At 39.4% G+C, this 62,215-nt stretch overlaps 9 protein-coding genes across 10 annotated transcripts; 3 read left to right on the top strand and 6 right to left on the bottom strand.

Moving 5' to 3' along the window:
• Positions 1–1,925: 1,925 nt before the first annotated feature.
• On the bottom strand, positions 1,926–8,361 carry colgalt1a (collagen beta(1-O)galactosyltransferase 1a). The gene is made up of 12 exons (XM_079252306.1): positions 8,055–8,361; positions 5,654–5,764; positions 5,445–5,562; positions 4,745–4,879; positions 4,447–4,651; positions 4,240–4,359; positions 3,996–4,072; positions 3,766–3,872; positions 3,536–3,668; positions 3,328–3,455; positions 3,019–3,225; positions 1,926–2,924 (listed from the first exon to the last, which is right to left on the bottom strand). The coding sequence occupies exons 1-12, from the start codon at positions 8,276–8,278 to the stop codon at positions 2,657–2,659; spliced, it is 1,833 nt and encodes a 610-aa protein (XP_079108432.1). The 5' UTR covers positions 8,279–8,361; the 3' UTR covers positions 1,926–2,656.
• A 339-nt stretch (positions 8,362–8,700) lies between these two features.
• pgls (6-phosphogluconolactonase) lies at positions 8,701–11,533 on the bottom strand (the record flags this gene model as incomplete). Its single annotated transcript, XM_079252310.1, has 5 exons — positions 8,701–9,259; positions 9,975–10,115; positions 10,885–10,986; positions 11,065–11,172; positions 11,270–11,533. 5 exons carry the CDS (start codon positions 11,531–11,533, stop codon positions 9,113–9,115), a joined length of 762 nt encoding a protein of 253 aa, XP_079108436.1. The 3' UTR covers positions 8,701–9,112.
• Positions 11,534–12,206: 673 nt separating this feature from the next.
• Positions 12,207–13,967, top strand: LOC306765612 (uncharacterized protein; the record flags this gene model as incomplete). The annotated part of the gene is made up of 4 exons (XM_079253094.1): positions 12,207–12,654; positions 12,783–12,855; positions 12,956–13,049; positions 13,285–13,967. Exons 1-4 carry the CDS (start codon positions 12,356–12,358, stop codon positions 13,965–13,967), a joined length of 1,149 nt encoding a protein of 382 aa, XP_079109220.1. The 5' UTR covers positions 12,207–12,355.
• A 6,307-nt stretch (positions 13,968–20,274) lies between these two features.
• On the bottom strand, positions 20,275–22,883 carry LOC306764995 (uncharacterized protein). The gene is made up of 4 exons (XM_079252309.1): positions 22,532–22,883; positions 22,303–22,421; positions 21,379–21,478; positions 20,275–21,290 (listed from the first exon to the last, which is right to left on the bottom strand). Exons 1-4 carry the CDS (start codon positions 22,806–22,808, stop codon positions 20,395–20,397), a joined length of 1,392 nt encoding a protein of 463 aa, XP_079108435.1. The 5' UTR covers positions 22,809–22,883; the 3' UTR covers positions 20,275–20,394.
• A 277-nt stretch (positions 22,884–23,160) lies between these two features.
• Positions 23,161–25,573, top strand: vac14 (vac14 homolog). The gene has a single exon (XM_079252303.1). The coding sequence runs from the start codon at positions 23,162–23,164 to the stop codon at positions 25,532–25,534; it is 2,373 nt and encodes a 790-aa protein (XP_079108429.1). The 5' UTR covers position 23,161; the 3' UTR covers positions 25,535–25,573.
• Positions 25,574–26,861: 1,288 nt separating this feature from the next.
• On the top strand, positions 26,862–32,512 carry trim35-13 (tripartite motif containing 35-13). Of its 2 annotated transcripts, none has more exons than XM_079252308.1 (6): positions 26,862–27,212; positions 30,115–30,210; positions 30,305–30,535; positions 30,635–30,657; positions 30,733–30,851; positions 30,936–32,504. In XM_079252308.1, exons 1-6 carry the CDS (start codon positions 26,874–26,876, stop codon positions 31,472–31,474), a joined length of 1,347 nt encoding a protein of 448 aa, XP_079108434.1. In that variant the 5' UTR covers positions 26,862–26,873; the 3' UTR covers positions 31,475–32,504. The 2 variants fall into 2 exon arrangements, with proteins under 2 accessions (XP_079108434.1, XP_079108433.1); XM_079252307.1 differs by lacking the exon at positions 26,862–27,212 and adding an exon at positions 27,231–29,230 and having other exon boundaries at positions 30,936–32,512.
• On the bottom strand, positions 31,657–37,734 carry slc27a1a (solute carrier family 27 member 1a). The gene is made up of 13 exons (XM_079252305.1): positions 37,338–37,734; positions 36,830–36,997; positions 36,318–36,712; positions 35,891–36,058; positions 35,019–35,088; positions 34,786–34,877; positions 34,596–34,705; positions 34,273–34,482; positions 34,045–34,171; positions 33,508–33,645; positions 33,048–33,212; positions 32,808–32,954; positions 31,657–32,712 (listed from the first exon to the last, which is right to left on the bottom strand). The coding sequence occupies exons 2-13, from the start codon at positions 36,994–36,996 to the stop codon at positions 32,555–32,557; spliced, it is 1,947 nt and encodes a 648-aa protein (XP_079108431.1). The 5' UTR covers position 36,997; positions 37,338–37,734; the 3' UTR covers positions 31,657–32,554.
• A 425-nt stretch (positions 37,735–38,159) lies between these two features.
• ptger1c (prostaglandin E receptor 1c (subtype EP1)) lies at positions 38,160–39,420 on the bottom strand (the record flags this gene model as incomplete). The annotated part of the gene is made up of 2 exons (XM_079253093.1): positions 38,160–38,402; positions 38,554–39,420. 2 exons carry the CDS (start codon positions 39,418–39,420, stop codon positions 38,160–38,162), a joined length of 1,110 nt encoding a protein of 369 aa, XP_079109219.1.
• A 6,392-nt stretch (positions 39,421–45,812) lies between these two features.
• Positions 45,813–53,488, bottom strand: adgre5a (adhesion G protein-coupled receptor E5a). Its single transcript, XM_079252304.1, has 19 exons — positions 53,231–53,488; positions 51,573–51,656; positions 50,923–51,048; positions 50,665–50,814; positions 50,399–50,545; positions 50,096–50,218; positions 49,916–49,959; positions 49,719–49,817; positions 49,313–49,466; positions 48,996–49,118; positions 48,725–48,915; positions 48,438–48,602; positions 48,150–48,344; positions 47,857–48,074; positions 47,664–47,724; positions 47,482–47,573; positions 47,141–47,309; positions 46,913–47,011; positions 45,813–46,581 (listed from the first exon to the last, which is right to left on the bottom strand). The coding sequence occupies exons 1-19, from the start codon at positions 53,259–53,261 to the stop codon at positions 46,540–46,542; spliced, it is 2,313 nt and encodes a 770-aa protein (XP_079108430.1). The 5' UTR covers positions 53,262–53,488; the 3' UTR covers positions 45,813–46,539.
• Between the last annotated feature and the right edge of the window lie 8,727 nt (positions 53,489–62,215).

Below are 62,215 nucleotides of genomic sequence, written 5' to 3'. Positions count from 1 at the left end.
CTAGGCCCCACCCACACTATTTCACTCTTACTGTATATAGTGACAAAATGCCACTGTGTTAAAATGGTGTAAGAAAAATTTCTGACACCTTTACAGATATGTATAAAGAATATTATCTGCTAGTATTACATATAACAGGTGATAGTTCATCTATGCTTAAGATAAATCACTAACTGTCAATAAAGAACAAGTTCTTTTAAAGGGTGGGAAGATTTGTCAATTATGTTCAGCAAAATTGTTCAGCATTCTTCTCTGGATTGTAAGATCCAGACTCAGTCTTCTTAAAGTTATATTTGACATTGGTGCTGTGGAAAGTCTCATGTATCACTGTACGGTACGGGAACTGCTCAGCTGCAGGCTGCACAGCATTAGAGCCTGAACCACCAGGTTTAATCACAGCTGCTCCCTTGCTGCTGTAAAACTGTTCGATTCAGGTCACAACAAGGACAGCTGTTTAAGTTGGGTACTCTTGATGTTCAGGATCATCTGCAATAATGCTAATATCATCTCATTGTTTGCAAGACATGTCATGATATGCGATAAGCTGCCTTATTAATTTGGTCAGTATCTTGCAGTACCCCTTGACACTACAATAAAAACACTGGAGTAGCGTAACTCACAACTTCCTTTATTTATCTGTCTTTTCAAAATCACCTCTGCCAAGGAAGTTATTATTTTGCCGGCATCTATCTGTTTGTCTATGAGCAACTTCACACAATAACTACTTGAGAGATTTTTAGGATTTTTTTTTTTTTTTTCTGAGAGTATTAGTCTAACTTAGATTCCACAAAACAAAATATTTTACTATATATCAAAGTCAGATCTGGACCCTGGAAAAAATTCTTGATATGACAGACAGTCCAGAACAAGAAAAAAAAGGGGGATTTTTAAAAATTTTCTATCACTACAAGAGAACGAATAAATATATAAAGATGCAAACACAATATAGCCATGCCAATGTTCTAATTATCAATGAATCAAGGAGTCTAATAGTGTATACATATAAAATTTATGTAGGACTAGAACACAGGGTGGAAATGACAATATGGGTAGAAAGGAGCTGCTTGGTGGAGGTCTGCCCTCTCCAGCTGCTTTTCTAATTTTAATATAGTGCCTGCAATGTGAGCCTTTTTAAAAACTATTCCTGTCTACCATCCTCTCATGTTAACATACTGAATGGCAATGCAGAACCTTGAATATTAAATGAGGCTGATGTTACTTAAAAGCATCTCACAATATTATGATGCTTCCACATTTGTTAATTTTGTATTTGTCAATATTTGCAGCACTCACTTTTTACAATGAACATTAACAAGGTAATGCTATTACATCAACATAATATTCATATGATGACAAATTCAAGCCAAAAAAAAAAAGTTTTAATATTTTTTGTTAGCACAATAAGTCACTGATACTTTTGTAGTGAACAGTGAATGGCTTTCATTATTCAGGGACAATGTACTTCTTTAGATATCTATCATGAGATGGTGGAACCATGAAACAAAAAAAAAATTTGCTTGTGAATTATATATTGTATATACATATATATATATATATATCTACATACATACATATATATATATATATATATATATATATATATATATATATATATATATATATATATATATATATATCTACATATATATATATATATATATCTACATATATATATATCTACATATATATATATATATATATATATATATATATATATATATACATACATATATATATATATACATATGTGTATATATACATATATACATATATATATACATATGTGTATATATACATATATACATATATATATACATATGTGTATATATACATATGTGTATATATACATATATATATACATGTGTATATATATATATATATATATATATATATATATATATATATATATATATATATGGAGAGAGAGAGAGAGAGAGAGAGAGAGATAAGATGTGTTTTTCATATTGGGAATACATGACTATGTGCCTCTAATACCAAATCACATATAACAATTAATACACATGTTAAAAAATCATTTGAAAATCCAAAAGTAATACAGGAGAAAAAAATAACGGCACTGTTCCTGTATCATCTGTTGTCAGAAACTGTCGCCTTAGTGTTTTTTAATGTTGACACATTTTCTAGAGTGGAGGAAAATACAACAATTTAAAGGTTGGAAAGGAAGAAAATATGCTGAAAGGAGTTACAGAGATCTGTCCCTTAAGTCTTACAAATGACCAACAAAGTGGTGACCTTTTAGGTATTAAGTTTTCATAACCTAATTTATCTGTGGTTCTTAGAAATTATAGAAGTACAAAAAAAATTCACAGTTTAATGTAAAATTAAATCATCTGAAATTAGATGAACTACCCATTCTTTGGACATGCCTCTATTCATTTCTGTATGACAGACAGAAGCTGGGTACTGCAAATGCCATTCAAAATGGCAAGTCTAGTGCCTTGTTAAAGTAGAACATAAAAACACAACATAAGATGCCCATGATCCCTTTTTAACTTGTCACAACTGACTTATTATAAACTCTGATATTTCATCTCTGCTGTGATGCTAAATGAAAATGATGAAGCTAGCAGGTGAATCAAAACTATGGCAGCTTGTCCTTTGCATGTTTACACTTCAGGCTCTCACTTCATTCCTCTCATAGCTCATCCCGTGCCGTACTGTCCAAAGGGGACTGGAGCACATCTAGGTTTTGGGCCTCACTGCTGATCTCAGCCTGTTCTCGAGTTTTTCCAGAGCGTGCTCTGTCCCAGTCTGTACGGACCTTGTCATTGTCCCACACTGTAGAGGTCTCTGTATCGCTGATGTAGCCTGGGTCACCTGTATAGTGTGTTGGATACACAAGGAGAGGCTCTGCAGAAAATGCCTTCAGGTCCCTGGTTTCAAACTGTTCCATGTAATCAGACCTGTAGAAGAGAAGGCAAGAGAAGGTCAAAGTTGCTCACTTGAACAAGGGTTTGTGTTGTTTTTAACTGTTTATTAGCTGTGGTAAACACTTACACAGGATGTTTATTGTACATGATAGGAAGAAACTCATCTACTGGCAAAACCTTCTTTAGTGGCTCTGCTTTTAAAAGCTTCTCAGCACCTTGTAATGACATCATATAGCCTAGAGTCCAGTACGAATAGTCTGCCTCCACTAAGTTGTGTATATTTGGCACAGCTTTCTCTCTGTGGTCCACTTGCATTCTCTTTCGGCCAATATATCTGCAAGAAAGAACCAGAAAGAAGAGGTGTGGGGTTCACTACAAACGTAGGACCAGGGACAAATTCAGTCACTGTGATGATAAAAAAAAAAAAAAGACTCACATGAGATCCCAATCCAGACCTTCATCTTTAACCTCTCTCATCAAGTTCATCAGGCGACGCTTGAAGAAGACCTCAAAACGCAGGTCGTCTTCGATCACCAGAGAAGTTTGCAAGCCTCGATCTACAATCTAAATCCAGAAGCAGACTCATTAGTATGTCCCTTATCTGTTGGTTCATCAAGAATTAAAAGCTTGACGTCTGTGTTCACCTCTTTCCAGATGTTATAATGGGAAAGAAAGCAGCCGAGCTCTCCCTTGGTCAGAGGTCGACCATGGTAAGGGTCACTATATCCAGGGAGCATATGTATGCCCAGAGCATGAATTTGGCTGACATTCATTGCTCTGAAATGAAAAATAAAAAAATGTGAGAAAATGGCCAAAATAAAAAGCCACACACTGAGGCACTGGATCACAGTATTCATTGACTCAATGGACTTACTTTCCATCTACAGCTGCAACAACCTTGCATGCAATCTTCTGCTCATACAGGGCCCTCAGCATATGCTCTCTGCGGTCAGTCCGCCTCTGTAGGTTTATCATGAAAACCTGTACGTGCAATCACACAAGTCACTGTAATCACAGACTTAAAAAGCAGGGGGAGGCTTTCAGCAAGGAAATAGATGGAGGACCATTTTTGCATATTCCATCTTCACACCACTCTTTACTCACCTCATCAAAGCCCATTTTGTCAGATTGTTTCCTTGGAACACGTAAGTATTTTGAAGGCACCACTGGAGAATTTCGCACTACATGGTAAGAGGGAAGATGGATGCAGAAATGGTATAAATGATATGTTGAGATCCGTGCTGACAGTTGTCATTAGATGGAGCCAAATAAAGTAGAATAAAGGCTTAAAGCAAGCAGAAAAGAGGGAGTGGGCTGCGAATGTATAACTAAATGTGTACACACTCACCGCTAACTTCCAACAAGGAGTGCATAAAGCTGTCAGATTCATCTTCCAAAGTATTGTGGGAGCGTAATGGTACAGGGAAGTAACCATATGTTTCCTTGTTACATACAAACATCTGGACATCTGTCAGGAACAAAGCGTTTGTATGTCAACTGAACAGTAAAAGTCAGACGACGAATATTTTTAAATCTAATGTAAGAACAAAATTACCCGCCATCCGAGCAGAGTATGCAAACACAATGATGTCATCAAAAGCCCAGCTGTATTCTGGATGTGGAGGGTGAAAAGCTAGCTGCCTTGATGCCTCTTTCCTGAGGTCTATCAGAATAGTGGAATGGACCATGGGAACAGCAAAACAACCCTTCCGTACCTGCTTCCTTATAGGTATGTAGGCAGGTGTCCGCTTATAGTAACCCTGATGATAGGGGTTGGTTAATATTTAAATTCAAAAGGCATTTATGCTTTAAATAAATACAAACGTAGGTGTAAAACATGATCATGGTAGTACCTGGGAGGTCATTCCACACCAGAAGTTTGAATAGGCTGCACGGGATTCAAGCATTGGAGCAATTATTGTCTTATTTTCTTTCATGAGCTTCCAGAGAACATTTGGGTTGATGAGGAGGTTGTCACAATCCACCAACTGCAGACAGGACAGACGACAGACTGAAATATGCTCATGAGGAAACAAAGAAGAGAATGTGAAGCACACTATCCAGTCTTAAAAAGGGAAAATAGTCAACATGGGATTAAAATTGGGCTCTAAAACAGAATGGTCATCAAGAAGTAAAACATTGTCTATTTTCTGTGGTCATGGGAAAAAGCTAAGAAGTTGAACAAAGACAGCAGATTTATTACAACTCGCAATGTGCTTCACCTCAAAATGATACCTCACTGAAGCTTGACTAAATGTGTTGGGCTGGAGAAGACAATACAAATCTACACAGTGTAGCATTGAAGGTTGAAAGATTTACATGACAAAGTTTATATTATATGTTAGTTTAAGGGAGAGTCTTACTGGGCCAGTTTCAGACAAACTGGGCTCCTCTTAAGTTACAGTTGTGGTGGCGCTTGAGCTTTGATTCTCTACTTATCCTTCAGTAGTCAACTATTTTTATCACCAAATGAGTTGAACAGCTCACTCAAAACCTAAAATGGAAAGATTTTTGTAGTCTTACTATGCATTGATGTGCGATTTAGTGTCCTACCAAGAAGTAGTCTGCCCACATTTCACGAGCGGCCTCCAGTGCTGCTTGCCGAAGCTTCATAACATGCTCGTAACGAAGATCTGTCCAGTCTTTTGGACCATCCTCATTCTCATAATATCTTAAAAAGACATTTATTGTTATTCAGACTTATTTGGCTGTCTAAGCCTGTGCAAAAAAAAAATCACTGTAATCCACATTAAGTCACCAACCTTGGTTCATCTTTTGGCCTCCATTCCACATAATGGTAAAGGTTTTGCACCTTAACAAGCCAGTCACGCAGAAAGACTGAGGTGTTGTCCACATTATGATCCGTTGCAACCCTGTCAATAAGCAACAAAAGCAAATAATCAAAATGCAACAGATTCAACGAGATTAACAATTCAGGCCAAAAGACAAACACAAAACATAGCAAGGAGAAATAATGGTTAACTAGAACTAGTTCTGGCCTCAGTTTAAACTACAGTCAGTGTTGAAAGAAAAACCTAGACTCAAATAACAAAAGTCCTTTGTTCACTTTTGTCTGCACCTCTGGTAACTGATATAAGTGTTAATAATACCAACACACAAAACAAAAACACAGTACGGCTATTGATAGGTTCGCATTTCTAAGGAAAGCTTTTATAGAGGAAATGTTAAGAGGATAAGAAAGGACATTACAGAAGTGAAACTTCTGCCTGTAATGGCTTAAAACGGAAGGAAGTGATTTGAACAGGCTGAAGCAAAATGTGAAGCAAATGCACCAATGTCAGACAACTTACCTGTTTGATCTAATCCTAAAAAGGGACAAAATGATGACAAATAACTTGTCATGAGCCTAAATGCTTCTGCTGTGCGGTGTACTGTAACAACAAAACACCCACGGTCTTCGTTTCATGGTCCAGCCGGTCAACGGTCTTAGCTGCAAAACAACATCTGTACAACGGCCAGCTGGGTTTGAATTTTACTCCTGTGGATGATAGCCAGGGGGGGTTTCACGTGGATCTGTGAGAACACTGCAGTTTCATGCGAAGTGCTGATTCTTGCCATATATCTCTCAAATTTGTCCAACTAAAGCATACACTGTTTCCTGTTCATATTCAGATTAAACCTTTCTATAAGAAGCTATTTAGCACATGTACTCTAAACATGCATCTCTAAGAGTTGTCTCCTATCCGCTCTATTTTTACTGCACTACAGTGGTAATGAGGGCCTATTTGCAGACACCAAAGATTTAAATGATGGTTTAGGCAAGTTCTGATTGTGAGACTTTGGCATGCTTGCAAACAGCTGCAAGGGACTCCAGTAAAATGCAAGCAACAGAGTGTTTACAGCATCACAGTTGTTTGCATATTCTGCATGCAACTTAATGTGCTTAGAGTGTATGTCATACTAAACAACTTCTCCACACGCAAATTTACACAAGACTTTAACAAGCGCAAAACTCTTAGAAAACAAGCCAATCATGGAAAAGAACAAAAAGTTTTTTTTTAAAAATTAACCAAGTTTCACACATATGAGGCTCTCTGAGCAAAGTACAATACTTTATTAAGATGAGAGTCAAGAGTACACTTCATATGACCTCAGGGCAGTCTTGCAAACTGCTGAGAGCTGAGGATACAAGTGTGGGTGGGCTGTTGGAGCATGTCATTTAGTTATTATGTCAGAGACACCTCCCTTTCACTTGCTTCAACTTTTAACCAGCCAAACAAGGCAGGCAGAAGTTTGAATTGCCTCTAACAAAAACAGACACTACAAATGGCTTAGACAGTTTCGACAAAATGACTGGTGAGATGCTGTTGTTTCATGGAAAATGGCCTACACAAACATTTGGAGAGTCATAAATCTGCATATTGCTACTTAGATGAAATTTCCATAATGACTGCATATAAGCAGGCACATTGCTCAAAGCATATGACGGACAGTCACTGAAGGTCCAGCACTTCATTATAAAATCTAAACATGAATTATGCATTTATACATTAAAGATTATGTTGTTTGATCATTATATACATCCATTATAATGTCATCTACGGGCTTGAAAATGCATGAGGACTAAATAGAAACAAAACAGCTTTCCACTAAGACACTGGCTTGGAGGAGTAAAATATATAAGGTTTGTGTCGACAAGACCGCAGAGACTTAAACAGTGCTTGTCTATATTGTAATATTGATTCATACAGCTCCCTCCGTGGCCAAACCAGTCCACTCCCCTCCTCTCCACGTCTACAGATCAATCCAACGTGTCTTCCCCTTCCCTGACTACCAGTGTCCAGATGTGACCACCTCTGCCCACAGTGTTGCTATTAGATTAGTGGTCAGAAACAGAGTAGTCCATCGTTATGATGGTGTACGCAGATAACTGTCATGCTGTTTAACCCAAAGCATAAACGCGACATAACTTGGTGTGGTTTCCACAGCCATTTTGACACTCAATCTCTGCGGATTCACCACTTTCATGGTTTTGGCTAACAATTCGCGGTATGTGTGCAAATATTCATATACTAGTTTTACATGAAAGTATCTGCAAAAATAAATAAATAAATAAAATGAATAAAATAATTATCATTTCAATTTACCCTCGTATCTGTTCGACAGCTTAAAGAAAACCGAACTCTTCCAGTAACAACTTACCAGAGAGCCATACGGTCCTTGGGATAGTTGAGACGCTCAATAGTACCCAGGAAATACGGCAAAGAGTGCTCAGAGTTTCTGCAAATGAGAGCGACGAGGAGCCGAGGAGCGAGGAGCGGAGACTCGGGGGTCCAGCGCTCCTCCGCAAAGTATCCCCGGACAGGGTTGCAGTAGGACAGGAGCAGAAGGAGCAGAGCCGTGGGGAGGCCGTACAGCCTATACATTGCAACTGTATTATGTGGTGTGAAATTAAAAAAAATACAACAAAATGAAACTAAATGCAGTGCTTTTTGCTCGCTGTGAGCTATAGAAATGTCTTCTCTTTACTTTTGGCAGCCATCACATTTACAGAAAGTACGTGCCGCAGCAGCTCCTGATGTAGCCGCACGAAGTTGAGCTCAAAAGGGGATGTGCCTTGGTCTTAAAGGGGATGGACCACCGAGAAATACGCAAGCAGGGTCCTTATGGTTAATAAGGGACTCCAAAATCCCAAATAAAAGCATATTTTCACCATCATCACCACACAAAGGTGTGACTTTATTAGATCATTTACAATGCAAATGCAGATGACTGAAACACACACGACTTTTTACAAAACATTCAGGCTGCTTATGGTTACATGTGCTGCTATGTAAAATTGCTAAGGAAAATTAAAATGATACAGATGGTATGAAGCCAGTTTGCCAGAAAATTCTGAAGAAGCAAAATCAACCCAAACAACAAAAGTATGCTTACAGAGTTGGAAATAGGAATTTCCACCTGAGTGGAAAAAAGTTCATTTGCTTTTAGTTATTAAATTAGACATGTTGCATGTGCATGTTAAACAAATCAATAATTAACACCATTAAGTGTTGCACATTTACAATTCCCTAAAGTAAAAACAAACACCATGCCTGAATAAAGTTACTGTTCACATCCCACCAACACACACAATCAGTAAGGGCTACATTAAAAAGTTATATTTTTGTGATGATCTTCGTGTTCTAATGAACCATACGCCAATGAAGGAATGTTTTGCACCAAATTAGTGAATTCCTGCACTTTTCATGCCAACTGCTCTACAGTTTGGCCCCTGACTCTGGTTTCTCTACCTGGATAGTTAAAGAGGCAGCTGCAGGGTCATCTATGAGCCAGAACAGTTCACCATTGGTTGGGACAACACGTGCTGCTGGTAATGCTGGACTTTCTTTACCCTCCAGTACTTCCTGCAAACAGAGAGCATGGTTTTACAGCACCATTATTACACACCTCAATAGAATGAATAGCATTTCTGGTGTACCCATGGGTCAAAAGTACTGCTTTTAATTTAATTATGTAACTGTTAAAAGAAGTGTTCAAATGCATTATTCATTATTATTCATAATGTAATATCAAAATTTTATTAATTTTTAAAAATATTTTTCAGGTTTGTATGATTTAGGATTGTGTTCTATGGACTTGGGTCTGCAATAAAGTTTTTACAATCAGATTTTCCTGACATTGTCTGATTATATTCTTTGTTAATTTAGCAGGTTTCATTTGGAGGACATAGTTGAGGTTGGCTTTTGATTGTAGAAGTCAAAGTTGTAGCATTTCTCGTAGCATAATCTCTCTGCAATAGAAATAAACTAGAAGATAATATTCAAAATATGATAATCAAGAAGTGACTTAAACTTGCATTTTATCTAATGACCAGCAGAGGGGACTCCTGCCCCAAATAAAAGTCAACTTCCTGCATAATCTTGTTTTCTCTCTCTGTAGTACAGTGTGGTGTTCTGTTATAAAAATGTAATATCTTTGTGTACTTTTAAGTTAATGTCTAACATGGCTGAAACAGGCAACATGGCTAAAACCAAAACTCTGAATTAATATAAAACACTCCAGACTTGAAGAATATGATTTTAAAATGTGCATGCTTGATGAAATGTTTCTCAGCATTACCTTCAAAATGGCTGCTTTGCTTCCTCCTGTTGAAACAAAAGCCACACAGTGTGCAGAGTTCACCACTGGTAAAGTCATAGTTACACGCTGTGGTGGTGGTTTAGGAGAATCACTAATAGGAGCCACAATTTTTTGTGTTTCCTGCAAATGGGACACAGACACCAAATTCTTTATCATATTGCAAAAGATAATGTGAGAATCATGACTAAAAATACATGCTGTCACTAAATTATACAGTACATGAGATTCAGTTTAAGATACAGTCAGATACTTTATTTTATAGGAATCTTTTGTGTAAATGCACACTTAAAATTCAAACTTTAAGTAGAAAAGAGACATATTAAAAGAAATTCATACGAAAAACAGGCAATAAGCAGTAAAGTAGTTAAAAATACATAAAAAAAGAGGCAGATTATTTTACAGACATGTAACAAGGAATGTGGGCACCATGGGAAAATGGAGTCTTTCCCAGCTAACACTAGGTAAAATGGATGATGCTTGATGCACATTTTGAGTTCTTCATTTTGCATAACATGTACATAGATTTATATGTGGCTTGTTATCTTGTAGATAAGCATAATCTCACTCCGAGTATTTTAGATTTGGCCAATGCAAAAATTATTATCAATCAAGCCATTGTGATTAAAACACAACATGGGCAAATGAGCAACAAAAACATAAGGGCAGAAACACAGAACAAAAAGCACAATAGATTCTTCACATTTTTGTGACTTTTTAATTTCTATTTTATCACAGATCCTCCCCTAGGCATTTGTATCAGGGTGGATTCTAGACTTAATCAGCATAGTGACAATTTGAGAGATGACGTCTCTTCTCAACAAAACCCTAGTCCTGTACACTGCCATGCATAGTTATTTAATAGACACATATTCTGAGATGCAGCTCTTACCTCCAGAAGAGGGTGGTCTGGGAAAAGGGAACAGGTGTGCCCATCAGGTCCCATACCCAGCAGTAACAGGTCAAATACAGGAAAGCCATCACCTGGGAATGCCTGCCATTTTAAAGGCGACCATCAATACAAAAATTATATTCTACATTCATGAATCTAAAACTTTTAATTGCACTGCACCTCTTTCAGTTTACAGGTATAATCTTCAGCACATTCCTTTACAGGCAAAGAGGGTTCAATAGTTAAGATTCCACTATCAGGAATGTTGATCTTGGAAAACAATTGACTCTGGAAAAAGAAGGAAAAAAGATGCATTTTTAAAGTAAAAAAAAATATATAAGATGCATTTCAGAAGCACAATTAATGAAAGCCATTGCATGGATACCTTGTACAGACCATAGGTGCTCTCCGGATCATCGAAAGAAACCAGTCGCTCGTCGCAGAAACCAACCACCCACTTACTGCAGTCCAGGTCTGGCAGAGCGAGCAGCTCTTTGCTGAGCATGGACACGAGGCTTCCACCAGAGAGACCCAGTGTGAACCTGCCGCGAGCAGAGATGGACTTGTCAGCCCGTGATTTTACTAGACTGGCCAGCACTGGACCCAGCTCTGCTGAGGAGGGAAAAACAACCACTCTTCTTCCAGCCATGAGAGCACTGTGTGACGAGGAAGAACAGAGAAAATAGTTAAATATCAGGAAGTAAATTAGGAAAAAAAAAAGGCAAGCCACTGTGTGTGCCATTCCCCACGTTGAGCAACCTAGAATACTAAACTACATCAACTACAAAGTTGTAGTTTTTGGTTCAGGTACTTAGTGAGACAGAAGCAACTACAAACATGAGGACGAGGAGGTGTGTTTCTAAAAATGCTTAATCAACTTAGGAAGTGGGGGGTTGCACTTTTAGTGCCCCGAGTTTTATTTACCTTGTACGTAGAGGGATTCTCAAATACGGACTTTCAGTCGGCAAATTGACAAACTTAATTCATCGCACTGCTTCCTGGAACGGCTCACGTTGGCCAATCATAACTTGCGTAATGCCGCATTGCATTCTGGTCAGTGTAGTCCATAGATAAGTCGCATTAAAGAATTAAAATCTATTTAAAAAAAGAAAAATGTAACATTTCGTAAGTACAGTGGAAGATTTGTGGACTTTCAATATACAGTTATGCCGATGTCAACAGAGTAATATAAACATCGCAGCTCAGTGTGTTTTTCGTTAAATTTTTACGCGATTGCGATGCTTCCGCCCCGCCAGTAGAGGGAGACACTGTTTCAATTTTAGCAAGTTTTTACCACACACATTCACGCGTATCTTGTGGGCATGCAACCACAGCTCATCTCGTGTCTTTTTATATACAGTCTATGTCTCGTGCTCTACAGTGTAAGTAATTACACCTCACAGAAACGATTAAGAAGAGACACTGACTGTGACAACTCGTCTACGCGCCGTGTCACGGAGACTAAAGAAACATGACGACAGTTTTCTCTTTCCAAGCTCAGCTTGTCTCCATCATGGACATGCTATCCAAAACAGCAGTGATGGAAATAAGTAAACTGGTAGAGATAGAATCCAAGATGCTGAAAATAGAGATAACACGAGGGCGAAATGAAATAGCTTCGCTCACAGAGAAACTGCAGCTGATGGAGAAGTTGCTCTTCATGGCGCAGAAAGGCAGGCAGGACGCAGCAGCAGCATGCTCAGAAGAGAAAGACTCTTCAGAGGACGGAGTATTTTGGACTCCTGACAGGGCAGTCCCTGTCGTGAAAAGGTAGGTTTGTTACCCTTTAGATAAGTGTAGTAGCTGTTGTTCTGATACCACTAATTAATCTCCATGATTGCTTTTTACTGTCTACACCTTGCGTCATAAACTTAAACTTTAAGTGTGCTGCATCCTAGTGAAACCCAGTGGGAAAGCAGTTCACTTGAATTGAGCAGTGTGCATCAAGGTGAAGAGCATGCTTCTGCTGAAGTAAGCTTGGAACGATCAGACAATATTATAAAATGTCATTTTGATATGCTATGCCCTGCAGTTGTATCATGTGGCTTCTTTTTCTTATTAATTCACACAGGCACAGAGAGTGCAGCCTGAACTGGTGGTGGTAAAGGAGGAGCCGTCAGAGGAGGAAAATATAAGTACCAGAGAAGAGAGAACATGTGAAATTGGTGAGTAATAATATGATCTTTTCTGTTATTAAATAGACTGTGTCCACATGGGAATGTTTTTATTTTTTTTTACCCCATGTCACTATTTCTATGTTAATTCAATACAAAACAGAATGGTGTCTAGAAACTGATGTTCTCAGAAATGTCAAAACTCTTGCAGCTATCACTATGGCCTTAATCAGTCACTGGTATTAGATATTGTCTGAATTTTAACTTGTTCTTCTGCTCATAACAGGAGTGGCAGTCACATACAAACAAAAGAGTTCAGATGTGATGGAGCATCCCAAAACCATTGCAGAACACCAGCAGCCTCTGTTTACTGATAGCTTTGTAACTCTAAGTACCCAGCAGTGTCTTGCTGAACCAGAGAGGGAACTACGCTGGGATCCACATGTAACACCTGTACACACAAACCTAGAGGATGGGAAACATTTGCCTCAAAATGTTGCCTCGCAAAACTTAAATGTGCTAAGGAATGTGAAGCTTCATACTTTTAGGAACTCTGCTGCAAAGAGGTTTGGCTGCTTACAATGTGGCAAGAGTTTTAGATGCTTGAGCCAGCTTGAAATACACCAGAGAAGTCACACAGGAGAGAAGCCATTCAGGTGCACACTGTGTGGAAAGCGATATGCCCAAAAAGGGCACCTGTACACACACCAGCGCACACACACTGGAGAGAAGCCATATCGTTGTTCCATTTGTGGAAAGGGCTTCATTCAAAAATGCACCCTTGATATGCATCAGCGCACACACACAGGAGAGAAACCTTTTGTTTGTATCAAATGTGGCAAGGGTTTTACAAAGAACTGTAATCTGAAAAAACACCTTGCAGTACATGTAGATCCCAGTTTGAAGATGTACTGTACTGAATCAACTGTACCAGCATTTAGTGGAAAATTCATAAATGGTACCTCTTAGAAAAACATCAGCCACACCCAGTTTACTTGTTCAGCTGTTTACTTCATACAGTTTATGAAAAAATAAAGTTGTTTTTCCTCCAGCTTTGAGTATATGTCACCTGCTTTCACTGTGTTAAAGTCAAAATACAAAGGCCATATCTAACATAGCATGTGTACTCATGTGCATCAGAATCAGCTTTTTTTTTTTTGCCAAGTAACACACACAGCTGATGTTGTCACTCTAGTAGAAGTGGGATAAATAAAAAGTAATTAAACAAGTAAAGGATTAATTAAAATGAGTGTGAAGTAATAAATATAATGCATATCTAGTTTTTAACCATGCCTCCATGCAAACTGTCCAAAATGGAAATTTTACTACTCACACAAATACACTCTTGTTACAGAGTTATAAAAAGGTTTTTTGGGTAAACAATTTCTTATATATACACGTTCATACACAAATTACATCAACAAGCCAAAAGACAACATTAAACAGATCTGTAATGCAGGAACAGTACTCAAGAGATCCACCACCCATGGGGATAACTCATGGCTGCATTTTCAAATACAAACTAAAACTCTGCCTGTGGTCTAAAGAATCACTTGGAAAAATCATGTTTGGAAACTGGATGTAATATTCTTTTGGCCTATCAACAAAGCAACCATGTAAATGATCAGCCATGTATTTTAGTCAGTATGTGTGATTCTTTCAGGGCCCACAGTGGATATGACATGGTTAATTCACGAATTCAGGTCATTACATTTATTACTGATTGAAACTGAGCAGAAACTGTCATCCAGTGCAAACCACAGCATGTATAAACAAAGTTTAAAAAGCCTGCCAGTAATCCAGGAACTACTTTAACAATTTGTGAAATAAAACAAAACAAAACAAAAAAAAAAAATTGGTACAAAACAGAATAAAAGAAAAATATAAGACATAATTGAGATGTGGAAAATCCAAATAAAAACTACAACTTGTCTATCTTTTTCAAGCACTTACAAAGTATTTTTTTACAGAAGGCTGTGTTGGACTTTGGTTTTAAAAATGTAAAGTTGTCGTTCCACATGATCGCCACTAGTTGACAGTGATTCTACATAATGTTGGCAATAAATTTTTGTTTCTCGCAGATTCTTCCTATGAAATATACCAAAATAGTAAATTATGGTTAAAAATTTTTTTTTTTTAAAAAGCAAAGAAAAGTTTTTTTGTTTTTTGTTTTTAAAAAAATGTTATTTCTTCTGTATTTATCACCAATCACTGCCATAGTAATACGTTCGTTAACTGAAGTGGTAACTGCTTAAATTTCTGTATAAATTCAAATACAGTACTAAAATAATTTATTTTAATACGTAGGAAACATTTTTTAAATTTGTCTCCAGTAAGAAGAGTTTATATATTATTGTCTTGTTTTCACGCGCTTGCCATTAACGGTAGCGCGCTAGCATAAAGTTTTCCCATAACCCCTTGCGACACAGCTGTAGCACATATTTGATTAAAGGAGCGACGTTGCTACGGTAGGAATTGTACCTCAATTAGGAAATATTGTGCTTATCTGGCGATATGATGTGCGACACCACAAACCGGAGCTTTCGGACGCAGCTGGCCGTGATCCTGGACAAACTAACAAAGGCAGCTTTGGTTGAGATCGGAAACCTCGCTGATGAATGCTCGTCTGTCCTTCACACCGAAATATCCCTCCACAAAACGGAGAATGAGGCTCTGAAGAAGAGGTGTTACTCTCTGGAGGTCCAGCTGAGAGCAGCGAGGGAGGCTCAGACCTATTCTACACATGTCAACAGCGGCATCGGCCGCAGGCAACCTGCAGGTCAGAGAGCTGGGCTGGGGTTCCTCCAGCGCTTTTACAGCACTGTTAACACACCTATTCTAAATACCAAGACTGGTCGGACTTGCTGGGGATAACAAACCCGAGTTATTTATAGAATAATGTAAACATTTTTCTGTGCATCTATTAATAACAATCTGGGGGAAAAAAGATCCAATTTTAAGTGCTCTTTTTCAGACCAGCACCACTCTGCTCCAGCGATTGATGGAGTATTTGGAAAAGACTGGTGCATGGACCTATGGAGAGAAGAGAAGCTGCCCCCTCCAAGAGAGCCACCAGAGACTGCTGTTATGACAAATATAGGAGCACAGGTCAGCTGGCTAGGTTTAAAAAAAAATTTTTTTTTATTAGTCATTTTAGTCATTCTGATGACTAAATATAAATATATATAGACAGGTGTATGATCACCAATGAAGGTATATATGTCATTGCTTGGTGCCTGTGAGTGTATGTGCATATGTATATGTGTATGTATATATGCAGATGTATGTATGTGTACATGTCTATATTATTTTGCATATAGTTATTTATTTTCCATTTGAAAAAATAAGAAAAAAAAAGAAACTGACTATTTAAGGGAATATTTAAACTGCAAGGAAGAAAATATAATTGTAAAGAGGGGCAGGAATACATAAGCATAGCTTCATCCTGCTCCTTTTCAGACTCTATAATAATTGCTACTTTTTTTAACCTGTTGATTAAATTGTGTTATTTTGTCTGAAATAAAGAAAAATCTGATCTAATCTAAATCTGCAAAATATGTTCTTAGTGTTTTTTGCCCCCACTGTGTCTTCTTTTAAGGCAATCGATATAATGGCAAGAGAACCGGATCTCATCTTTGTCAAGGAGGAGATCTATGACGATCATCCCATTGGTCAACAGATGAGTCACGCTGATGAAAGGAAAAGTAAGTGTGGGTTGAAAATAAGCTGACAAGAAATCTTTATCATCCTGATGCTGTTTATGATTGAACTGTTTTTATTCTCGTTCTGCAGTTGTTGGGATGTTTGAGGATGACACTATGCTCCATAGATCTGTTAATGAGCTGCAGCTTCACTCAGAGGAAATAAACAATTTCCCCATGTCATCGGAAAGTCAAATGCAACAACGCACACAGCCAACAATGATGGACAAGCTAATCGACGATGCTACGATGAGCACTCTTGGTGAAAACACAAATCCGCCTTCAACTATCGTGGAACACTCCAACTACATGAACAGTCTCCACACGCACCCAACCAAAGAGCTCATCATTCAGCCAAAACCCATGAAGCCAACAAAACGGTTTGAGTGTTTATTTTGTGGAAAGATATTTAACTACTTGAGCAGTTTAAAAGTCCACATCAGGAGACACTCCGGTGAAAAGCCATTCAGCTGCTCTGTATGTGGTAAACGTTTTGCACAAAAGACCTACCTGAAATTGCACCAGCGTGTGCACTCTGGGGAAAAGCCTTACAGCTGTTCAGACTGTGGCAAAAGTTTTTCTCAGAAAAGCTCTCTGAACATACATCTTCGAACGCACACTGGTGAAAAACCTTACAGCTGTATGGATTGTGGCAAATGTTACGCATACAAGTACGGTTTAAACCACCATCAATGTTTCAACTGGATGGTCAAACCAGAAGTGTTTGAAAGTGAACTCGGTCCTGTTCAGGGTGGCTCTGCTTGTGCCAATATGTCTATTTAAACCTCAAACATGGATGACAAGTATTCTTTTAGATTCTTTTTTTTTTTTTTTTTTTTTTAACAAAGAAAATTGTATATATAGCTGCTAGCGATCCTGTTTTTTCCTTTTAGCTCTGTTGCAGACAAGCGTCACTGCGGTAGGGAACATGCATCTTTTTTTTTTATCATTTGATAATGTGGCATTAGGTTTTGTTGATTTGAAGTTTCCCTGCTAAATTTTATACACCCTCAGCAGGCAAGGGACACAAATCCTAGTTAACCCTACGAAGCTTGACCCATAAAACAAATGGTTAAAAAAAAAAACTCCAGTTTTTGAATGAGGTCTTGGCCCTTTTACCAAATGTAACAAAAAAACTCTATCAGTTTTTGGGGGTAATATGTAAAAAAAAAAAAAAAAAAAAAAAGTCAAAACCTATTATTGTGTAATCTGCTTCCTGGTATCTATTAGGACACACAAGACAAGTATCAGATTGTATTGAATGTGATTTTGATCAAAGTCTTTAAAGTGATGTAAAACGTCTTAGAAACGTTGTTACCAATATGATACATTTGGCTTTATAGGGTTAACTCAACTCTGCTCCGTTTTCATTCCTCCATGTACATTGTATACAGAAGAACAGAATACAGCATTACAAAAATGTCATGTTCTCATCACACCTGCAACTGGAAGCAGGGGTCTTTGTGGATTAACAGTTCATATACAGTTTATATTTTGTGTACGGCATGCTAACATCTATACTGAGATGTGGTGTGGCTTAAGGGTGTGAGTTGTTTTGAGACTGAAGTGTTGGGTAGAACCAGTGAGGCAGGATAAGAACAGACTTTGCCATTGAAAGAGGCCTGGTAATGCAGCATGCTTGGAAGGTGTGGATGGAGAGGAGACAAAGGGACCCCTATCATCCTCTCAGCTGTCCTCACCATGCATTACATGGTCTAGTATACCAGTGAAATGGAGCTCCCAAACTGCTGTGATGCAGCTGGCTAAGACACTTTCTATAGTTCTCTGTACTATGGTTAGGATGAGTTGCGCAAAGCTTGCTTTCCTTGGTCATAGATGGAAGTAAAGATGTTAATATACCATCTTTGGAATTAAGTTGATGGACCAGATGAGGTTGTCAGAAATAGGCACACCAGGGAATATGGTGATTCTGAGACTTCCCCTCAGAACCACTAATGATCAAAGGAAAGTAATCAGCTGCTCCTCTCTGGAAGACCGCAACCACTTCTGGTTCGTTACATACAAATTGTTTTTGTGGCACCAGCTCACCAGTTGCTCCACCACCTCTCTGTATGGTGTTTAGTTTTTGCTGCTGATGATTAATTTTAAAAATGAGTTTGGATTCTGACTAGTTCATGCAGTCATTGAAGTGCAGTGTGACCTGTGAGATAGTTAATGTTTTTCCTGGAATTCCTTCTGAACACGTGGCTTACATTGGGTTGACTCTCTCTCGTGGCCTTATGTCTTCAATGCCAGGTGGAGAGTCTGCTCCTCAGAAGTAGGTGGAGTAAAACTATGAAGAAAAACAAAAACATAATCTCCATGACAGCCCTTGTGTATTCGCAGTACCTCATGATCTTAGGCCACATAAGGCCTGGCCCAGAACATGCCAAAACAATAACTCTGGGCAGGTGCTCCATGGTTTGCACACTTGTGGGGTAAACCTTTAAAACTACCTCTGCAACAGAATACAAAAACAAAAAAATCCACTGTTTGCTACATTTTCCATGTCGCACCACTTTGTGTTTCACATATACCACATTGGCATTAAACTAACTAGAACAGAAATGTTATAAAAATGTTGTTCAGAGATGTAGTCTTGCCTAAATGGTGTTACTGCTTAAACTGAATTCATGGTGGCATCATACTGTATAAGTTATGCTGTCATCCCATTTTTAAAAACCCCCCCTTTTTTGCCTTCACTGTCTTCATACCTAAACAGAGATTATCTGTTCTAACCAACAGACCTGCCTGTAATGACTCCCTTGAGCAGACCAGCTGAGTGGATTATTATTGTCCAAAACTACAGTTTTCTATTGTGGTTATTTCTCTGCTTTCATCATCTTTACTATCAGATGTACTTTGTCTAGACTGTTCAAAATAAATGTGTGAAGATACAAAGGGCCGGGCTGGCAGAACGCATTAACTCGCATAAGTCTCTGACATCATGCGTATTTTATTATAACTTATACATCAACTTTCACACACAGACGAGCAACATCTCAAATGTAATCTAATGAAAATTGACATACAGACTAACACTCGACCAACATGTATATAGAAGACACCTTACACACATTTGAATCAGTTATAACAGTACTGGATGAGGATGTTTGAGTGTCAATATGATTTTAACATCACCAGACACACTCCACAGTGCCAGCTTACTTATACACTTCACCTCCCGCTTATACTACTGAGAAAACTTTCATATGCTGTACTGTTATCAGTGATTCAGATGGGTGTCTTGCATATATTTGCAGGAGTTTCAGTTGTATGTATGCATGGATTTTCATTAGTTTATATGTAGAGACATTGCTTGTGGTATTTATTGAACAGTTGATTTTACAAGTATGTGCAAGTGTTTATGCATGATTTCAGAAGTGTGAGTTAAAAATTATTTGTGTCTAATTTGGCATAGTAAAAAAAACTTCATGGATGATTCTTGCAGTTTAAGTTTAGTTAAACAATAGTAATTCATGAATTAGATGCATTAAAAAAATTCAAACCACAACATGAACCTTGTAAATTGTATAGTAAAGGAAAAACCCTTCGAAACTGAATTAAATCCTGTATAAAAACTTTTATTCCACTTTAGACATTTTAAACACTAAAGAATAAAACATGACAAACAGCCTTTACTACCTTTACATTGAAGGAAGAAGATGCATTATAACAAAGCTACCAATCCAACACTACAAGTCGCCAACAGTTTTTGCTGCCACGTATTTAAGCTGTTTCTGACTTGTTGGCCTTTCTCCGACAACCTCATGATTTAAATGTGCCATTAAATGATGGTTAAGGTTCACCTTTTGCGTGAAAGTTTTCCCACATTTCACACAGCGAAAAGGTCTCTCGCCAGTATGAATGCGCAGGTGACATTTGAGATTGCCTTTTTGGGTAAACCCTTTTCCACACATGCTGCACCTGTAGGGTTTTTCTCCTGTGTGGACAACATAGTGAATCCTCAGAGCTGATGGGTTAGCAAAAGTCTTCCCACATAACTCGCATGACTTGTTGACTCTCTTAGTGTGAACTGGAGGCATGCAGGTGTGTGAATTGAACTTGTACCTGTGTGGAAAATGCTGCTTACAAATGTTGCAGAAGTTTGACTTGTGTGATTTCATGTGGTGTGTAAGAGTGCCCTTATGAAAGAATGTCCTGTTACATATTTGACAAGTGAATCTGCCTGTATTCAGAGCTCTCGCTGTTTTAACTTTAAGCATATTAAAGTCTTTATGTGAAACTTTATCTAGAGTATTGGAGTTTCCAGAGGTGTCTACTGGTAATGTCTGCTGCTTGTTGTGACTGGACCCAACTGCTGGTTCCTGCTGGCTTGCTTGGACAAATTGGATATCATCATCATCATCGTCATTATCATCATCATCTTCCTCAATTGGAATGATATGACTGCTGAAGACCTCTTCTGCATTGTTGATGGATATTAGCTGTGCAGTTGGTTCCTGAATGAGATCTGCAGAGACATCCTCCTCTACAGTCTGATCAAATGACAAGCTGCAAGTGCCGCCATCAACTGAATAATCCACTGACAGCTGCTGTGGTTCATCAGCCATGCTTTCCTCTTGTTCAGCTGTAAAAGGAAAATGAGTCAGAACACTAAGAAGCCAGTTAAGTTGGGTAATGTGCACTGTGTTTGCCTTTCCTCCTCCCTCCCTTACCTTCAGTGCTGAGTGTTTCCTGCTGGCAACAAGTGGCTACTTCCTGCACAAACCCCTCATCTTTTATATCTGACACAGTATCAGTCACTGTTGCTACACACTTAAACGTAAAAAAAGAAAGAAAAATGTTAAATAGAAGTTGAATATAACATTATTTGGACAACAGTGCTTTGTCGTAATGTGAGCTGAAGAAACTGCGACCAGTAGCAATATTGTTAACTGACTATTCAAATCGTCGAGTAAAGATAATATAAGCCTTTCTCTGATTTTGGTTTTTAAATTTAAATTGCTTTTTTTTTCTTCTTCTTTAAAGTTTTGTTTATTGAAATTAGAATATTTAGAACCTACAATTTGGAGACTTCTTTTTGGGCATCATCATGAACTTTTAACTAGTATGAAGGTTTCTTTACATATGTACAGACACACCAGTTAAGAATTACCCTGTTACTTTTTTTTTTAAAACTACCTTTATACTATATTGGAAAGTGTAAAGGTATTAAATATGACAGGCAAGGTTCAAATCTGGGCCTGGAGCTGTTTGCTACTTGTCACAACTGAGACTGGGGAAAAAAGTTCATCAAACTCCACTGACTTGTTTGGTTGAACAGTGTAGCTCTGTTTTAGACACATTTAGGCCACACACCTTTTTATGACTAATTGTCATAAATGGCATGCAATCATTAGATTACTTTAAAGGTATGGGGGAAACAATAGAATCTTATATAAAATGTTCCATCACCATTTTCTATATTAATATTATTTATTAGATAATAAATTAACCTTTATGACCCAGACAAGCGATCATGCTGCTTGTCAGTTTACATCAGCAACATTTCAGCAAAGTTGTTTCTTACTCATAAGAAGAAGAAGAAAAAAAGACACCACAAGATAAACCACAACAAAGATAACTGTGCAACTTCTCACCTTAACAGGTGTCTGAGCCGAGTCTGCGCATTCCTGCAGATTGTATGGGTCTCTATCTTTCCATAGATTCATACACCAGTCTTTTCCAAAAATACCGTCTATGGTGGGAGGCCCAGTTACTGAGAAAAATCAAACAAAGGCAAGAAAGACAAATACTGTAAATACAGAAATGACTGGGATCATTTCTGCTGACTCTGTCTGAACTGCTGTTACTGAGAAACGGAGGTACCATCATGGGCGTCCTCGCCTCTGTAGCAGACAGTTTGTACACCTACGCTGCGACATTTACTCAACTTGGGAGCGTCGTTTCTGACGATGGTCAGCTCGCCCTCGAGACTGTTTACTTTTTCTGCCAGAGCTGAGTTGGCAAACAGAAGCCGGGACAGCTCCAGCCGGAGCTCAGCCGAGTCTTCATCCACCAGCTTGAAGATCTGAGACAGTGCAGACTTGGCCATCGTCTCCATGATGGACGAGAGCTGCGAGTGAAAGGAACTGCGGCTCGCCATCACCAACAGTGCCTTTAGCAAGGCTTTCTGTGAATTAAAAGACCGTGCTGTTGCAATTTCAAAGAGACTATCACATTAAATAATCATTAAAAAAAAAAAAAAAAAAGTTAGCACGTAGCTAATGACGCTAATTTATCCGAACAATACTCGCTAAAGCGGGACCCAAATAAAAGTTGCAAACGTGACGTGTTTCCGGCGGATGTAACTAGTCAGCTGCCTTGTGTTAGAAAGCTTCCTGGTTAGCAAATGAAATCAGATGTTAGCGGCTTTCCCCAATAAACTGATATTAATGCAAGCCGCTTTGGCGTATCCGCGAAAGTTTCAGCAGACGTGATCCGGGACAAGCTGTGGACATGAACACGGAGAAAGACTTCTCGCCTCTGACGCCCAACATTGTCAGGGCTCTGAATGATAAACTGTATGAAAAGAGGAAAGTCGCAGCTCTTGAAATAGAGAAGCTGGTGCGGGAATTTGTGGCTCAGAACAACTCTACCCAAATCAGACATGTGATTCAGATCTTGGCCTCGGAGTTTGCTCTCTCTCAACATCCCCACAGTCGGAAGGGGGGTCTCATTGGACTGGCAGCTTGCTCCATCGCCCTCGGAAAAGACTCAGGTCTGTATCTGAAGGAGCTCATCGAGCCTGTGCTCACGTGCTTCAATGACTCAGACAGTCGTTTGCGCTACTATGCTTGTGAAGCTCTTTATAACATAGTGAAGGTGGCCAGGGGGGCCGTACTGCCCCACTTCAACCTACTTTTTGATGGCCTCAGCAAGCTTGCAGCTGATCCAGATCCCAATGTCAAAAGTGGATCTGAACTCCTGGACAGACTGCTGAAGGATATTGTCACAGAAAGCAACACATTTGACTTAGTGGCTTTTGTTCCCCTACTGAGAGAGAGAATCTACTCAAATAATCAATATGCCAGGCAGTTTATTATTTCTTGGATTCATGTTTTGGAGTCTGTGCCAGACATAAACTTGTTAGACTATCTCCCAGAGATCCTGGATGGACTCTTCCAGATCCTCGGTGATAACAGCAAAGAGATCCGTAGAACATGCGAGGTGGTCTTAGGAGAGTTTCTGAAAGAGATTAAGAAGACGCCCTCCAGTGTGAAATTTGCTGAAATGGCCAACATTCTCGTCATTCACTGCCAAGTTGCAGATGAAACTAAACTCACAAATGATCTGATCCAGCTGACGGCTATGACATGGATGAGAGAGTTTATCCAGCTTGCTGGCAGAGTGGTGCTCCCCTATTCCTCAGGCATATTAACTGCCGTGCTGCCCTGCCTCTCCTATGATGACAGAAAGAAAAATACTAAAGAAGCAGCCAGCGCCTGTAATCACAGTCTGATGAAATTGGTGACTCCTGAGGATGATGAGGACAATGAGGAAGAAAAAAGTGGAAGCACTGGAACGCCATCTGCAGGTGAAGGCCAGCCGAAAACAGAGGGAGACGGCAATGACATGCTGAATGCATCGCAAGAATCTGTTGGTTTCAGTAATATCAGTTTCTTCGCTCCAGCAGGTGCTGATCGACCTCAAGTAAATCTGGATCTTGATGGTATTGTTCAAGTGTTGGACCGCCACCTCCGTGACTCCTCAACTGGCATGATGACCCGCATCGCTGTGCTCAAATGGCTTTATCACCTCTACATCAAGACACCCCGGAAAATGTTCCGCCATACAGATAGCCTTTTCCCCATTTTGCTGAAAACACTGTCTGATGAGTCTGACGAGGTGATACTGAAAGATCTGGAGGTTTTGGCTGAGATCGCGTCATCCCCTGCTGGTCAAACAGATCTGGCATCCTCATGTGACAGCACTGACAACAAACTGGTACTCAAGGTGCCAGAGGGTCCCAAGTCAGGACAGCAGCCCAGCACAGGCTCCAAAACTGTGGACTCCTCCCCTTCCACTCCCAGCATGAATTCATACTTTTACAAGTTCATGATCAACCTGCTAAAGCGTTTCAGTCTGGAGAGGAAGCTGCTGGAGAACAGAGGTGCTTTCATCATCAGACAGCTGTGTCTCTTGCTGCACGCAGAGAATATCTTCCACTCTATGGCCGACATCTTGCTGAAGGAAGAGGACCTTAAATTTGCCTCCACTATGGTCCAGACCCTCAACACCATCCTGCTCACTTCTGCTGAGCTTTTTCAGTTGCGCAACCAGCTTAAAGACCTGCACACTCAGGAAAGCTGTGCCTTGTTCTGCTGCCTGTATCGTTCTTGGTGCCACAACCCTGTGGCCACTGTGTCCCTCTGTTTCCTCACGCAGAACTACAAACATGCCTACGACCTCATTCAAAAATTTGGAAATCTGGAGGTGACGGTAGACTTCCTGATGGAGGTTGACAAGCTTGTGCAGCTCATAGAAAGCCCCATCTTTACCTACCTTCGTCTGCAGCTGCTTGATGTGGAGAACAACCCGTACCTGATTAAAGCACTGTATGGTCTACTGATGCTGCTTCCACAGAGCCAGGCCTTCCAGCTCCTCTCCCACCGCTTGAAGTGTGTCCCTAACCCAGAGCTGATGCGGACCGTGGATGAATCCAAGTACATGGATTCCAAACAGCAAGTGGCGTCCAAACGTGCCCCTCACGCTCACGTAGATTACGACGAGCTGCTTCAACATTTTGACCGTGTGCAGAGCAAACACCTGGAGGTGCGACACCAGCGTTCCGGACGAGCTTCTGATCACCCTGACAGAAAGCTGATGTAAAGACATAGTGTTTTGCTGCAGTGACCTCTGGTAATTGAACACAAAGAAAAAATGAAATATGGAAATTATAATATATTTGTACTAAAGAAATGTTAATTATGCCAAAAAAAATATTAGGTACATTAATTAGTCAGAGAAACACTTGATATACAGTGTCCATTCCTCTTCCTTGTGATGTTACATAACTTAAAAAAAACATGTTAAAGAGAAAAAGTATTTATCTGTACTGTAAAAAGGCAAATTAATCCCTGCTTCTCGCCTTGTAAATTTGATGTAGACAATGTATTGTATAGTTAGTAAACTAATTCACATATCTACATAAAGCATAGCTTTTTTTTTTTTTTCTTTTTGCTGATTCCTGTTGGGCAGCATTGCTTATAAGCATGTGTTCAGGGTTGCCTTAATCTCATACTGACCAGAAAAGAAATTTCACGTGTCAAGTGTTGACTGAGCTCAAGTGGGATTTTAATCCATGGAGCTTTGTAGATCCATGTTGCTAAAAAACAAACGTTTTACTTGACACAAGCTTCCATTTATTTTCTTTTATTTCCTGCTCACATGTTCAATGACTATTCTGTTTGTACAGATCTTGCATTGTTTGCAACGTTTGTTGTTTTGCACTTTGTCATTCCTGTGTAGAAATCAATAAACTGGACCATGTGATTTAAAAAAAAAAGTGTTTCATTTGCATAACTTTGAGTGGTATGATGAATATCTTATTTTATCTCCAGTTAATTTTTTCAATCTTAACCTCGGCACACATGGCCCCTAAATTCACTTGATCAAAGCATGTAAAATGTTTTTTTATGTTTTCCATAGTAATTACAAGCTAATTATACAGCAGAAAGTAAATCTAAAATATAAACTATTTTTTTTAAAGTGACCTTAGCATGACCTTCTTAAATCCAAAATATAAACGATCAACGAAATAGTCAAGAGAGGCGATGTTTTCTCATTAAAAGACATCAGTTTAACTCATTTTAATCTGCTGTATGGAGTTAAAAAAAAAAGACTAGAATATAAGAATGATGTGAGATATAATTTCATTTTAGAGAAACATGTAATGCCCATTGTAATGTTTACAATCCCCTCCATCCTTTTAATCTGAAATGAAACTGACATTGATTAAATGTACCCTTTTCTGTTTGTTTTTAGTCTTGTAACACAGCAGTAAACCTCCCTTATATGTGCAGGGTGATTTATGGTGAAACCAGAGTGGTTGGCCCTCTCTCTCCTCTGCTGCAATACTACACGCAGTCCGACGACGTAATGACATGCTAACAGAATATCGGTCTTTCTGCCTTCTTGAGATCCATCAGTACTGCTTTGAATCTCACAGATGGAGGGTGACGTCTCACGTCAGATTGAGGACGAGTCCTGTTGTGCTGTGTGTGGAGAAACCTTTCTGACTCCATCGGTCCTCTGCTGCATAGGCTGTGCTCGATGCTTCTGTAATTATTGTTTGGAACAGTTCTGGGCACAGTTTGGTGCTAAAGAGTGTCCTCTCTGCTTTAAAAACAGTCTTGGACTTCCACATAAGTCATGTGAAGCACATGACCAGAGAATGTATCTCCTTTGTGTAGCTGACATGGAGCCAATCTGCTGTATTTGCAGCAGATCCGGCCTGCATGTGAACCACAGAGTGTATCCCATAAAGGAAGCATTCACAAATTGTAAGGTAAGGAGAACAAAAATAGTTATCAGTGTATGTTATGCTGTAAAGAAGCTAAGCTCGTGTTTGCTTGTATCTTCCTTACATTTAGCAACATTTTTAAAATGCACACAGTTTTGACTAAGTCTATAATCATATAGGGGGTAGATCCTTAATATCAGGTCTACTCTAAAGGATTTTCATATTTGTTTATATCCCCACAGTCTTTTGTTATGTACATAATGAGCTAGTGGTGGAAAGTAAAGTATAAAAAAGTCAAAAGTACCTCAATACTTGTCATTTATAGAACAACTTTCTTGTTTGTCCAGTATGTTTCAGATTGTCTCCCACATCAGGGTGATGACCAATGTTTAAAATTAGTCATTTCCCCATGTCAGCTGACTACTAACATTGAAGGATTTTGTCCTGCGGATGGTTGCTGGTACAAACACTTGTTCGCCTCTCAACCAGAGATCATTTTACATTTTACTTAAGCAGGGCTGCCTGTGAGAAATGTATGGAACTTATAACTCACTGTATTACACAGGATTCATTAAACTCAAAATAACTAACATTTTACATTTAATTTTCATTTCTGTGAATTTTACAGTCACAGCTTGATGTGGTGTATTATAAAGCTTGAAGTAGAAATCAAACTCGCCTTTGATGCACTAAATTTATTATTCTATGAGATTGAATATTGTATGATGTTAGCAATGTTTAAACTGTCCTGCTTGATACCTGGCAGACTTAATCCTTACATAACACACAAAAGGTGCATTAGTAATCATACAAACACGTTTAAGAGGGGCCATTACACAGCTTTAAACCAGTGTCTTCTTAAAACAGTTCTCACTTCATCAGCACATTCTGCTTACTTTGGTTTTACATTTGTTCCAGTAAACTAATTTATAAGTATAATATTTATATATATTATATTATATATATATAATATATATATAATATATTACCAGAGAAATGAGGTCAGAATAATGCCAAATACTGTTGGCAATAAGAAATTAATGCTACTGTGTGTGTACCATGTTGTAATCAAATGAATGAAACGAAATGAAATATAAAAAGCTTCAATAACCACCTGAAGGAAATTAAAAAATAAGTGAAGATCTATCCTTTTTTAAACTAAATGGTGTTAAAAAATAAACTCACAACCAATGAAAAACCATCTGTTAAAGTGTTCCAGTGGTCACCGCTTCTTTCTATTTATACTCTCAGCCGTAGGCTTATTTTGGATTGTTTCCCTTCTTTCGTTACACTTCAACTGGTTGTTTTCATAAACTTCTCAAATAACCAGAGGTCATTATAACATAACTAAAATCCAAGGACGCTTTTCTGACATGTTCTCCCAGCTTTGCCTCACCCTTTTCTGTCATCTTCAGGTTTTTATTATTTGCGCTAGTTTAGAGACACAATCTCTAGAATGTAGAGTGAGATTTGTATTAATTTGAGGGGTGTTTATTTGAGAATGCTCAGTGTGCACACTCGACACAAGACAGCATAACATGGGATATGCCTTCGGGAGCCAAAGTATTAACACTTATTTCTGAGGTTAAGATGAGGTAGCCTGCCAGAGATGTGGGAGGGACTCTAGAGCTTGCCTTATCATCAATGCACTGTGAGGAAGAATGGCCACCAGGCGTGTTCATTCTAATGATGACCTTTCATGTCCAATTTGTGGGCATATTCTCAGTCAGCCAGTGGTCCTTTCTTGCAGACACAGATTCTGTAAAGCTTGTCTAAAAGACAGTTGGGATACACAAGGGACTAAAGACTCACACTGCTGTCCTCTGTGCTGGCGCCGCTCCTCCATGGATCAGATAGTAGTGAGCACTGTGCTGCAAAAGGCCTGTGAATCCTTCAAAGAAGATCGAAGCAAGAATGACCCAGAGGCTTGTAGCGAGCATGGAGAAAAGCTCACACTCTTCTGCTTGGAGGATTTAGAACCAATATGTGGTATGTGTGGCAAAACAGCTGCACACAAGGGGCACAGACTCTACCCCATTAGAGAAGGCGCTCATGACTGTAAGGTAGGCACATCAATGTCACAAGGATGTTCACCTAAGTGTTTTATTTGACTGACAGCTCCTTTGTTTGAACTACATATCTTCAACCTGAACTGCTCTTGTATTGCCCAAAATATTTCAGTTTTCTGTTAACAGTTAAAGCTGCAAGAGATGATAACAAAGAATTTAAACAATGCATTATATGCAGGTACCTATGTTAAATAAGAAGCACACAAGTCCTCATCTTCATTCTCATACTTTATGGCTACGTGTTAAGAGATATCTCTTAGAAATGAAACACTATTCCTCTTTTCATTAACAGAAGTATCGTCCTTTACCTGGACATTATTTTTGAATCATTATTTTTTGCAAGTTCACCATCAATTCATTTAGAAAATGTTTTTTTTTATCGGAATTTTCCAACCACATTGGTACTTTTCTGAGTCTGAAATGCTGGATACGTTATGTGTGAAGGGTTTTGGCAGAGTTCATTAACATTCTAATAATAGAATTATATATTTGGTATCCTGTTGCTATTGGGGTCCCGAAAGGACTGAAACTCGACTCCCACAAGGTTTCTGCGACACTACATTCACACTAATCCTGCTCCCTTCTTCCTTCTCCAGAGACTTGGAAAGACTGAGCACGTAAATCTGCTGGTTTCCATATTGGGTCCCTGAGTGGACTCAGAGCATGAGTTCAGATTTTCTAATGTCATAAAAGCAGTAGATCATTTTCCATAGATCTGACCCCTTGATGCTACTGTATTGTGCAGCGTTGCATTTAAATGGAATGCTGCAATGGAAAAGTATGTGGCAGCTGAAAGCCCCTCAGTGTGCTGACAGCTTGGCCACCTGCCAGACTGACCATGTTTTTTAGTAGTTGATCCCTTGTCACTGACATTTCAGGAGGAACTAAAGAGCGCTCTTCTGCCCTTGAAAGAAAAGTTACAGCTGTACAAAAAAGCAAGAATGGCATGTGAGGAAATGACAGATCATGTCAAGGTAATGTCAGTCTCATCAGTGTTAAATGTTACCATGAATGTACGTTGGAGTCGAGGTGTAGAGGTAGTGACCCAGTAATTATGTCTCTTTCCAGAACCAAGCTGAACACACTGAATCACAGATCAAAGAGGAATTTGAAGTCCTTCACCGTTTCCTGAGAGAGCAAGAAGCCACTAGACTTGCTGCTTTAAAGGCAGAGGAGGCTCAGAAGAACCTGATGATTTCTCAGAAGATCGAGGAGATGAGCAATGAAATGACATCTCTTTCCAATACCATCAGATTAGCGGAACAGGAAATGAGAAGTCAGGATATCCCATTTCTTCAGGTAAATAAGGCTGTCACAGTGGGATGGCCTGATTTGATGTCAATTTCATATTCATATAAAAATCATTACATAAAACTTTCTTTTAAAATTTTGTTTCAGAATTACAAGGAAACTATAAGAAGGTAAGTGTTTTTACTTGTCTTTAGGACAACAGAGCTTCAAGGACAGAATTCTTGACTTGTACAATATCTTTTCAGGACCTGGCAAAGGCCTCTTGATCCACAAATGATGCATGATGCTCTGATTGATGTGGCCAAGCACTTGGGATCTCTTAAATATAAAGTATGGGAGAAGATGAGGAAAATAATTAAATACAGTAAGTTTGTTCTTAACCAGTGACGTTTACTGGTTTATGGGTTTCCTCTCACATTTGTAATCTCTACTTTCTTTCCTCCTCAAGCTCCAGTGATTTTGGATCCCAACACAGCAGCCAGCTGCTTCATCCTTTCTGAGGATCTCACAGTTGTGCAGAACTCCACTCAAATTTTCAAGCTGCCGGACAACCCAGAACGCTTTGACATTAGTGCAGAGATGCTCGCTGCTGAGGGCTATTCGTCTGGACGCCACAGCTGGGATGTAGAGGTGAAGGACAACACCTACTGGGTGGTAGGAGTAGCCAGTGAGTCCATCAACAGGAAAGGTAAACATGTGCTGACACCAGCAGAGGGATTCTGGACGATAAGATTTCGCAATGGAGAGCATAAAGCCTGTACGGCGCCGTGGGAACCGCTCAGCATGAAAAGGAAACCAGAAGTGATAAGAATGGTTTTGGACATGGACCGAGGCAAGGTTGCCTTTTATGATCCTGAAGAGAGAACACCTCTTTATACTTTCACAGACATCATCGTACCCAAAGTCTTTCCCTACTTTTGCACAGCATGTAAAGAATACCCACTGAAAATCTTACCAACGAGGATAAACTTATCAACAGATCATTAGTCCATGTGGGAGACTGATTCGCCTTTTTGTGCATAAAAATCCAGTGGAAAATAATTTTAGTCTTGTGGAGAATTGTGAATATTTTTTGATGACAGTAATTCATTGTGAAATTTCAGCAGCATATCAGTGTGAAAGTTAAAAAGTCATCAATGAATTGCTTTAAATAAATGATCAGAAGCAAATACGTTTAGAAATCTTTAATTTGGGTTACAACAGAGAAAATGTACTCTGAGATTTACAAATCCAAATGACAATCCTGAACACCTATATATTACTACGATGATAGAATTTGTTACATAAAATGTCAGTCATAACATGTGACCCATTTTGCATGACACATAGTAGCCTTTGATCTTCGCTTTATTTGCGTTCCTTTCCATAAAAAAACATTATATGAAACAGGGGGATTGTTTCATATGCATAAAAGGCACATATAGTATTAATATGAGTATTTGCAAACCAGTGCCAATATTGTTCAGATTTTTAAATCTGAAGAGTGAGATTAGCTTCCCATTGCATTAAAAACACAAACAATCCTATGGTTAGTCCTTGACCTAGTAGCTACTCACTTGACCACATGTGCAACTCTTGTCTTTCAGCTGCATTCAAACACACAGTAGCACTGTAGTAAACCTACACAGGATTAACCTTGCAGCATACAGCATTTCCTAAATGGGTAATACCCTGTGACAAAGCTTGACTTGATACTACCCTTTATGTCCTAGCAACATTAATGTAACATCTATTTCAAACTGGTTGTGGAAGATATCCACACAATGTGCGGTGTTGCTCAAAGGCTGTTTGAGGTGTTGATTTAAATAACTATAAGGAAGCTGTTAAATGGAGTAAATGCCCTCACATTATGTCCTGGTGTGTTACGTATACAGTGTTAAAACATAATCTGAAACAGTACTCTGTCTAGGTATGAAGTCCTCTCAGCTTTTTTCCCTGAATGGTCCAGACAGTGGGGCACCACGACTGTTGCAGACATTGTTGCATGCATGCTCGACTCTCTCTTCACAGCACCTGTTCAGCCTGTTTAACCGAGGCACTTTGGCTGCCCTGCTATTCCCCACCACATCATAAGGACATTCTTCCCTCCACTATAGCATTGTAGAGCTCCTCATCCATGGCCTCGTATTGTGCAGCTCTACTGTTCAAAAAGTACAGCTGATCTGTCGTAACGCGTGGGTCAAATCCGTCCCTCTGCAGCCTGGTTTTCTGGATTTTAAAAGTACCTATAGCAAAGTGTAGAGATAATCAATGTAAAATTATTGTTCATCAATATGAAACAAGGAGTTATAATTGATTATCTATATTTGAGGTGAGATACCTGTAGTGTCTACTTGTGGGGAGATTCGCAGGAAGACAGGACGAGCATAAGAAGGAAGTGCTCGCTGGATATTCTGCAAGAAACTCTGGCAATCAAAACTCCCTGTAGCATCTGCAATGGCAGCCATGCCAGCTTTACCTTCCACACCTGGCACAAAATAACATATGTATAAAAATTAAAAGGGAAATGACAGATATAAATGTTGTGTGAACCTAAAGGTATAACAAAAATAGCACTCACCTGGTACTGTGACACCGTACACGGCTACATCAGTTTGATCCAAAAGATTGCTGAGTATGCCCTCCACCTCAGTGGTGGAGACGTTTTCCCCTCGCCAGCGGAAAGTGTCCCCACTGCGGTCACGGAAGTACATGTAGCCCAGTTCGTCCATCACCAGCACGTCACCTGGTGTTTTAATTAAAAAAAACAAAAACAAAAAAAAACTCCACATAAAGTTCTCATGTGACCTCACAGTCATGTTACATGATCCCTATTGACCACATAAAAAGTTTCTAAATCCAATCCAACTTTACGTTTATTTTTTTTCCAATGTTCATGCATTAATAAATATAAATTATCTTTGAACACTTAAAGCATTCAAGTTGTTTTTTTTTTTTTTTAAATAGTTTTAAAATGAGAGCCACAAGCTTAACTGAATGAACAGAAATAAAGATGAGGTTACTAGAAAAAGACTAGCAACCTGATAAATACGCAGAATCGTTCTTCTTGAAGACATTTTGAACGATCTTCTTCTTTGTAGCATCTTGATTAGCATAGCCATCAAATCGCCGTAATGGGTCTTGCTGATTGATGCGGCCTACCAGAAGTCCAGGCTCCCCTGCAAAACACAGAGGAGTCAAATTCTGTGCTCTCCACCCCAACCAGTCGAGGCAGATGGCTGCCCTCCCTGAGCCGGGTTTTGCCGGAGGTTTTCTTCCTGTTAAAGGGGAGTTTTTTCCTTCCCACTGTTGCCTTGTGCATGCTCAGGATGGGGGATTGGATTGAAGTCATGACTCGATGCAATCAGTAGGTTTCTATTATAGGATATGTATGAACTGGCTTGAAATTATGTGTATTTTGATTCGTGTATGTAAAGTTCCGTGTGACAACATTGTTGTGAAGTGGCGCAATACAAATAAAGTTGAATTGAACTGAATTGCATAGGATAATCAGGATGATGTGTAACATATGATACATAAACTTCATTTGTCATAATTAGACTTAAGAGATTTATTACCAGGGCGGCAAGGCACACACAGGCCCCGACTGTCCCGAACAAGTTCCATGGTGTCCTCATTAACCCTCACCAGACGGATAGGGTACACGTTGGGGAGAATGCGACTGTTGAACCCACAAGCTCCCACCTGCCGGTACAAAAAAAAAAAACAAACAAAAAAAAAAACCCCACTTAAATTCAGATCAAGTTTATATTGTTTGTGAAGAGACAAACAACATTATGTCTAACTTTGCCATCCATGTTGGCAATGCTGCAGTTGCACTCGGTTGCTCCATAGAACTCGCCGATCTGTGCCACCCCAAAACGCTCTGTGAAGGCTTCCCACACACTGGGTCGCAGTCCATTCCCCACTGCCAGACGAACTTTATGGCTCTTCTCAGTTGGTCGGACCGGCTGAGATAGGAGGTAGCGACAGATCTCCCCGATATACTGCACGACCTGGAAAGGTAAACAAGACATGTTTTGGTTCAATGCTTCATCATGCCTGACTGATTCTGAGTTACTGACTTTACCAAATATGACATGAATGCATGCTGAGCTGAAGCTCTTACAGTGCAGTTGTATTTAATGCAGTCATCCCAGAAGCGGCTGGCAGAAAATTTTCTCTTCACCACCACAGTGAGACCATGGATCAGACACTGACCAACTCCAATAATATTACCTGGCAAGAGGAGAAAGCCTGTATTTAGTTTAATCAAGTAAGCCACTGTAATCAAAGATTGGAGACAGGTAGCATCCTACCTGCTGAGTGATACAGAGGCAGGCAGTCATACATCACATCATCAGGACGCATGCGAAAGGCAAAATACCCAAAAGCAGCAATCCTGTAGTAGCTGTTGTAAGAAAATGGGAGTGATACTCAGACCTCTGTCATTAGTGTCACACAAAGTATGACAACTTTAAAAAACAATGTTTTATTTTTTCTTTTTTTAAAAAAAATTTTCTTTTAAAGGATAATATTCAAGAAAACATACCGGCTGTGTACAACAATGGCAGCTTTAGGCAGTCCTGTGGTTCCGGAGGTGTAAATATAAAACAGACGGTCTGCAGAAGAAAATACAGATGGTTATTAAAAATTGCATGATGCAGTTTGAAGATAGCAGCATTTCAGTATATACTGAAATTAATTTTTTTTTAAAAACGTAAAGAAAAATATATAGTCCCTGTCTTCAGTTATGTTATAATCACTAAGCTCAAATTTCAACTGGTGAGTTGTGTCTAATACAGAAGGATCACTGATCTTGGATAGGATTTATTTACACCTAACACATCTTATAAAGACATCCAGATCTAAACCAGACAGTTGTGAGATTTTTTCTTGATTCTAAACTACTCATTGCCTATCCCAGTACTACAGCAATAATGGTTTGTTGAATAAGTATTAAAAAGCCATTTTAGTAGAGAGAAAAAAAAAAAAAAGAATGAAAAATTCTTACAAATACGTTCGAGCTATGAAAAGACCAAAACAACATCTAACTGCTAAACTAAAATCACTATGGTACAACTATTAAGGGTGACAGATTAATGGCGTGAGCAATAATGTGAGCTGATTTGCAGTTAGTAATTTATAACAAATAGTGTCATATTTTCATTTATTTGTTTTCACTTATCAACACTGAAGGCTGTTCCGCAATAGAGTCATGAGTGAAATTACAAACAATAGCAGCTCTGATGAACGGTACTTTTCAAATGATGTTGTTTCTCAAGGTTTTGACATAAAGATTTTCTTTTATCTATAAATATTAATTGATAGGTTTGGATCATGAGGTGTTGGAGTCTTCATACTAATTAGTAGTATTATTATTATTTGCCCAGATAAACTTGACCTTAGTCAATCCATACTCACCATTCATGCCTTTGGGGGGGACACAAGGTGAAGGAGGGTGTCTAGATGCAGTGGCTAAAATTGGATCCAGAGGCTGAGCACCCAGGGAGGCCAGATGCTCTGCACCAAGATCTCCTGTACAAAACCGTACCATGGACTGGCTGATGGCAGAATTAACCTCCGACATGGCTGACCATTCAGAAAAAATAAACAAGAGTTAGATGGGAACATTAAAAACGCCAGTTTTAACAGGTTAGTTAAAGCTCTAGAATGCACAAAAACACACATTTTTGTCAAAATTAAAGAATTAAAATCCTTCACAAAGTCCCACTACCCTGAATGAAGACTAATATCTTATGCTGTATTAAACAGTTCCTTTTATGCAGAATTTTAACACAAATGCCAGTTTCTTTGTTGGCTGTCCATACATGGTTTTAAACCGCCTTACCTTCAGCAAGCTCAGCTCCAAACACGATTGCCCGTGATTGTGACACCCCAATGCAGTGCAGGAGGGGATCACAGCGCAGGCTGAAATTGATAAGTGCAGCTTCCACCCCAACTTTGGCCAAGCCCAGCCAAAGCGCCACCTGTAACGGCCTGCTTTCCAAGAAGAGGGCCACTACATCCCCAGAGACCCATCCTTGACTTCTGGCCCAATGGGCCACTGCATTAGAAATTTCATCAAGCTGGGTAAAAGTCCATGTTTCTCCTGTGGCCTCATAGATCAGTGCTGGTTTATTTGGGTGGAGTTTAACTGTCTGGGCAAAAATGGAAGGAATATTGCTTCCACTGCGCACGTAACGCCATAAAGCCAGCTTTACCCTCAACAGCACATACAGGCCGCTGATGGGAGGATTGGGGGGGGGGGGGGGGGGGGGGGGGGGGGGGGAGAGCAGATTTAAGTATAAAGAAATGCAGAACCAAAAGCATCACAACTTTATCCATATGCATTTGACTTACGTGAGGTCTCTCTTGGCAGTTCTGGCAGCAATATAGAAGTATTTCCAGCTTCTTGTACCCAAGTACACACCAAGTCCCGCTGCTAGAGTCCAGGACCAGGACACCCCAACGAGACGGAACAGTCCCACGGAGCCCAGAGAGGCTGACACACTCGCTGCATTGTGCATTCTTGTCACGGAGTAAGAGAAGAAAGATGGGCTTTTACACAATAATGGCCTTAAGTTAAAGCTTGCATGGGTCCCACTCTGCGAGCTGAAGTACTGTAGTGCAGGCTGGTACAAGCAAGCAAACAGGGAGGTTTATAGTTGCTACATTCCCGAAAGAAGATTAAGAAAACTATACCAAAACAAACAAAAAAACAAACAACCCCCACATAGATAATATAGCTCCTGTTAATTTAGCATGCAAGTTAAATCTAAGAATCTAGCTCTGATTTCAGTTTAGGTGAAAAGATGCTAGATGGGATCACACAGATTATCATGTTCCTTTTTAAAGAGCTTAAACTTACCTATGAGTCAATGGATTGACGTGATGTCACCTTTCACCTGATAGCCCTGCTGCTCGGCACAACTTGACGCTTTGAAAAAAGTTTTCCTTTTTTCTTTCAAAGATAATCAGTCTTTAAAGTTGCCCTTCACGCTGTGGAAAGCGTCGAAGTTATTATCTACGAGGTAGAGTTTTCTGGAAAACCAAGAGTTTTAAAAATGTTGCAGCAGATTTATTGCAATTAGCGGGGTAACAGTTGGTAGTTAGTAGTTTACTAGTTCAAACCGTTCTTGGAAGTGTTAGTTATCGAGTACTGTATCTTCCAGTAAAACTAAAAAAAAAAAAAAAAGCACCAATGTGTAATAATTAATAACCTGAACATGAACAGTTTAATGCGGGGTGAATCGGGCTATTTTCCGTACTCCATGTTGAAGAGGACCACTCGCCGCCCTTGAAGCACCGCCTACCATGGGCGGGCAACTTCTCTGGCAGCTCAGCTATTTGTTGAGCCGAAAGCTTGTCAAGATTTTCTCAATCGTGATTGGATGAAATGATCACGGCCCAACTGTCCGACCACCCGATTTGTTGGGGGCTGCTGAATGTGGAACAAATCGTCAGAACACCGGCACAGACTACTAACTAAATGTTGATAAGTATGGTTTAGTACAGTACATCATTCATTAACATCAAACTCTGGAGCTTTATACACTAAATATGGACTTAACAATCAAACATTACCAAAAATTGTTTTCCTACATTTTCCACTACAAGCATAAGAAAACAAACAAATATTAATAAAAATTATTCTGTCCGGATGGAAAGAATAGAATATAAGGAAATAATGTCAATGCAGAAGGAAACTATTTCCACGATTATCAGCAGAGGAGCAGTCTGCTGTCATTGTTGGTTTGTGAGTGGGGAAACCACAGCAAACTCTTAAAAGCACTGTTCTTCTGAGTAGGATGTAAACCCAGGGGTCTAAAATCTGATTCCAGGAGGCCATGCGTAAGGTCAGAAGCGTGAATCTGCCTTTCAAATCATCTGAATCCCTGGAACTTTCATTAAGCTGGACCACAAGAGAGTGGATCTATAATGAGAGAGAAACACACAAGAATTATTAACAAGATTTACCAAACTTTACAATTTAGTATTTACTTCTAATGGCTCTTTTACAAACATATCTGACTATTTAAAACGTTGCTTGAACCAATCTGTGAACCTAAATGAGTAGTACATACAAGAAAGGGCCCCCAGCAGACACAGGACACCACAGTAATCACTGCAAGTTGCATCATCATCTCCACATCCAATGAAAAAAACACAGAGGAAGATGATGCAGATGATGCACGGCGAGCACAGGGAGCTGTAGTTTTTGTGTAACCCTTGCTGGACCTTACTCTGGCTTGGAGCAACGTTACACCACTCAAGATGTTGCAGAACAAGGAAATAGTGAGCGCAGAGAGACCCAGACATGAGAAGCCCAGGACTAAATTTTTGTTTGCCACAGAGGTTGTATTGTGAATAGGCAAAAAACACCATGTACTTGGAAACTGGGTAGTATAAGTCCCCACTTTTAAAAAAGGCAAATAAGCCATCACAAATGCAAGAGAGAACAAAAGCAGTACAACTCCCCTTACATGAGTCACTGTAATCATGGCAACATGAAAAAAAGGTTGGGTGATTGCCACACAGCGTTCTACTGCCATAGCACAACCCAGCAGCAAAGGACATAAGCCAAAAAACACCATGAAGGCTCCAAAGATATTGCAGAAACTGTCGTCTTTTGTGGTGTCACCTATGTGCCCATACATTGCAAAAGCACCTAGGATCAGATGACTTCCAAGGTCAACCAAAAGTAAAGTCACTGTCAGCTGTAAGAATATTGCTTTGGATTGGCGGCGGAATCTGGCACGGGAATGAAACAAGATGCCCAGCGCAGTGAAGTTGGACACTGTTCCCAATATCATGGTGAAGCAGGACATCCATAAGCTACTGGAGATGGAAGGTGTGGTATTGTTTTTATGCTCATAGTGGCCAGAGGAGTTCATGGGGGGTGGTGTTGAGGAAATAGGAAATGAAGTCACAGGCAAAGAAGTTGTCCTCATCTTCAGCGTGACCTACAGAGAATTACAAGGTTGAACAAATGTATTAATTCAAATGATAAAATCTAAAATGATTTTTGCTCTTTATCTTTTTTTTTAATGTCAGCTTGTAATGGTCTCTAACAGGCTTCTGAAGTAAATCATAGAAAATGTGACAAGTCTGAGCAAAACTGTCCTGTGTAATCAATAATACCTGTGGGCAGGTTGAAGACTAATTAGGTGGTCTACCAGTGACTCTTTTAATTTAAACTTGAATAAGCAAAGCTTTATTCAGACACATGCAGTGTTAAGGTAAAGAGTATGGGTTTAAATCCATAAGCATTTTTGTCAAGCAGAAAAACTCTGGACAGGATTGCTAATCCATCAAGCCTGCACCACAGCCGCTGTTGTTTGGAAATACAGGAACTTGTGCAAAAACAGCTTTTTCTATTTTAGTGTTTTACACAACTGGCTCTAAGAACAGAATTTGAGTATACTTTTTTATTCCTAAAATAACATCTGCAATTTTTCTTTACAAATTTTTCTACCTTCATTACATGACTTTCCAACCTTAAAACTCATCACAGCGACATTTTTATGTCCCCCCTCTCCGTCCCTCTTTCTCTTTTAGAGAGAGGGGTACTGAGATAAGAAACAAGACAAATCAACATCAGACTGTCTTTTACTGGGTGGAGAGAGCTCCCACTACAGATAGGATACAAGCTGGATGATAAATGAGCTGATAGGCAGTATACGTCAGCAAGACCATCTGAAGAGCTGTAGTGCATCACTTTGTTCACTTATTTTTCTGCTGAAGCTGAACTGTCATAATGTGTCTGAACACTGGGAAACTAAATGCAATCATAATTTCATGAAGGAATTTCATCCACAGCTATAATTTTTATGTAGGTAATTAATATTTGATGTAATCAAACTTAAACTAGCAAAATGGGTTAATTTCTATAACCAATTTTCTCTACATTGATGTTCACAATGCAATAACATAAAAAAACATACACAGATATTATGAATAATGTGAAAATTACAAAATGTCCAATGTTGTAAGAAATGCTTAAAATGAGTGGTAATCTGGGAGACATAAGAAAATGATATGTTTAGTCTGAGGGATGTCATGCTACTGAAGATTTATTTTCATTTTGTATACTTTTTTGGTTTGTTTGATCATATACTATAACGATGGTTGGGTGAAAAGGGGGCAGATAATATAAGAATTGACTTCTGCTGCTCCTTATTTCATTCAAATTTAACTTGAAGATATGCTGAAATTTTAAATTATGTTTTGATTTATTGAATGAAATGAATAAATAAAGAAAATAGCACGTTCCCCTTCTTCTCTAATGGCATATAAATTCGGCTGTCGTCAGCATAAAAATGAAACGAGATGCAATGTTTTTGAAGAATAGAGACAAGAGGAAGTAGATACAGAGAAAAAAGAAGAAGACTAACTATAGAGCCTTGAGGTACTCCACATGTGAGAGGTGTTGCACGAGACTCAGCGGTTCCAACAGAAATGCTGAAACTTCTCACTGATTGGTAGGACCTGATCCAATGTAAAGCACCACCCTGAATACTGACCCAGGTCTCCAGCAGTAATGTAACCTCAGAGCAGTGATGTTGAGAAACTGTATGATTTGTTAAGAGATATAAAAAGAACCACACTATTGCAAAAAATCACAAGGAATGGCTTGCTTTTAAGAGGAAATAGGTTAAAAATGCTGATAAGATGAAATTTAATTAATTTCAGCATTGATTTTGATATTCTTGTAAGATAGCATGATAGATAAAATCATATGAGTGTCTGAAAGTTATTTAAACAGACATAAAAATTTAATCCTATGGTGTAAATTATTCAACCAAATACTACAGTCTTAAAAAAATAACAAACAAAAAAAATAAAATAAAATAAAAAGAACAATTAAAACAAAATATGAACTCTGAGTTTCACTCATTCATTACATTGTTTAAAGACCTACAACATGCACAGTAAGTCAGAGTCTGTCTTGAGCTCTTTGTATTTTCCATCCATCAATGACACAGCTGCAAGGTTTACCAGAGATCAATCTCTTCAAACACAAAAGCCTGCTCTTGGCATTTCACTATTTAACTAACAGTGGGTGTACCAAGTGTATGATTCTTGAAGTTAATAGAAAAATGTTATAAATTATGAATAACTTACCTTGGGATGGGACAGAATGAACAACAGAAGATAAGTATGCCTCTTATCGACAGAGCTGCAGTGTTTTCCTTAGTCACTTTGTTTGCTGCTTTTCCACTCCCTTTATTTTTTCCCCCTTGCTCTCTGGCGGTCTCTTTTAGCTATGTCATCTCTCTTTTTAGGACCTGTATGTTTCCGCCTCCTTCTCTGCTGGATATTTTCCTTCCATTTATTGATCAACCCTGCTTATCTTTTGGAGCAAAGTGGATCTCAGTCATCATTTTTCATTCTATGGTATTGATCCACTGCAAGCTAAATGGCTAAATGGCCATATTCAAAGCCATACATCACATATGTTTTCTTCATCAAATAAATGCAGTTACAGTCATAATTCTCTCAAGAAAAATAGATATTTCTGTCACATTCATGTCATGAAATACAAAGCTGTAATGGGTGAAATTTGAAAAAGCTTAACTCTAAATAGTTGCCTTTAGTTTTCACTAGCGTGCACTAAACATCACCATTTAAAAGAAAATTGATAATAAGACAACAAATACGAATAAAATGCTCCAAAAAGAAGAGTTTGTGCTACAAGCAGGCTTCCATGTCAAATCAAACTATAAATAAGATCTGTAATGTAGAAAACTGTAATCATTGTTAATTATTTTAAAAAAAAAAAAAAAAAAAAAAAAAAAATATATATCTATATATATCTATATATATATATATATATATATATATATATATATATATGTATATATATGTATATATATATATATATATATATATATATATATATATATATATATATATATATATATATATATATATATATATATACATATATATATATATATATATATATATATATATATATATATATATATAGATATATATATATATATTTTTTTTTAAATATATTATATATATATATATATATAAATTTTTTAATATGCTTAGTAAAAAAAAAAAAATGTCTATATATATATATTTAAATTTTTTAATATGCTTAGTAAAACATGTATTCAAAAGTTTTTGAAGCTCTTCTGTTTTTTAAAATGAAAGAAAAAGGGAGAACAGAGGTAAAGCTGTTTTGAAGGCCACTGTCTCTTAAATCTAAACAGGAAGGAAAATGCAAGGATCTCCCATTTCCTGTCTGCGTATAATTGTTTCCTTCTTTTACAGTAAATAAAGGAGACAAATCTCACATAAAAAGAAAGACAATCTTTGAAACCAATACACAGACCTTAAAACGAGGTGTATAATATACGGAGAATATTTAATTGCAAATCACGTCACAATGAAGGATGGCATTAAATGAACGGTGGCCTTTCTGTGTGGAGTTTGCATGTTTTCTCCATGTGGAAAGGAGAGTGAGTGTGGATAGTTGTTTGTCTCTCTGTGTGGCCCTGTGATGGACTGGCAACCTCTCTAAGATGTACCCGGCCTCTCGCCCAAAGATTGCTAGGGCAGGTTCTAGTCCTCAATCAGACTAAGCAACTTGGATAATGAATGAATGAATGAATAAAAATTTTAATGGGATCATTAACCCTAACTCAGGTTAACTTTGGTCTAAATTTGATTAACATCATTTTTGGGCTAAATGTAGTTTGTTTTGGATATTTAAACATGGTCCACGCTGAGAGACAGGTTTCATCCAGTTGCATCACATGGTCATGGACAATGGTGAGTGTCTGTGAGAAGGATTCAGAGAAGATTAAATAAATGTATCAAACATTAGACATTTTAAATAAATGTCCATTTTAGATTTATGAGTTGCTGGTGTAGATTTACCAGACTGTTCACATCTTTGAACACACTACAGTCCAGTTCTAGATAAAAACAAATTTTGATTTGATAACTGTATTTGATGATCAACATTAGAGTGTATAATTCTGTGTCTATTTTAATAGAATACAGCTTTTACAATAGCTACAGAAAAAAGGAAATACATTTGTGTTTTTACCAGTGCAGACAGACTCTGCTGACATAGGTAGTGAAGCCTGCATGGCGAGTACTGTGAAGTCCACTGGCTCCATGGTTGCAGGTTCGTTTCCACAAATTTTATAATGGCTTCTATGTTTTTACCAGCGCAACTGGACTTTGCGTTGCTATAGTTATTGCTGTGTTATTGCTATACTGTTCAAATGGATGACAGATGTGACTCACCCAGAATCAGTGCTGTCCATTTGCTTGTCATGTATATAGAAAGCTTGTCATGCTTGTCATGATCTAGAAAGCTAAGCTCAAACAATTATAATAGATGAAAAGATCTTGCTTCTTTTTTTTTTTTCAACCTTTCCAAATGTTCTCTAAGTTACTCAGTAAATGGGCTACATTTTATGCTGATCCCACAAATGACAAAACTTGCAATGGTTTTTGTAAATCTCCCATCAATCTTTGTGTAAACTTTTTGCCCCAGTCTTCCTCTCCCTTTTGAATCTTAATCAGATCTCAGTCCTGAGGGGACGTGATGACCAAAACTTAGGGAGGGAATTTTCTCTCTAGCTCTCTGCATCACTCCTATGATACAGAAATTTTTACAACCAGCCGCAGCTTTTCAGTAATTAGTGTACTTGATGAAGCATGGAGCAAAGAAATTATGCACTCGTCTATTCAAGGTTCACGGTTAGCTTTATTCTCCTCAGTGGGGCCATTGGTTCTTTAAAATGTTACATATGACAGCCAAAAACAAAAACAATAAACAAACAAGACAAAAAAAAAAAAGAAAAGTAAAAAGACTGAGAATGTCATCCAACTTTATTTAAAAGCCCAACCCAATCTTTGTTCATGTATTTTTTGAAGTGTTGTTTGGATATTCACAGATAACGACCCTTCTGCAACTTGTTGTCCTTTCATTCACTGGGAAGAACTCATACAAGGCACTTAGCCTTGGCCTTGTGTGTACACTGTTTTGATTCCTCTCCCCTATGTCAACTCTGAAGCATGAAACAGTTCAACCTCTCAACAGGAGTTTGGTCACAGAGTCTGTGCAGTGTGTGGAGGTGAGGCGGTTGGTACTGCTCCGATGGTACTGTTCCACATTACACCACAACTTAGGTTCTTGCACGTTAAAACAACACACAAAGAACATACAAACAAACAAAAAAAATTTTGCAATCAGTGTTACACAAACTTCCTGCCTATGCTGCACACTGCAATCTGGTACTTGTAGAGTTGTGAAAAATAGCTCTCATGCAAATAGAGGAAATGGTAAATGAAAGATGTATCTGAAAGAACATGCAGCTGCAAGTTCTCTCTGGTAAGAGGTTTTGCTCAAGAATTTCTACCTTGTAGACCTGCATTTTCCATTTTGCTTCCTTGCTGGATAGTTTTCTTTTAGGCATATTCATTGTCATTTATAAATTACATTTGTCTTTAGACTAAAATTATTGTTTTAATTTTCACCAACCAAAAATACATTTATGGATCATTTACATGAGACAAGTTCACATGTCAACAAAATCAAATGAGTCTTTAGCGCTATTTCAAAGAGCCCAGTCCTGAATAGTCACCTCAGAGCTTCACTGGCATGAACTTAACATGATAATTTACAGAATTTAATTAAAGGGGAAATATCAGCCTGCTCAGTGTTGTGATAGCTAACAGTATGATTTGAAACTAGTTTGAAGCCTCGCTGGAGCCTTTCTGTGTGGAGTTAGCATGTATTCCGTGTGCAAAGGTGTGCCGTCTTCTCCCACAGTCCCAAACCATGCATGTTGTGTTAATTGGTGATTCTAAATGGACCTCAGGAGTGAGCATAAGTCTGCATGAAGGTTTGTCTCTATGTAAGCCCTGCAATACAACCCAGCACTGACAGTAAAAAAAAATTCCCTACTCTGTAAAAAACACTAATTGCATTAGTTCTGTATTATACATTGTTGGAAAGCCTGATCAGTCACATTTATAATGAAGTATAAGTAACAATGATCATAAATTTATAGAAGTAGCAACACATGTAAATGTGTGGGTAGCACTTGGAGGCTAATGTCACTGTGGGGACTTGAAATCAGTTAAAAGACAACTTAGGATACACAATAATCTTTATTTCAAGAAAAAAATAATTACACTTAACAGTAATAAGAAAATAAATGTAAAAATGCACACAAGTAAAGAAATGAAATATTCATTGGAAACACACATCAGTTTAAAAATCCAAATGTGTGCTAAACCAGGTTTTAGAGGATTACAGATTTAACATTCCACATGATGATATTTTTAAACTCTTGTTTTGAAACAGTTACACTGGTACACTATTACACTATTACAATGAACTTGGTGAATAAAAAAACGTTTTTATTGGTAATACTGAAAAATCCTACAAGAAGCAGGATTTTGACAAAAATGCCTGGGAACATGTACAAAAACATACATTCAAAACATAAATAGAAAAGAGGCTTTATAACTACTTTAATATATTTATATTCATATATATTTATTTTCGACAACGTTTTAAAGACTGCAGAGAGAAAAAGTGCTTGTGGAAATATACTAGGTTTTTTTTGGTTGGTTGAATTAAGTACCAAGAGACAAATAGTATTATTAAAGGTACCCAACATAACAGGTCCTCACCATTTCTTCATCATTTTGATTAAATATAAACATGAATGTTTTCCTGATTTTTTCTGACTCTAAAATAACTGTTAGCTTTTTTGAAGTGATGATAAAAAATTTAGGAACACTTTTATTTTTTGACCATGAGTCATGTTCATGGCTCTTCTATAGTATGTAAAAATATACAGGACTCTTTTATGTATCATACTTACACAAAATAAACCACATATATAACAACAATAAAACAATGAGTTTTTCTTTTATTCTTATCTAAATCCAGGACTATTGCTCACTATTTACAAAACGTTGCAGTACAGCATATCAGTGCAGTGGCTATGACGTTAGTTGACACCATGTCTGAAATGTCAGTCTTTAGTCAATCAGACTTTAGTCTCCAGTTCTGGTTCAGCTGCTCAAATATGAGACTCTCCTGTGTCCTGGGTACTTTTGGACCCCTAATGGCAAAATGGAGAAATCTTAGTTAGTGATGACAAACACATTGGACTAATGAGAAGTACACATTATGATTAGAATTAGGTCTGAGAATGACACTGTATTTCATTTCACATGTTAACATTTCTAATGTAATTTTAACCTTGAAACGAACCATTTGTGTGACTTTGTGAGCATTTCGAATTTATCAGTTAACAAATTACCTTAATTAAATCTATTTCAGGTCAAATGTTTAATTATCACATTAGATTTAATCACATCCCTGCTTATCTTGTGGGCAACAATCTAATTTAGCAAAGAACCATTGCACTGAAAAAGAAACAGCTGCTTTACATTTGTTTTGCTGGAGTGGGAGAAACTGAACTCGGAGTATTTCTTCTTCTTCTGAGGCACACAGCACTGAGACAGGATTCTTTCATACTCCTCTCTCACCTAGAATAAAATAAACTGATAAATTAATATAAAAGCAAAATAACAGTAAAAATAATAACCATGATCATCTTAATGCAAACTGCTTGTTTGAAAATTTGCTTTCTTATAGAAGAAACAAACATGACAAACCTGTTTAGAAAATAGGCAGTGCATTACAAAGAGCATAACACCCTGAAGGCTGCCAAAAATGGTAAACAGGTAAGACATGGCTATAGTGCCCTTCTCAAACTGGAAACAACCGAAGATCCACATCGTTCCGAGAATGCAGAGCTGAGCCACTGCAGTAATGGTGAAAGCCCTGCAGGAGGCAACAAAGACACATGCAGGTCATTTGGCACTTGCAACACCACAACCAGTCACACCCATATTTAATTTAGTAGGTAAGTAAGGTTCTGTTTTTTACACCGGAAAATGTGACTCACTGTGTATTACAAAATGTTTCAGATTATTGTGGTGCAGTGTCAACTTACTTTATTTTCTGCAAGGTGTCCAGGTCCGGATTTAAACTTGAAAACTTCTGTGCCAACTTCCACACAGTGATGAGAAAGAAAAAAATGTTCACCTGAAAGAGAACAGCACAGAGTCTTAAAAGAGAAAATAGTGTTAAATTTTCAGGAAATAATTCAACTAAATGCTATTCCTAAATTCTTACGATGATGATGACACAGGCAGGGCCAAAGAAGCTCCAAATGGATTCCAGGTTTAGCCAACAACTGTAATGCATTTGAGAATTTGTTGAGCAGACTATATAACATTATAACGTTCGATTAGAGTATAAATCATATTAGAAAACAAACACAGATTGATCTGGATGAGTGCCAGATCAAGGTATTTGGGAAACTTACTATTTCTCAGTGCCATATCCTTTGGCATTAACCAATGCAGATATAGCAACAATTACAGCAGGAACTCCATAGCCACCTGCCATCATGTAGACAGTTCTGAAATTGGTGTTAAAGACCAGGACTACCATCCTAAAGAGTTGGATGCCTTCCAGACACATCCAGCAAAATGCTGCCAGATAGAAGAAATGCAGCATTCCTGCTACCACTGCACAGCCAACCTAAGAGAGAGAGAAAAGGATCAGCATGGTAGAAGTGCAAAGGAAACTAAGCAAGTTGAAAAGACAAGTATGTACCCTGTTCTCGGTCTGAGAAATGCCCGCAAGAAAGACAATGATAGCAATAAAGAGGCTGATGCAAAGGTGCAGGTGGATGGTGGTTCTTGGGCCTTGAATGGAGCGGATCATTGAGAAAGTCAGGATGCAGATGAACAGACAAATCAATGAAAGGGATAGGCCCACCCAGGTAATCAGCTGCAACTCGAACTTGTTCTGTTGGGTGACAGAAAAGTTCTATTAGCATTTAGAGAAGTAGATTAATTTTTAACATTTGCTAAGAAGAATCATATATGTGAGTCATTTTACCTCAACCTCATAGAGGGCCATGAGCACCGCAAAGCTGCTCAGGTGGTTACAAGAACAAACAGTATAGTTCATGTTAGTCTCCACCACACTGCAGCCACGAGAAGACCATGTCCCCTCATTCTCAAAGGAATCCCAGAACACACAGGTGTGAGAAGTTTCATTGGACTGTAAAAGAAACAAACAAAAACAACAAAACAAATAAAAAAAATTCAGTGTCAAATGTGTGATATGGGAACAGTGAATCAGTGAATTGTACCAAACAGAAAATGATTGTCTTTCCTTTTTACCTGTTTCAGGTGGTACAGAGTTAAAATGACCGGCTTGTTTAGGTGGCTGGAGTTTCTGTTACTGACAGTGACGGTAACTACTTTGGAGTTTACTCTAAAACTTTGGTCCTCATCTTGTTTCATCCCACTAAAGAATCCATTCGCATATTTTTCCAGGTTTGAAAAACTCAGCATAGATACTGTTGTGAAGCCTGTTGCACAGCAAAACAAAAGAGGCTTAATGGGTCAATTCAGTGTTTAAAAATGTGTTATTTAAAGGCAATATCATTACCAGGGTAATGGGAGGGATCTCCTGCAGCAACCTCCAACTCAATGTCAAGCTGAGCATGTGTAGATGATAAAGTCCTGGCTCCTTTGGGGGGGGCGGACCCTTTTTCGACCAAAAACTCTATTTCTGGACACAAATATAAAGGTAAGCTTTACTGAACACTTACTGTTCTCCTGTGGATGTTTGAAGACAATACTTAGAAATGGTTTCAATAATAATCAAAGAGCTAAATCTGAATTGTGAATTTACTTCTGTGTAGGTTTAAATCTTTTTGATGATTTGTCTGTTTACATTCAAATTATTGAAAAATAATTTTCAACCTGTGTAAGCGGAGGATCTTTTTGTTCCTGGAGCAGTAATAAAAGGTCCTATTAGCCTCACAGTATTCTCCGTTAAGTCCAGAAAAGTGGAGATTTTCTTGTTTCCATTGAGAGCTCCACTAGCCAGGAGTGCATCGACCAAAGATAACAGAGTCTACGGCGACAGGAGGAGAAAAGGAGCAGCACAAATGTGTGAAAAGAAAACAAGTTACATAGACTGAGTCCAGACTTTCAGGCTGCATATATTGCATAAATAGCCTATAGAGTTGTGCAGCACATACATCTGAACACCATCTGTCTGAGCTTGAGGGGGAAGCACTTCCTGTTTCTGTTCTGGTTGGACAAACTTCAAGTTTTTTTATTTTTTTATTTTTTTTCCATAGCAACACATTTCTGTCATTTGTACCTTTAGTAAGCTTTCTTCAACCTCTTTTGGATTCTCACTTTTTGTAATGTCCAGACAGGTTTTTTCCAGCTGCATCAGGTCATGGACAATAGCAGGCATCTGTGAGGGGGATTCAGAGAACATTAAATAAATGAGTAACATTAGATATTTCAAAGAAATGCACATTTTAGATTCATGAGTTATGGGTGTATACTTACTTCTCTCAGACTGTTCACATCTTTAAACACACCACAATCCAGTTCTGGATGAAGAAGAAATTTTTGTTCAATATTTGCATTTGATGATCAATATTACAGTCTACAATTTTCTTTTTATTACAAAGGAAACAGATGTTTTATAATGGCTACTAGAAAAGGTGAAGACAGCTGTGTTTTTACCAGTGCAGGGGGACTTTGCGCTGCCATAGTTAGTGAACCCAGCACGGCAAACACAGTAGTGTCCATTGGCTCCCTGGTTGCATGTTCCATTTCCACAGATTGTTTTATCAATCATACATATGTCTGACAGGAAAATCAAAGACAGGTCACATTTTGTTCTTTCAGTCAGAACCAGTACAACAGTAGATGTCGTGGTAGACGCATGCCATGCCTAAAATTAAGAAATGATTTAAAATGACAATTAAAATTGTTGTTTGACTGAAAAAACATATTTAGTACTTTTTATACAGTCATAGTCCCCACCTTCGCACTTCTCCGTATGATCAGTGAAGCTTGATTTGCCAGGTTTCAGTCTAAAGCCAGGATTGCAGACACAGTAATAATTGCCTTGTGTGTTGAAACAAGATGCATTCTGTCCACAAGTGTTCTCTTCTTGACATTCATCGATATCTACATGAAAGGAAATAGAAGGAACTATGAGAGAACGGAAACTAGCAATCAGCCATTGCCTTATTTGCATTTGTAATCACACTGAAACTGCTGCACAGGATGGATCATCATCACGTTACCTTCGCATGTAACATTATCGCTTTGTTTAAATGTTTCCTTTCCAGTAGAAATCCTGAAGCCATAATCACAGAAGCAGAAATAACTGGAAATTGTGTTTTGGCAACTTGCATTACGTCCACAGATGTTGCTGTACAAACATTCATTTATGTCTGAAAGCAAGAGAAAAGGATACAACATCGTGCTTAAGTGTTAACTGTAGGTGACAAACTTTTGCTAAACATCATACTTACTGCGGACACAGATACAGGATGGCTTACCTGTACACTCTGAAACTTTTCTCGATTTTTCAAACCCATCTAAACACTGGCAAGAGTAACTGCTGTCAGTGTTAATACAAACTGCATTTTTTCCGCAGACACCAGGTATCTCACATTCATTAACACCTTTAAAAAGAAGGAAACAGTAATGTGAATTAAAGGAGTGTTGAATGGCTTCTTGAACAATTGTAACATTTTTTAATTGATGTTTGGAGAAAAACAAAGTAGACACATTTCTCCTGTATATTTGATATATATTCGACTTAAGTGCTTTAGCAAACATAGCCCAGTCTCACAAGAAAATATGTAATGGTCTTTTTTTTTTTTTAATATGCTGTAGTTGTGGAATATTGTATTTGTAACATTTTAATGTTACAATAAGTGTTACAATAAGTAAATGTTACAATAAGTAAAACAGACATCTTTTCATTCTAAAAAGGCAGACACATGTATGAAACAGTTTTGGAGGCCAGAAAACGCAGTTCTTTAAATCTTTAAAAAAAACTGCAAGTTTAGTGTCTTATAAACATAAAAACATTCATTATTTCACAAAATTAAAAGTGAGACTTTACCAGTGTTCTTTTGACTCTTATGTATTTTTTTTTAAAATTCTATTTTAATGTTTTTATTTATTCATTTATTTTCCATACCAACACAATGTCCATCATCATCCTTCTCAAACCCCAGTTTACAGTCTGTCTCCATCTGGACCATCACAAGGGAAAAGAACGAAGCTGAAAAGCAAACAAGGAAGTGTTACTGTGGGGTACAGTCCGTTACTTCTTGTCCATTTAAACTTTTCTTCATCACTAAGGGAAATAAATATGCATTGTTAGAAAATCAAAGTGTACAGTACTACAGTATAATCCAAAATAGTTAAATTCTGTGTGTAAATTTGACTTCCTTTGTGTCATGAAATCTCAAATGGCACCGTACAACACAAAGTAACACTTCACATGTGAACACTGTGAGAATGCAGAGTCAGTTCTCTTGGGTTTCCTGAATTACACCAGATGGGTGTGATGCTCAGTATAAAACGGGAACAAAGTACCTTTGCATCACTTAATATGATCAATTTATCTTTAAATTAAGTTGAACGTTTAAAATAAATAAAGTATGTGTTGTTTTAAAAGTCACTTTACTCTTTTTCTTTTTCTTTTCAAAACACAGCCTGTTTACCAAGTTCACAATGAGCTTTTCTTAAGAAACATGTTGCCTCCACAGAAACATAGAAAGTTGGAACATACCAGCATTATTTTGAAGATAAAACACAGTTTTACCATTTTATCAGACTCACTGACTCAAATAAACTTAATAACATTTATATTACTTACCCAATAAGAAGTAAGATCTCAGATACATCAAGAAAAGGCCATTAGAGGAATTGTGTGGATGTCACATCAATATTATGTCAGGGGAGGTAACACTATTGGGGAAATTTGATTTTAATCATATCACTAATGCAAACTTATGCAAACTTGGTGGTTTTAGGAAGCCACCTAAAAGCAAGGTTTTAGGAATCGCTCAGTGTTGTTACAGAGTTGCAATGGAAACAGAGTTCTTCCTCTGAGGGTGTGAGTGGTGACTGTGGTCACTGTCAGGGTAGAACTAATGTGGTAGCTGCGTGATGAGATCATAGTATATAAATATCTCTGTTAAAAGAGAACAGAGATTCTTTGTACTTGTGTACCCTGATATAAAGTTGCTAAACAAAAAGCCGCAGTATTTGTCCTGCTTACTTTTTTCTCTTGTAATCTATTTCAGATATCTTTTACATATTAGGCTGTAAGTCGTTGTAGTGAGACCCATATTCATAGTTATGACTTTCGTTTTTTTCACATAGAATTGTTGGCCCATATTTTTACAACAGGGAGCTGGTTCATAAAGTAACAAAACAAGGAATTTAGACATAAATGCATTTGAATCGACCTGTCACCAGACATAAAGTCATCCATCCATCCAATATCCTAACCGCTTAGTCCAATGAAGGGTCGGCTGGAGCCTAACCCAGCAGTCTTTGGGCGAAAGGCAGGGTACACCCTGGACAGGTCACCAGTCCGCCGCAGGGTGACATAAAATCATATATAGTTAAATTATGCAATTTCAACAAATATTTCAAGATATCTTCGATATTTACATCTAATTACACAATTAATCTATCAATTTAGTGCTAGGTCATCACATATTCTTCGCACATAAAGTTTAGGGTCAGCAGGAATTAGCTGGGTTCCTGTCTACGCAACATATCATTTTTCAACACACTATATTTTAGCTATTGTATATTGTGTAAATGGAGGTCAGGACTCACGCAGGATCATGAGGGTCCACTTGCTTGTCATGGTGATGAAGAAATCCAGAGTATGAAAAAAGTTAAAAGAACCTAAAAAAAATCTATAATCGAATTGTCCAGATCTTTGGTAAAAGGGAAGAAGAAAAATAAAATAATTTGAACACCCTAAGCAAGTTACTGAATATCTAAAAATGCAGCTACATTCTATGCTAATACCACGTGTGAAAACAGTTGCTTTATTCTAAATCTCCCATCAATGTTTCTGTCTACCTCTCTTCCAATCTCTTTTCTTTAAGACTCTAAATCTTCTCTCTTTGCTGACTTGAAAGGCTGACAACTAAAACTTTGAAGGAGGGGATTTCACACTCTCTCTCTGTCTCTCTCTCTCTCTCTCTCTCTCTCTCTCAATATGCCACTCCTCTTACAGAGGCTTGCATGGCCAGCATGACTACTAACTCCACTGTATGTTCCTGTTAGGGTGAGGTGACAGGGAGAGGAAAGAGTTACGACAGCTCACTCACACCTAAATGTGCGAAAAAAGTTACATTGAAATTTTTTTTTTTTCCACATCTGGTTTATCACTCTCTTTCTGTTGTTTTTTCCATCTCTGTCTCATCTGTCTGCTGTCATTGGGTTAGACTGGGTTAGGGAGGAAGGGGTGGGGTGCTGTTTCACAGTCCTGCTGTATACCTTCTCAAAGGCACCCAGCCTGCTGACTATATGGCGATGACATATATATGGATTTTGCCTCTGACTGCCTATGTTTTACACAATGTGACAATAGCAACAGCTGTGTTTAGAAAGAACACCGAAACAATCAAGTTATTTTTTTCTAAACCTTCTTGAAAGCAGATGGAGTACAGTTGGATGCTTTTTTGAAGATAAAACAGACCAGGCTACAATGCCATTGGCATTTAGAGCTAACTTGCAGCTGATTCAGCCATACATACTGTTTCACAATAGGTGGTGTTTAGTTTAAACACTCATAGCAGAGTCATCTTGACAGAGTTTTCAGATCTTTCTCTAAAAATGGAACACACAGAATTATTATCATTAACCTCCCTGTTCCCATTTTAGGTCACCACATGACTCATCTGCCTGTATTTCCATCTCCATCGTCACTGAATTGATTCACATATTGATTTGGCATATGTTTAACAATCCTACAAAGCTCTCTGCATTTGTTCAAGCTTATGACTGGCACAAAGAGCATTCAGATTTGTGTCCCCTTGGGGTTGCATTAAGATATTTATATTTAACTGTTATGTCCAAAATTGTGTAAGAACTAAAGGATCTCACAGTTTTTTAAACAGTGAGTTTGTCCACTCTTTTGACATCTGAGCTAACTTTCTTAATGTATTGATTTTATGGTCAGTTTAGTTTACATTTCACCTTTCATTGGGAAGGGTCTGGTAGTCTGATCATGTCAAGTCAAAATAAAAAGCTGGCATACTTTCAGTGAATTTCATCCCTACCTTCAGTCCTACCTTCAAGAACAAGTGCCAAACATTTAGAAAAACATTGTGGCCAATGTGAAATTTTCAAGTCTCAACTAATACACCTTATCAGCCAGTGTGACACAATATCATTGCTATTATAGGCTAGGATGCCTGACCTAGTCGAAAAAATGCGTTCTTTGTTTCAAAGTTACAGTTGCAAGGTCATTTTTAGGTCTGAACACACTTAACAAAGAGCCACTGAAAGATGGGGTGATTAAATAACTATTTCACAGTTTAAAAACAATGAGGTGGGTTCTGGGCTTTTGTGAGTCTGGGAAAATGGAGATGACAGGCTGCAAGTCTTCAGGGACTGGTGGGAAAATATACAGCATGCACAAAGATGAAACTAAGAACATGCTGACACAAACGTGACCTACCAAAAAAAAAAAAAAAAAAAAAAAGACAAAAAAAAATGTGTGCCATGTCAGTTGAATATGTCCAAAAATGTTTGACCAAAACCAGTTAAGAAAAAATTACAAGATCACACATTAAGAAACAAAAAGCTAAAAATGATGCTGCAAAGCTTTTAAAGCAAATACCACATGGTTACCTGCATGCCAAATGTTATAATGTACAGTCCAAATGTAAATGAAAAAAAACAAAAAAACAATACAATGCTTTGCAAATTGCATAACACAAACACATGAGATGTAAAAACTGAGACATCTTCAACTTCAAAGATATATTGAATGACTTGGAATTTGATGGCAGCACATTCTTCCGTAAAGCCACGCTCTTTTGATGGAAATATTTTGTTGTTTAATATTATCTTGCTGAAATATGCAATACCTTCTGTGAATATTCATTTCCCTGAGGTCATTTTTAAATCCTCAAACTGGCAAACTTTATTGTTTTTCTTTTTTTGCAAGTACTCATCTTGAAATCAGTGCCTGTGTGGTGATTCCTGTTCCCTGGTGGGCGCGGTCAGCTGACAACTGGAGGCACAGCTGATCCACATCTCAGCAATCAACGAACCACCTATTTAAGACCAGCTCTGCCTGCTATCCAGCGCCAGATTGTTGATTGCCCTGCGGTAAAACAGCTCTCGGCCTCAGCTCACGTTGCTTGTGCTTGACCTTGATTGTAACCTGTCCTGTCTTCCTCCTGCCAGAGAAAGCCTGCCTGCCTGCCTGCCTGCCTGCCTGTTCGTTCGCTTGCTCCCCTGCCTGCCTTCCTCCTGATGCCTGCCAGTCTGCCAGTCTCTGAAAGCTCCGCTGGAAGAATTCACAGGAATCTGTGGAAAATCAATAAACCTCTCTCTGTACTCAGAAAGTGTCCGCTCTTTGGATCCTACTAGCCCCTCACCTACAACAGAACAATCTGGCCACTGAATGGATCCGACGGACGCGAACCCGGAAGCCACCGCTGACAGCTTTCAGCGCACCATTTCAGGTCAGAATGCACGTCTCGCTCGACATGAGCAAATGATGCTAACTCTGGATCAGAACTATCGTGCGATCCTCTCTCAGCTAACCCAGCTTACAACACACGTCGCCGGCTTGGGCCGTCCCGCACCGTCTCAGCTGCCTGCTCCCGATCCGCCTGCTTCCCAACCTGACTCAGCACACCCCGTAAGAGAGACGCATATTCCAGATCCCAAGCCGTATACTGGCGATTTAGGCAAATGTAGAGGATTTTTGCTTCAATGTTCACTGGTATTCGATCAGAAACCATTCACCTACGCCACGGATCGATCTAAGATTTCTTTTGTGATCGGACTCGAAGGGAGAGCTCTGGATTGGGCTGAAGCAGCCTACGAACAGGGTTTCAGGCAGCATTCATTTTCAGCGTTTGTCCATGAGATGAGAGGTTTTTGACCATCCTGTAAGAGGCAGAGAGTCTGCTACACGTCTCCTCAGCCTCCGTCAAGGAGGTACAAGTGTGGCTAACTTTGCTATTGATTTCAGGACAGCCGCCGCAGATTCTGGGTGGAATGAGGACGCTCTCCGTGATGTTTTTGCTAACGGTCTGAACAGCCGGTTGAAGGATGAACTAGCAACCCGTGACACGCCTGAGTCCCTGGAGGGACTAATTTCCCTCGCCATCCGGGTGGACAACCGACTGCGGGAGGGACCGGGAACGGAGATCCCAATCTAGTAACAAGCAGGAGTATTCCTCTGGAGCAATACCATCCTTCCCTCACACAGCCACTCCCACAGAGGCGCATATGCAGCTGGGAAGAGCGCACGTTTCCCCGGAGGAGCGGCAGAGAAGGACCTCAGGAGACTGTTACTACTGTGGACTACCTGGACATCGTATTTCTTTCTGTCCCAACCGATCAAAAGACCAGGGTCGTCAGCAGCAGTGGGGGTACTGACGACCACATCCTCTGAGGTAATTCCCCACACTAAAACTCTCATCCCAGCAGTCCTGTTCAGCGATAATGTTCCCCATTCTGTTGATGCCTTGGTTGACTCTGGTGCAGAGGCCAATTTTTTGGATAGATCCTTAGCTAGCTCGCTACATATTGGCTTGAAGACCCTCTCATCCCCCATATCTGCGCAGGCCCTGGATGGCAGTCTTTACACCATCACACTGCAATCCCTTCCTATAAAGATGATTGTTTCGGGTAATCAAGAACTTATCTCGTTTTACATTGTTGACTCTCCTAAATCCCCTCTGGTTTTAGGCCACCCTTGGCTGGCTCAGCACAACCCCCACCTGGACTGGCAGAGTGGGAGGATTAACTGGAGTTCCTTCTGTCATGCCACCTGCCTTCATTCAGCTGTCCCTGCTACCCTTGTTTCCAGCCGCCAACCTGTTCCCCTTGACCTGTCCACCGTTCCCCCAGTCTATCATGACTTAAGGGAGGTCTTTAGCAAGGACAACGCCTCAGCTCTTCCCCCACATAGACCTTATGACTGTTCCATTGATCTGCTCCCGGGGGCGCCATTACCCACCTGCCGTCTATATAACATCTCCCGACCAGAGACTGAGGCTATGGAGACATATATCTCAGATTCTCTCGGTGCAGGACTAATCAGGCCCTCTTCGTCACCCGTAGGGGCTGGATTTTTCTTCGTCTCGAAGAAGGATGGTTCACTCAGGCCTTGTATAGATTATCGTGGCTTAAACGCTATCACTGTGAAGAATAAGTACCCTTTACCTCTGCTTGACTCTGTATTCAACTCCCTTCATGGCGCCACAATCTTCACTAAATTGGACCTCCGCAACGCATATCATTTGGTGAGAATAAAAGGTGATGAATGGAAGACTGCTTTCAGAACCCCTCTCGGTCACTTCGAATATCTGGTCATGCCTTTTGGGTTGTGTAACGCTCCTGCAGTGTTTCAGACCATGGTTAACGACGTGCTGAGAGACCTTATTAACCGTTTTGTTTGTTTATTTGGATGACATCCTCATTTTCTCCCGGACTCACTCGGAACATGAGCAACATGTCAAACAGGTACTTCAGAGACTGTTGGAAAACCGCTTATTTGTAAAGGCAGAAAAGTGTGACTTTCATAAAGATACCATCTCATTTCTGGGCTATATCTTCGAGCGTGGACAGGTCAGAGCTGACCCTGATAAGATCAAGGCTGTTGTGGAGTGGCCGACTCCTACCTCTATAAAACTGCAGCGCTTTCTGGGTTTTGCAAACTTTTATCGACGCTTTATCCGCAACTTCAGCCGTACAGCTCTCCCCCTAACACGTCTCACTTCCCCATCAGTTCCCTTTTTCTGGTCGGACGCAGCAGCCCAAGCTTTCGACAAACTTAAGGAACTGTTCACCTCAGCTCCAGTTCTTCTCCATCCGGACCTGAACCGCCAATTTGTAGTGGAGGTGGATGCCTCGGACACCGGGGTAGGAGCCGTGTTGTCCCAAAGATCTCCTGAGACCCAGAAATTACACCCCTGTGCCTACTTTTCCCGACGTCTTACCCCTGCGGAACACTATCATGTTGGGGGCCGAGAACTTCTTGCCATCAAGCTGGCTCTAGAGCACTGGCGGCACTGGCTGGAAGGATCCAGAGTTCCATTCCTCATTTGGACAGATCACAGAAACCTGGAGTATTTGCAGTCGGCTAAACAATTGAATCCCCGCCAAGCCCGTTGGTCTCTATTTTTCAACCGGTTCCATTTCACACTGTCATACAGACCAGGCTCCAAGAACCAGAAACCCGACTCACTGTCCCGTCAGTTTGCCCCTGAAGCCACCACTTCCGTGGTGGAAACCATCCTGCCAGCCTCCTGCATCGTGGCTGCAGTCTCATGGGAGGTCGAGAACCAAGTCATAGCAGACCAGCAACATCAGCCTGACCCGGGTACTGGTCCCCCGGATCGACTGTTTGTCCCCGACACCGCCTGATCCCTGGTCCTCCAGTGGGGTCACTCCTCCCGTTTGGCTTGTCATCCTGGTTCCTCACGCACTCTCTCCCTTATCAGACGCAGGTTTTGGTGGCCAACCATGGAGAAGGATGCGCAGGAGTTCGTGGCTGCCTGTACCACTTGTGCTAGAAGTAAGGCTTTGCATCGACCCCCAGCTGGTCTTCTACGTCCTCTGCCTGTCCCTAGCAGACCCTGGTCGCACATTGCAGTGGATTTTGTTACCGGCCTACCTGTTTCCAGAGGTAAAGACACCATCCTGACAATTGTGGACCGTTTTTCCAAGGCTGTGCATTTCGTCGCTCTTCCCAAGCTCCCCTCAGCCAAGGAAACTGCCGACCTGTTAGTGCACCATGTCTTCCGACTCCATGGATTGCCCACTGACATAGTATCTGACCGGGGACCCCAGTTCACTTCCCAGGTGTGGAAGGCTTGTCTATCCATCAGTGCCACGGTCAGTTTGTCCTCCGGTTTACACCCCCAGACTAACTGTCAAGCCGAGAGAGCCAACCAGGACCTGGAGACCGTCCTTCGTTGTGTGGCTGAATCCAACCGTCATCGTGGAGCGACCATCTGGACTGGGTTGAGTACTCACACAACTCCCTCACATCCTCAGCTTCTGGTTTATCTCCTTTTGAAGGCTCTCTTGGGTACCAGCCACCCCTGTTCCCTGTCCAAGAGGTTGAAGTAGCTGTTCCATCAGTTCAGCACCACATCCGCCGTTGTCGTCGGGCCTGGAGGACGACTCGGACTGCTCTGCTTCGGGCTGGGGAACGGAGTCGACGCCAGGCCGATCGCCGTCGCACAGCTGAGCCCAAATATGCTCCTGGTCAGAAGGTCTGGTTATCTTCAAAGAACATTCCCTTGCGCACTGACGCCAAGAAGTTGGCTCCCCGCTACCTGGGACCCTTTGAGATCCAGCGGGTCATCAATCCCACAGTGGTTCGCCTGCAGCTCCCCCGATCTATGCGGATTCATCTCTCCCATGTCTCCCAGTTAAAACCTGTGTCTTCCAGTCCTCTGGTCCCTCCTTCCAGGCCCCCTCCTCCTGCCCAGCTTGTGGCTGGTCGCCCGGCGTACACCGTCCGGCGTCTTCTGGATGTGCGCCGTCGCGGCCGGGGCTTCCAGTTTCTGGTGGACTGGGAGGGTTATGGCCCTGAGGAGCGGGCCTGGGTCCCCCGCTCTTTCATCCTTGATCCTTCCCTGGTCAGGGATTTCCGTCAGGCCCATCCCGAGAAGTTCCGGTCGCCGGGTGGCTCCCGTTGAGGGGGGGGGGGGGGGGGTACTGTGGTGATTCCTGTTCCCTGGTGGGCGCGGTCAGCTGACAACTGGAGGCACAGCTGATCCACATCTCAGCAATCAATGAACCACCTATTTAAGACCAGCTCTGCCTGCTATCCAGCGCCAGATTGTTGATTGCCCTGTGGTAAAACAGCTCTCGGCCTCAGCTCACGTTGCTTGTGCTTGACCTTGATTGTAACCTGTCCTGTCTTCCTCCTGCCAGAGAAAGCCTGCCTGCCTGTTCGTTCGCTTGCTCCCCTGCCTTCCTCCTGATGCCCGCCAGTCTGCCAGTCTCTGAAAGCTCCGCTGGAAGAATTCACAGGAATCTGTGGAAAATCAATACACCTCTCTCTGTACTCAAAGTGTCCGCTCTTTGGATCCTACTAGCCCCTCACCTACAACAGCCTGCTACACATTCCAAAAAAGCTGGGACAGGGACACCTAAAGATGGGGGCGAGGTTTACCTCTGTAAACAACTACGAGAGCAAATAGTTATAGTTTCAGAACAATGTTTCTTAATTTAAAGTTGCAGGAAATTTAAAGACTTTACAATCTACAGCCCATAATTTCAAGAAAAGATTCAGAGAATCTTGAGAAATCTCTACATAAGTGGCAAGGCTGAAAGGCATGAGTACTCGTGAGCTTCCATTTCTCTCGCAGAACTGCATGAAAATATGACATAGTTGTGTAAAGGATGTTACATGTGGGCTCAGGAGCACTTCAAAAATCTATTCTCATTTAGTTTTTCGCTACATCTACAAGTGCAAGTTAAAAGTCTGCCATGCACAGTGAAAGTCATATATCAACAACACCCAGAAATGCTGCCTACTCCTCTGGGCCCAAGCTCATCTGAGATGGACTGATGCAAAGTAGAAATGTGTGGTGTGGTCTGACGAGCACATATTTTAAACTATTTGTGGAAATCATGGAAGTTGAGAACTTGTAAATAAAGAGGAAGAAGACTGTCTGATTGTTATCAGCCAGTGTGTGGTGAAATGGGGTTGTGTTATGTCTATGTCATGGGTAACGTGCACATCTGTGAAGGCACCGTTAAAGTTGAAAGGTACACACAAGTTTTGAAGCCACATATACTGCATACATGTGCATCTTTATCAGGTTCATTCCTGCTTATTTCAGAAAGACAATGCCAAACCACATTCAGGAAGGTGGCTTTGTACTAAAAGAGTGCAGATATAGCTTACTAAACAGGCATACTTGCAGTCCAGACCTGTCTCCCACTAAAAATGTTTGGTGCATTATGAAGCTCAACAAACTACAACAGAGACACTGGACTGTTGAGCAACTGAAGTTACATGTCAAGCAAGAATAGGAAAGAACTACACCTACAAAGCTTCAACAATTTATGTAGTGCTGAAAGTCATACTGACTCGTTATTGTACGCACCGTACATTTATATGCCAATCACTAAGTGGAACAATTTATGCCCTCAGCTCTCAAATGCTTATTGAGTTTTGTTCAAAGGAAAGGTGACGTAACCCAGTGGTAAATATGCCCCTGTCTCAGTTTTTTTGGTACATGTTGCAGGCATCAAATTCATCAGTGATTGTTTGCAAAAAAAACAAAACAAAAAAAAAACAAAGTTTTTGGTTTGATCAATAAATATCTAGTCTTTGAAGTGTATTACATGGAATCTATTAAAATCTTTATTTAAATCTTTGGATTTAATCATTTGTTTTAATGGTGAGGCAAGGCAAGTTTATTTGTATAACGCATTTCATGTACAAAACAATTAAAAGTGATTTACATAAAAACAGGATTACAGATGTAACGAAGACAGGAAACATCACTATAAAATAATTTCATTAAAGTAATTAAAAGCAAGATGCCATGCAGGTTTCATGCATATCCTCTAGTTTCAGAAGGAGCAAAACAGGCT

This window comes from Telmatherina bonti, assembly GCF_933228915.1.
Source record: "Telmatherina bonti genome assembly, chromosome: 14".
Lineage (NCBI taxonomy): Eukaryota > Metazoa > Chordata > Actinopteri > Atheriniformes > Telmatherinidae > Telmatherina > Telmatherina bonti.
The sequence above is the reverse complement of the archived record's forward strand: the minus strand, read 5'-3'. Positions and strand labels throughout refer to the sequence as shown.

Bases quoted from the DNA above. Each gene is read 5' to 3' on its own strand.
- trim35-13 (XM_079252307.1), top strand. From the start codon at position 28,829: ATGGCCACCAGGCGTGTTCATTCTAATGATGACCTTTCATGTCCAATT. The intron at 29,231-30,114 runs GTAGGCACATCA...CTGACATTTCAG, and splicing joins AAGGCGCTCATGACTGTAAG to GAGGAACTAAAGAGCGCTCT. The intron at 30,536-30,634 runs GTAAATAAGGCT...ATTTTGTTTCAG, and splicing joins AGGATATCCCATTTCTTCAG to AATTACAAGGAAACTATAAG.
- adgre5a (XM_079252304.1), bottom strand. From the start codon at position 53,261: ATGACAAGCAAGTGGACCCTCATGATCCTGC. The intron at 50,815-50,922 runs GTAAGCCATCCT...TCTTGCTTTCAG, and splicing joins AAAAGTTTCAGAGTGTACAG to ACATAAATGAATGTTTGTAC. The intron at 48,916-48,995 runs GTAATGATATTG...GCTGTGCAACAG, and splicing joins AGATCCCTCCCATTACCCTG to GCTTCACAACAGTATCTATG.
- LOC306764995 (XM_079252309.1), bottom strand. From the start codon at position 22,808: ATGGCGAGCCGCAGTTCCTTTCACTCGCAGCTCTCGTCCATCATGGAG. The intron at 22,422-22,531 runs GTACCTCCGTTT...GATTTTTCTCAG, and splicing joins AGGCGAGGACGCCCATGATG to TAACTGGGCCTCCCACCATA. The intron at 21,291-21,378 runs GTAAGGGAGGGA...TTCCTTTTACAG, and splicing joins GGAAACACTCAGCACTGAAG to CTGAACAAGAGGAAAGCATG.
- vac14 (XM_079252303.1), top strand. From the start codon at position 23,162: ATGAACACGGAGAAAGACTTCTCGCCTCTGACGCCCAACATTGTCAGG.
- slc27a1a (XM_079252305.1), bottom strand. From the start codon at position 36,996: ATGCACAATGCAGCGAGTGTGTCAGCCTCTCTGGGCTCCGTGGGACTG. The intron at 34,878-35,018 runs GTATGTTTTCTT...TTCTTACAACAG, and splicing joins GCCATTGTTGTACACAGCCG to CTACTACAGGATTGCTGCTT. The intron at 32,955-33,047 runs GTGAGTGCTATT...ATTTTGTGCCAG, and splicing joins GTACGGTGTCACAGTACCAG to GTGTGGAAGGTAAAGCTGGC.
- colgalt1a (XM_079252306.1), bottom strand. From the start codon at position 8,278: ATGTATAGGCTGTACGGCCTCCCCACGGCTCTGCTCCTTCTGCTCCTG. The intron at 4,652-4,744 runs GTACTACCATGA...CCCTATCATCAG, and splicing joins GGTGTGGAATGACCTCCCAG to GGTTACTATAAGCGGACACC. The intron at 2,925-3,018 runs GTAAGTGTTTAC...TCTCTTCTACAG, and splicing joins ATGTACAATAAACATCCTGT to GTCTGATTACATGGAACAGT.